This window comes from Salvelinus namaycush, chromosome 20 (genome assembly GCF_016432855.1).
Source record: "Salvelinus namaycush isolate Seneca chromosome 20, SaNama_1.0, whole genome shotgun sequence".
Lineage (NCBI taxonomy): Eukaryota > Metazoa > Chordata > Actinopteri > Salmoniformes > Salmonidae > Salvelinus > Salvelinus namaycush.
Genome location: NC_052326.1, coordinates 35,051,679 through 35,122,437, shown reverse-complemented (window position 1 = coordinate 35,122,437; position 70,759 = coordinate 35,051,679). Strand labels below are relative to the sequence as shown.

At 42.3% G+C, this 70,759-nt stretch overlaps 5 protein-coding genes and 1 pseudogene across 9 annotated transcripts in view; 2 read left to right on the top strand and 4 right to left on the bottom strand.

Annotated features, from left to right (window-relative positions):
- The first annotated feature begins 21,498 nt into the window (after positions 1-21,498).
- si:dkey-81j8.6 (serine/threonine-protein kinase 10) lies at positions 21,499-32,122 on the top strand. The gene is made up of 17 exons (XM_039016164.1): positions 21,499-21,815; positions 22,573-22,737; positions 23,034-23,082; positions 23,337-23,486; positions 23,739-23,811; positions 23,952-24,146; positions 24,355-24,523; positions 25,346-27,409; positions 27,722-27,852; positions 28,055-28,178; positions 28,958-29,137; positions 29,286-29,415; positions 29,630-29,754; positions 29,858-30,043; positions 30,231-30,356; positions 30,535-30,648; positions 31,615-32,122. Exons 1-17 carry the CDS (start codon positions 21,666-21,668, stop codon positions 31,738-31,740), a joined length of 4,257 nt encoding a protein of 1,418 aa, XP_038872092.1. The 5' UTR covers positions 21,499-21,665; the 3' UTR covers positions 31,741-32,122.
- Positions 32,123-32,278: 156 nt separating this feature from the next.
- LOC120065286 (tectonic-1-like) lies at positions 32,279-50,991 on the top strand. 3 transcript variants are annotated; one of them, XM_039016160.1, is made up of 14 exons: positions 32,279-32,615; positions 33,928-34,045; positions 34,133-34,266; positions 35,213-35,364; positions 35,559-35,661; positions 37,687-37,799; positions 38,005-38,175; positions 38,523-38,648; positions 38,810-38,895; positions 39,255-39,392; positions 39,569-39,722; positions 40,091-40,159; positions 47,545-47,607; positions 49,985-50,991. In XM_039016160.1, exons 1-14 carry the CDS (start codon positions 32,291-32,293, stop codon positions 50,129-50,131), a joined length of 1,899 nt encoding a protein of 632 aa, XP_038872088.1. In that variant the 5' UTR covers positions 32,279-32,290; the 3' UTR covers positions 50,132-50,991. The 3 variants fall into 3 exon arrangements, with proteins under 3 accessions (XP_038872088.1, XP_038872089.1, XP_038872087.1); XM_039016161.1 differs by lacking the exons at positions 47,545-47,607; positions 49,985-50,991 and adding an exon at positions 42,600-43,606 and having other exon boundaries at positions 40,091-40,180; XM_039016159.1 differs by lacking the exons at positions 47,545-47,607; positions 49,985-50,991 and adding an exon at positions 42,600-43,606 and having other exon boundaries at positions 40,091-40,222.
- On the bottom strand, positions 42,955-46,179 carry LOC120065288 (voltage-gated hydrogen channel 1-like). The gene is made up of 6 exons (XM_039016163.1): positions 46,114-46,179; positions 44,848-45,070; positions 44,526-44,630; positions 44,177-44,408; positions 43,843-43,953; positions 42,955-43,693 (listed from the first exon to the last, which is right to left on the bottom strand). Exons 2-5 carry the CDS (start codon positions 45,022-45,024, stop codon positions 43,892-43,894), a joined length of 576 nt encoding a protein of 191 aa, XP_038872091.1. The 5' UTR covers positions 45,025-45,070; positions 46,114-46,179; the 3' UTR covers positions 42,955-43,693; positions 43,843-43,891.
- On the bottom strand, positions 50,340-53,566 carry LOC120065287 (voltage-gated hydrogen channel 1-like). Its single transcript, XM_039016162.1, has 6 exons — positions 53,501-53,566; positions 52,235-52,457; positions 51,913-52,017; positions 51,564-51,795; positions 51,228-51,340; positions 50,340-51,078 (listed from the first exon to the last, which is right to left on the bottom strand). Exons 2-6 carry the CDS (start codon positions 52,409-52,411, stop codon positions 51,022-51,024), a joined length of 684 nt encoding a protein of 227 aa, XP_038872090.1. The 5' UTR covers positions 52,412-52,457; positions 53,501-53,566; the 3' UTR covers positions 50,340-51,021.
- An 8,051-nt stretch (positions 53,567-61,617) lies between these two features.
- Positions 61,618-64,558, bottom strand: LOC120064598 (annotated as a pseudogene).
- Positions 64,559-69,173: 4,615 nt separating this feature from the next.
- LOC120065285 (trichohyalin-like) overlaps positions 69,174-70,759 on the bottom strand; it is a 32,930-nt gene continuing 31,344 nt past the window's right edge. Inside the window, exons 9-10 of one of the 3 annotated variants that reach the window (XM_039016154.1) lie at positions 70,512-70,601; positions 69,174-70,059 (exon numbers count right to left, since the gene is read on the bottom strand). In XM_039016154.1, coding sequence (XP_038872082.1) covers positions 70,526-70,601 — 76 coding nt within the window. In that variant the 3' untranslated portion in view covers positions 69,174-70,059; positions 70,512-70,525. Of the gene's footprint in view, positions 70,060-70,086; positions 70,602-70,759 lie in introns of those variants that run through there. The other 2 variants (XM_039016156.1, XM_039016155.1) reach the window with 2 other exon arrangements.

Here is a 70,759-nt window from a genome sequence, read left to right as displayed (position 1 = left end):
CCTTAGGATATTCACTTTCTGCTTCGCAGTCATGAAATGTCTATTATTTTGAGATTAATATGTAATGCGTCGAAATTACAAAATGCCTTGGCCAATTCAGAAGGGGAGAGATAAACTTTGGAGGGAGCTTCCTTTCTAAGTTAGCTCTCGAGACTAGAGTTTCTTTCTGGGATCAACAATTATTATAACTGGGCTAGCACTGCCTATCAGTCCACTGTAATTGGAATGTTCTGTCTATAAGGTTTCTGGCACCTGAGACAGAATAGTCTGGGAGGCAGTGTCAGACCCCCATTCCTCCTGGGGGTGTGGTTCAATTGACCTGCTTACTCATTGGTTAAATATCTCATCGTTTGGGATATCAACGAAAACTCCATCTGGGGTACAATAAATTGTAATATTAAGTTTAGTTAACAAGTCTCTACTTAACAAGTTACACGGTTGAGTGGGTGAATACAGAAAATCCTTTTCAACTTTCATTGGTCCTATGGAATAGGACATGGGTGTTGTTTCAAAGTGTATGACTGGGGTGGAGGAGATCCATAAGCGTTTATAGTTTTATTGGTAAGGTATAGGTCAAGCCCTGTACCTTTACCAAAAGTGGATGTAGTAGCACCTGTATCTACCAACATAGGAATTTCCTTCCCCTGTATGTTTACCATAATGTTTGGGACTGTGGGCATTGCTGTAACAAAGATGTTGCCTCTCTATTCTTGCTGGTTATTCCCTTCCTGCCTTTCCAGTATCCTTAATAGTTTCCATGCAATGCTGAGCTAAGACAGTAACTTCCGGTAGGGTTTTAGCTTGCCAACCCGGAGGAATTTGCGTAAAACTTATTTGGGATAGGGGGCGGTATTTTGACGTCCGGATGAAAACCGTGTCCAAAGTAAACTGCCTGCTACTCAGGCCCAGAAGCTAGGATATGCATATAATTTGTAGATTTGGATAGAAAACACTTCTAAAACTTCTAAAACTGTTAAAATAATGTCTGTGAGTATAACAGAACTGAAATGGCAGGCGAAACTCCGAGGACAAACCATCCCTCCCAAAAAATGTTCATCCTACCACTGATTTCAATGGCTGGCACTTTTATAATAGGGCGAAATCGTGCCCGATTGCAGTTCCTAGGGCTTCCACTAGATGTCAACAGTCTTTAGAAAGAGTTTCAGGCTGGTTTTTGGAAAAATGTGCCAGAAATTGTAGTTTTTCTAGGTGGCTCCCATTTTGGCTGTAGTGTTTCCAAGCGCGTGAATGAGAGCTCGTTCTTTGGTATTTTTCTCCAGTAAAGACAATAACAATTCTCCGTTTTAAATGGTATCGTTTATTTGCGTATTAGGGTACCTAAGGTTTGATTATAAACGTTGATTGACTTGTTTGGATAAGTTTATTGGTAACGTTTGGGATTCATTTTGTATGCATTTTGAAAGAGGGAAAAACGATTGGATTATTGACTGAAGCGCGCCAGCTAAACTGAGTTTTTATGGATATAAAGAAGGAGTTTATCGAACAAAAGGACCATTTGTAATGTAACTGGGACCTTTTGGAGTGCCAACAGAGTAAGATCTTCAAAGGTAAGGCATATATTATATCGCTATTTCTGACTTTCGTGTCGCAACTCCCTGGTTGAAAATGATTTGTTATGCATTTGTGTGCTGGGCGCTGTCCTCAGATAATCGCATGGTTTGCTTTCGCCGTAAAGCCTTTTTGAAATCTGACACGTCGGCTGGATTAACAACAAGTTAAGCTTTATTTTGATGTATTGCACTTGTGATTTCATGAAAGTTTAATATTTATAGTAATTTAATTTGAATTTGGCGCTCTGCAATTTCACCGGATGTTGGCCAGGTGGGACGGTAGCGTCCCACTGATCCGCAAGAAGTTTTAAGTAGCTCAGAAACCTTAGATAACCCACACACATACGCTGATTGCCAGGGGGCTGTTAAACCCCTCCGCATCAGACGCCATTCCAGAGTGCTTGAAAAAGATGTCTGTCATTCTGTTCGAGAAACCATTGGCATCTTCCCCCCCAGTCATAACACAGGATGTTATTTTGATCCAATCTACACGTGTAGGGTAGCGGTGTAACACTAGTACTTTTAGTGCTGTGGAGTCCCCCAATCAGAGTCCCTAGTCAATTGGGTCCAGCAACTACGTCCTAATCAGTTCTGGAGGAGATGTTCAACATCTCCAGAGGTGCAGGAATAAACATCTACAATGGGTTCAAGTCATTCTAACCATGTATTCCCTCCCATCTGTAATTCATGGCATTTTATCTGAAAATTGCCACAGCACTCCGGCCGAGAAAGGTCTATGCACCAGTCTATCAACAATTCATCCAACCATTCAGCATCGGATTTCACTATGGGGATAATTCTCTGAGGGAGGTTGAGCGTGGTTTAACTCTTCAGGAAGGCTCTGATTACCGTGGCAATGATATTTGGATAGAAGATGCACCAATCTTTGTCTGAGACTTTATTTCCCAGATTATTTAGACAGTCATACAATGCTTTAACCTTATCTTTATCAAATGATCCATAAAGGAATCACTCTGAACATTTCTCTTAATACATTTTACACCAGTTACAGTTGAAGTCAGAAATGTACATACACTAAGGTTGGAGTCAGTTTACATCCACTTAGGTTGGAGTCATTAAAACTCGTTTTTCAACCACTCCACAAATGTCTTGTTAACAAACTATAGGTATTGACAAGTCAGTTAGGACATCTACTTTGTGCAAGACACAAGTAATTTTTCCAACAACTGTTTACAGACAGATCATTTCACTTACAATTCACGGAATCACAATTCCAGTGGGTCAGAAGTTTACATACACTAAGTTGACTGTGCCTTTAAACAGCTTGGAAAATTCCAGAAAATGATGTCATGGCTTTAGAAGCTTCTGATAAGCTAATTGACATCATTTGAGTCAATTGGAGGTGTACCTGTGGATGTATGTCAAGGTCTACCTTCAAACTCAGGGCCTCTTTGCTTGACATCATGGGAAAATGAAAAGAAATCATCCAAGACCTCAGAGAAAATTGTAGTCCTCCACAAGTCTGGTTCATCTTTGGGAAAAATGTCTAAATGCCTGAAGGTACCACTAGCCTCCTGGGTGGCACAGTGGTCTAGGGCACTGCATCGCAGTGCTAGCTGCGCCACCAGAGTCTCTAGGTTCGCGCCCAGGCTGGGCTGGGTTCGCGCCCAGGCTCTGTCGCAGCCGGCCGCAACCGGGAGGTCCGTGGGGCGACGCACAATTGGCATAGCGTCGTCCGGGTTAGGGAGGGTTTGGCCGGTAGGGATATCCTTGTCTCAGTATGTAAAATGTAATAAAATGTATGCACTCTACTGTAAGTCGCTCTGGATAAGAGCGTCTGCTAAATGACTAAAATGTAAATGTACCACGTTCATCTGTACAAACAATAGTAGGCAAGTATAAACACCATCTGTCACACTGAGCGGTGGAAGGAGACGCGTTCTGTCTCCTAGAGATGAACGTACTTTGGTGCGAAAAGTGCAAATCAATCCCAGAACAACAGCAAAGGACCTTGTGAAGATGCTGGAGGAAACAGGTACAGAAGTATCTATTTCCACAGTAAAATGAGTCCTATATCGACATAACCTGAAAGGCCACTCAGCAAGGAAGAAGCCACTGCTTCAAAACTGCCATAAACAAGCCAGACTATGGTTTGCAACTGCACATGGGGACAAAGATCATACTTTTTGGAGAAATGTCTTCTGGTCTGATGAAACAAAAATAGAACTGTTTGGCCATAATGACCATCGTTATGTTTGGAGGAAAAAGGGGGATGCTTGCAAGCCGAAGAACACCATCCCAACCATGAAGCACGGGGGTGGCAGCATCATGTTGTGGGGGTGCTTTGCTGCAGGAGGGACTGGTGCACTTCACAAAATAGATGGCATCATGAGGTAGCAAAATTATGTGGATATGTTGAAGCAACATCTCAAGACATCAGTCAGGAAGTTAAAGCTTGGTCGCAAATGGTACTTCCAAATGGACAATGACCCCAAGCATACTTCCAAAGTTGTGGCAAAATGGCTTAAGGACAACAAAGTCAAGGTATTGGAGCGGCCATCACAAAGCCCTGACTTCAATCCTATAGAAAATTTGTGGGCAGAACTGAAAAAGCGTGTGCGAGCAAGGAGGCCTACAAACCTGACTCAGTTACACCAGCTCTGTCAGGAGGAATGGGCCAAAATTCACCCAACTTATTGTGGGAAGCTTGTGGAAGGCTACCCAAAATGTTTGACCCAAGTTAAACAATTGAAAGGCAATGCTACCAAATACTAATTGAGTGTATGAAAGCTTCTGACTCACTGGGAATGTGATGAAATAAATAAAAGCTGAAATAAATCATTCTTTCTACTATTGTTCTGACATTTCACATTCTTAAAATAAAGTGGTGATCCTAACTGACCTAAGACAGGGAATTGTTACTAGGATTAAATGTCAGGAATTGTGAAAAACTGAGTTTAAATGTATTTGGCTAAGGTGTATGTAAACGTCTGGGTGAGCAAGTTGTATTTTCCCTGCTGGATCATCACCTCCAGCGGTATATTCTGAGGGTTCAGCACCCATGCTTTCTAATAGTTTTCTTAGCGCCTTATAATTAAACCAAATCTCCAACAACTCCTTGTACACACATGCCACACATACAACCTCACAATACTTTTCTACCAGCCGGCTATGCTATCCTTAAAGTATGGTCAAACTCCGAATACTTTCCTTTTTTTTATATGGTCAAACTCCGAATACTTTTGTACCTACTTTGAAGTACCGTCAAACTCCAAATACTTTTCTACCTACTTTGAAGTTCGGTCAAACTCTGAATAGTTTTCCTGAAGGGTATCACGTGATTATGTGGGCTTTAAAGTATAGTCAAACTCAGAATACTTTAAAGTGTGGTCAAACTCCGAATACCCACAATTGAACAGTATTAACCGGCCAGATTCAATATGATAGGAAAAATAGTTCTACCAACTTGAACCTCAAAATTTCGTAGATGAGGAGGAAAAGAGATCTCTCACCATTAAGGCTCGGCTGGAAAACAGACAGTCCCTCACACAGATTTTTGATAAGGTCTCTTACCTTTTTAAGTTGTGGCCAGAGGGATGTCTGAGTCCATGCCGAGTGAAACGGATCAAAAAGTCAGGTCACTCTCATCCACGTCATGGTGCCAAATGTTGTGGAAAATTTGATCCAAAGATTAAAGCAGAGATTATTTAATGATATAATAGCAACATATTTACTACAAGCAGCTGCAGGGGAGATCCACCTCTGATTTCACAGGGAAGAACTCAAGGAAGAAATTGTTCCATTTCCGTTATATAGTGGAAGGTGATAATACAATAATGTTGTTCACACAACAGTTATTTCAATACAATCAACAGTTCTGGAACACGATGGCCTTGTGTTAGGGTGCAGACATACAAGGAGTCTATGAAAGGCATAACATCATAGTCCAACACAGAACATATCCCTTGAGAAATTACAACAACTTATTTTTGCAAGGCCGGGTGCCCCGGGAGAGAAGAGTTTGTGCATTATAGACCATTCCATAGACGTGTTAGCTTTTTAGCAATAAAACCGACGCATGCAAAACTATGGGGCAAAACACTTGGAGTTGGCTTAAATTGTTGACAACATGTAAACTATATTAACTCTCCAATGTTTATTGACATTTGCACAATGAGCACTTGTTGTCTCTCAAATACATTGTTACAGTTGTTTATTAGCTAGCTAGCAAATGTTTTGAAATATTAGCATTGACATGAAATCATTCAAAACACCTCAAAACAAGACATTGTCACAAGAACAAGATTAAACTAGCTGAAACAGTGAAGGCGACTGCTGACTTCACATCCGGCCATAACTTTGTCTGAACATTATACCTTGAATATATTTTATCGCCCCCAGAAACCTGCTCCTTTTACTCTCTGTTCCGGACGTCCTAGACGACCAATTCTCATAGCTTTTAGCCGTACCTTTATCCTACTCCTCCTCTGTTCCTCTGGCGATGTAGAGGTGAATCCAGGCCCTGCAGTGCGTAGCTCCATTCCTATTCCCCAGGCGCTCTCTTTTGTTGACTTCTGTAACCGTAAAAGCCTTGGTTTCATGCATGTTAACATTAGAAGCCTCCTCCCTAAGTTTGTTTTATTCACTGCTTTAGCACACTCTGCCAACCCGCCGTGTCTGAATCATGGCTTAGGAAGGCCACCAAAAACTCTGAAATCTCCATCCCTAACTACAACATTTTCAGACAAGATAGAATGGTCAAAGGGGGCGGTGTTGCAATCTACTGCAGAGATAGCCTGCAGAGTTCTGTCCTACAATCCAGGTCTGTACCCAAACAATTTGAACTTCTACTTTTAAAAATCCACCTCTCTAAAAACAAGTCTCTCACCGTTGCCGCTTGCTATAGACCACCCTCTGCCCCCAGCTGTGCTCTGGACACCATATGTGAACTGATTGCCCCCCATCTATCTTCAGAGATCGTGCTGCTAGGTGACCTAAACTGGGACATGCTTAACACCACGACCATCCTACAATCTAATATTGTTGCCCTCAATCTCACACAAATTATCAATGAACCTACGAGGTACAACCCCAAAGCCGTAAACACGGGCACCCTCATAGATATCGTCCTAACCAACTTGCCCTCTAAATACACCTCTAATGTTTTCAACCAAGATCTCAGCGATCACTGCCTCTTTGCCTGCATCCGTAATGGGTCAGCGGTCAAACGACCTCCACTCATCACTGTCAAACGCTCCCTGAAACACTTCAGCGAGCAGGCCTTTCTAATCGACCTGGCCCGGGTATCCTGGAAGGATATTGACCTCATACCGTCAGTAGAGGATGCCTGGTTATTCTTTAAAAATGCCTTCCTCACCATCTTAAATAAGCATGCCCCATTCAAGAAATTTAGAACAAGGAACAGATATAGCCCTTGGTTCTCTCCAGACCTGACTGCCCTTAACCAGCACAAAAACATCCTGTGGCGTTCTGCATTAGCATCGAACAGCCCCCGAGATATGCAACTTTTCAGGGAAGTTGCAACACAAACTCAAAAATGTTATGGGACACTGAAAAGTCCATGGAGAATAAAAGCACCTCCTCCCAACTGATCACTGCACTGTGGATAGGAAACTCTGTCACCACCGATAAATCCACTACAATTGAGAATTTCAATAAGCATTGTTTTACGGCTGGAAAAGGTTTCCACCTGGCTACCCCTACCCCGGTCAACAGCACTGCACCCCCCACAGCAACTCGCCCAAGCCTTCCCCATTTCTCCTTCTCCCAAATCCAGTCAGCTGATGTTCTGAAAGAGCTGCAAAATCTGGACCCCTACAAATCAGTCGGGCTAGACAATCTGGACCCTTTCTTTCTAAAATGATCTGCCGAAATTGTTGCAACACTTATATCACTTATAGCCGAAGATATTAACATTTTATATTCATCCAATGTCTGACATGTTTTTTGGATTACGTGATGTTGTCATCGCTGCTCGTGCTGCTCCCTGCAAGCACTGAGTACTAGTGCGCATGTGATGTTGGTCCGTATAAACCGGATGCAACCTGGATATAAATGATCCCTGAATCGGTGTATGCGAACGTGAGTAGATTACCATAATCTTTGTTTTACCTCATTGGTCTCGAACAGTCGAACAACAGGGCTATAGACTGGCCAGTTACAGTACCACACAGCCACCAATACATTGGCTGAGAGGATCAAAACCGCAATGTGTCATTGATAAATTGTGACTGACTGACTGACTGAACTACAAATAATAATGAGTCGTTATTTATGATGCAAGGTGATTTGTAGATCAGTCAGTCAGCAGTCACCTGCACCTAGGTATAATAAAAAATATGGTCTCCTGCAGCGATGCTCTCAAACACAGCCAGTCATAAATTTGGCTAAACCCTGAATATTTCTACAATCTGATTTTAGACCTAACTGTAACTTAACCACGTCTAACCTTATGCCTGACCCTAACCTTAAATTTAGACCAAAAAGCAAATGTTTCATTTCATGCATTTTTACGATATGGACTTTGTGGCTGTGGTAACTAGTGATAACCCCATAGATTAGCAATACAAACATTTTGGCTCTAAGAAAAGAGGACAATATCTAACATTGACGTATATATTCTATATTTATTTTGACTGGAACACTGAAAAAGTTAAATTTGTAACTATATCCTCTCCCTTATAAACAGTAGCCTTTAGCCTTTAAATGCCATCTATATTTTTCATAGCCGTCTATTTACCACCACAAACTGACGCTGGCACTAAGACCGCACTCAATGAGCTGTATAAGGCCATAAGCAAACAAGAAAATGCTTATCCAGAAGCGGCGCTCCTAGTGGCCGGGGACTATAATGCAGGCAAACTTAAATTCGTTTTACCAGCATGTCACATGTGCAACCAGAGGGAAAAAACCTCTAGACCACCTTTACTCCACACATAGAGACTCGTACAAAGCTCTCCCTCACCCTCCATTTGGAAAATCTGACCATAATTCTATCCTCCTGATTTCTGCTAACAAGCAAAAACTAATGCAGGAAGTACCAGTGACTTGCTTAATACGGAAGTGGTCAGCTGACGCAGAAGCTATGCTACAGGACTGTTTTCCTAGAACAGACTGGAATTTTCATTTTATTGTATGTATTTAAAAAATATATATTTAAACTTTATTTAACTAGGCAAGTCAGTTAAGAACAAATTCTTATTCATTTATGCTGGGCCAATTGTGCGCCGCCCAATGGGACTCCCAATCACGGCCGGATGTGTTTCATGATTCATCCAATGGCATTGCGCAGTATACCACCTCAGCCACCGGCTTCATCAATAAGTGCATCGACGACGTCGTCCCCACAGTGACAGTATGTACATATCCCAGCCAGAAGTCACGGATTACCGGCAACATCCGCACTGAGCTCAAGGCTAGAGCTGCCGCTTTCAAGGAGTGGGATACTAAATCGGACGCTTATAAGACATCACACAATGCCCTCAGTCGAACCTTCAAACAGGCAAAGGATACTAAGTTTGAATCCTCCTACACCGGCTCTGATGCTTGTCGGATGTGGCAGGGCTTGCAAACTATTACAGACTGCAAAGGGAAACTCAGCCGTGAGCTGCCCAGTGACGCGAACCTACCAGACAGGCTAAATGCCTTTTATGCTCACTTCGAGGCAAGCAACACTGAATCATGCATGAGAGCACCAGCTGTTCAGGACTGTGTGATCACGCTCTCCGTAGCCGATGTGAGCAAGACGTTTAAACAGGTCAACATTCACAAGGCCACTGGGCCAGACGGATTACCAGGACGTGTACTCAGAGCATGCGCGACCAACTGGCAAATGTCTTCACTGACATTTTCAACCTCTCCCTGACTGAGTCTGTAATACTTACATGTTTCAAGTAGACAACCATAGTCCCTGTTTCCAAGAAAGTGAATGTAACCTGCCTAAATTACTACCACCCCGTAACACTCACGTCGGTAGCCATGAAGTGCTTTGAAAGACTGGTCATGGCTCATATCAAAACCATCATCCAGGAAATCCTAGATCCACTCCAATTTGCATACCGCCCCAACAGATCCACAGATGATGCAAACTCAATCGCACTCCACACTGCCCTTTCCACCTGGACAAAAGGAAAACCTATGTGAGAATGCTGTTCATTGACTACAGCTCAGCGTTCAACACCATAGTGCCCACAAAGCTCATCACTAAGCTAAGGACCCTGAAACTAAACACCTCCCTCTGTAACTGAATCCTGAACTTCATGACGGGCCGCCCCCCAGGTGGTAAGTGTAGGCAACAACACAACTGCCACGCTGATCCTCAACATGGGGGCCCCTCAGGGTTGCGTGCTCAGTCCACTCCTGTACTCCCTGTTCACCCACAACTGCATGGCCAAGCACGACTCCAACACCATCATTAAGTTTGCTGAGGACACAACGGTGGTAGGCCTGATCACCGACAGTGATGAGACAGCCTATAGGGATGAGATCAGCGACCTGGCAGTGTGGTGCCAGGACAACAACCTCTCCCTCAACGTGAGCAAGACGAAGGAGATGGTCGTGGACTACAGGAAAAGAAGGGCAGAACACGCCCCCATTCACATCAACTGGGCTGTAGTGAAGCAGGTCGAGAGTTTCAAGTTTCTCGGTATCCACATCACCAACAAACTATCATGGTACAACCACACCAAGAAAGTTGTGAAGAGTGTATGACAACAGCTTTTCCCCCTCAGGTTCCCAGATCCTCAAAAATGTTATGCAGCTGCACCGTCGAGAGTATCCTGACCGGTTGTATCATCGCCTGGTATGGCAACTGCGAGGCATCCGACCATAAGGTGCTACAGAGGGTAGTGGGTATGGCCCAGTACATCACTGGGGCCAAGCTTCCTACCATCCAGGACCTATATACTAGGACTAGGCAGTGCCAGAGGAAGGCCCAAAAAATTGTCAAAGACTCCAGTCACTCAAGTCATAGACTGTTCTCTCTGCTACCGCACGACAAGCGGTACCGAAGCGCCAAGTCTAGGTCCAAAATATTTCTTAACAGCTTCTACCCCCAAGCCATAAGACTGCTGAACAATTAATGAAATGGCCACCCCCCCCACCCCCACACACACTTTGTTTTTACACTTCCGCTACTTACTGTTTATTATCTATGCACAGTCACTTTACCCCTACCTACTTGTACAAATTACCTCGACTAACCTGTACCCCTGCACATTGACTCTGTACTGGTCCCCCCTGTATATAGCCTCATTATTATTATTTTATTGTGTTACTATTTTAAATTTGTTATCTTTTACTCTAGTTTATTTAGTAAATATTTTCTTAACTTTATTTTCTTAAAACTGAAATGTTGGTTAAGGGTTCGTTGTCCCTCCACCAGGATGGTTGAGCTAACATGTGCTAATGTGATTAGCATGACGTTGTAAGTAACAAGAACATTTCCCAGGACAAAGACATGTCTTATATGGGCAGAAAGATCCAATTATTGTTAATCTAACTGCACTGTCAGAAAGCTTTGTTGTAGAGCGTTTAACACAAAATCTGGGGAGGGGCCAGGATGAGAGAGCTTCCTACTGTCTGAGCTATGTTGTTGAAGTAAATTGAGAAGAGCGTGGGGCCTAGGATCGAGCCTTGGGGTACTCCCTTGGTGACAGGCAGTGGCTGAGACAGCAGATGTTCTGACTTTATACACTGCACTCTTTGAGAGAGGTAGTTAGCAAACCAGACCAAAGACCCCTGTTACGTTCATCATAGTGATTGGACCAAGATGCAGCGTGGTATGTTTCCATCCCTTTTAATAGGAAGAGAAAACTTCAAAGAACAAAACAACAAAGCGAACAACCGAAACGTGAAGCTATAATAATGCTCACAGGCAACATTACATAGACAAGATCCCACAAAGCACAATGGGGAAATGGCTACCAAAATATGATCCCCAATCAGAGACAACGATAAACAGCTGCCTCTGATTGGGAACCACACCAGGCCAACATAGACATACAATTCCCCTAGATAACCCACACTTAATCACACCCCAACCTAACCAACATAGAGAATAAACAGCTCTCTATGGTCAGGGCTTGACAACCCCTCAGAGACACCAATAGTCCTTAGCCAGCTCACAAGAATGGAATGGTCAACCGTATAAAAAGCTTTGGCCAAGTCAATAAAAAAAGCAGCACAACATTGCTTAAAATCAAGGGCAATGGTGACATCATTTAGGGCCTTAAAGGTTGCAGTGACACATCCATTTTGCCTAGGCTACTGTAGACTATCTGAAATGAGATGTAGGCCTATCAGGGTCTATATGCTACCTGCATCTATCTAAGCAAACCATGGCAAAGTTCAATTATAATCATGAACTGAGATTTTAGTCTCTAGCCGATGCCTATTGAAATTCCAATAAATCTCGCAAATAGGCCATTTATAACTGTTTTTAGTCTTAACATCTGGTACATAATAACAGCACAATTACCAGAAAATAGCCCAACATTCATTTTTTTAAGTTCGTCCAAGTGTTTCTTGCTCAGAGATTTTGAGATTTGCGTCACTCAAACTCTCCTGTCCGATTTATCAATAGTTATGTCACGCCCTGATCTGTTTCACCTGTCTTGTGCTTGTTTCCACCCCCCTCCAGGTATCGCTCATTTTCCCCATTATCCACTGTGCATTTATACCTGTGTTTTCAGTTTGTCTGTTGCCGGTTTGTCTTGTCTCGTCAAGGCTGCCAGAAGGTTTTTCCCGTACTCCAGTTTCTCTCTAGCCCTTGTTTTTCACACCACTCTGCCTGTCCTGAGCCTGCCTGCCGTTCTGTACCTGTCTGAAACTGCCCTGGATTATTGACCTCTGCTTGCCCTGACCCTGAGCCTGCCTGCTGTTCTGTACCTTTCTTACTCTGCCCTGGATTACCGACATCTGCCTGCCCTTGACCTGTTGTCTGCCTGCCCCCTGTTTTTTTAATATACATCTGTGATTCAAACTGTCTGCATCTGGGTCTTATCCTGAGGTCTGATAAGTTATGCACATGCACAAAAAGGGATTTATTTACAATTACAAATGGGGTTCAAGACCTGAAAGTTGATTGGCTGAAAGCCGTGGTATATCAGACCTAATAGCAATAAGGCACCCTGGGGGGTTGTGGTATATAGCCAATATACCACGGCTAATGGCTGTATCCAGGCACTCAGAGTTGCGTCCTGCTTAAGAACAGCCCGTGGCCATATAGCATTCCCCCTCGTACATTATTGCTTAATAATAGTAGTCAAACGAGTTGAATTGACATCCATTGATGGAAAATAATATGGTGAGTTTAATAAGGGCTTTTTCTCTTGTGACATTTACAGATTTGTTTATGAAGTCATCTCATAGTTTTCAATAATTATTATTTTGTGCTTGTCTCCACACCCCCACCAGGTGCCTCCCATGTTCCCCCAATTATTCCCTGTGTAATTATACCTGCGTTTTCTGTTAGTCTGTTGCCAGTTCGTCTAGTCCCGTCAAGTCGTGACAGCATCTTTCTCCGTGTTTTTTCCTCTTTCTGGGTTTTGTTCTAGTCTCCCCGGTTATGACCTGTTTTGCCTGTCTTGACCTTGAGCCTGCCTGACGACTATTACCGGGATTACGAACCCCTGCCTGTCCTCGACCTGCCCTTTATCTGCCCATCTACACTACCGTTCAAAAGTTTGGGGTCACTTCGAAATGTCCGTATTTTTAAAGAAAAGCAAAAACAATAGTCCATTAAAATAACATCAAATTGATCAGAAATACAGTGTAGACATTGTTAATGTTGTAAATTAATATTGTAGCTGGAAACGGCTGATTTTTTATGGAATATTTACATAGGTGTACAGAGGCCCATTATCAACAACCATCACTCCTGTGTTCCAATGGCACATTGTGTTAGCTAATCCAAGTTTATCATTTTAAAAGGTTAATTGATAGTTAGAAAACCCTTTTGCAATTATGTTAGCACAGCTGAAAACTGTTGTCCTGATTAAAGAAGCAATAAAACTTGCCTTCTTTAGACTAGTTGATTATCTGGAGCATCAGCATTTGTGAGTTCCATTACAGGCTCAAAATGGCCAGAAACAAAGACCTTTCTTCTGAAACTCATCCGTCTATTCTTGTTCTGAGAAATGAAGGCTATTCCATGTGAGAAATTGCCAAGAAACTGAAGATCTTGTACAACGCTGTGTACTACTCCCTTCACAGAACAGAGCAAACGGTCTCTAACCAGAATAGAAAGAGGAGTGGGAGGCCCTGGTGCACAACTGAGCAAGAGGACAAGTACATTAGAGTCTAGTTTTAGAAACAGACGCCTCACAAGTCCTCAACTGGCAGCTTCATTAAATAGTACCCGCAAATCACCAGTCTCAACGTCAACAGTGAAGAGGCGACTCCGGGATGCTGGCCTTCTAGGCAGAGTTGCAAAGAAAAAGCCATTTCTCAGACTGGCCAATAAAAAGAAGGATTAAGATGGGCAAAAGAACACAGACACTGGACAGAGGAACCAGCTGTTTCCAGCCACAATAGTTATTTACAACATTAACAATGTCTACGCTGTATTTCTGATCAATTTGATGTTATTTTAATAGACAGAAAATGTGCTTTTCTTTCAAAAACAAGGACATTTCTAAGTGACCCCAAATTTTTTACCGGTAGTGTATATTCAACAAATCTCTGAGACTTGAACCATCTGACTCATGTTCTTGCATCTGGGTCTCATCCTGAGTCATGATAGTTCGAACTGACCATGACTGACCCTGCAGACTCGGACCAGCTCTGCAACACTGTCTCCTCACAAGGAGCCACCACTGGAAAACACAAGTAGTTACTACATAACCTTATGGAACGATTGCACACCTTGGCCGAATACCATGACCATGCCGTCAGTGCATTGTTGGAACAATTCCTCAGGCTATCTATTAGGCAGCAAACCACAACGGAAACCTCCCAGACTCTCAGTAACCCTGCTACCAGTTGTGCTTCTCTCCAGCCTACCCCGGCTTCCCAAGAACCCTGCTTACCTCGTCCGGAGCGCTGAGGATCCTGGAACTTGCTGGGCGTTTCTCTCGCAGTGCTCTCTCATTTTCGAGCTGCAGCCCTCTTTGTTTCTGTTGGATCGTTCTAAGATAGAGTATCTTATAACTCTGATGTCCGGGAGGGCACTCCCCTGGGCTACGGCGGTGTGGGAGCAACAATCCACCGTTTGCCTTAGTCTGGAGGATTTTGTGGCAGAAGTAAGGAAGGTGTTCGATTTTCCGTTGTCTGGGAGAATGCCAGCTCAGAAGCTACTTCAACTGCATCAAGACTCCCGTAGTGTGGCAGACAACGCGGTAGAGTGCTTGGAACCTGGAATCCCTGTTCGACACGTTCCTTCATGGATTATCAGAGGGATTTAACCTGTCTGGCTCCGGCGTTCCGCTAGCGGAACTCCTCCCACATTCCACTGAAAAGGCAGAGCGCGAAATTCAAAAGATATTTTTTTGAAATATTTAACTTTCACACATTAACAAGTCCAATACAGCAAATGAAAGATACACATCTTGTGAATCCAGTCAACATGTCCGATTTTTAAAATGTTTTACAGCGAAAACACCACATATATTTATGTTAGCTCACCACCAAATACAAAAAAGGACAGACATTTTTCACAGCACAGGTAGCATGCACAAAGCCAACCTAACTAACCAAGAACCAACCAAACTAACCAAGAAACAACTTCATCAGATGACAGTCTTATAACATGTTATACAATAAATCTATGTTTTGTTCGAAAAATGTGCATATTTGAGGTATAAATCAGTTTTACATTGCAGCTACCATCACAGCTACCGTCAGAAATAGAACCGAAGCAGCCAGAGTAATTACAGACACCAACGTCAAATACCTAAATACTCATCATAAAACATTTCTGAAAAATCGATGGTGTACAGCAAATTAAAGACAAACATCTTGTGAATCCAGCCAATATTTCCGATTTTTTAAGTATTTTACAGCGAAAACACAATATAGCATTATATTAGCTTACTACAATAGCCTACCACACTACCGCATTCATTCATCAAGGCACGTTAGCGATAGCAATAGGCACGTTAGCGATAGGGAATAAACCAGCAAAAGATATTAATTGTCACTAACCTTCATAAACCTTCATCAGATGACAGTCCTATAACATCAGGTTATACATACACTTATGTTTTGTTCGAAAATGTGCATATTTAGAGCTGAAATCAGTGGTTATACATTGTGCTAACGTAGCATCTTTTTCCCAGAATGTGCGGATATTTTTATGACACTCCAACTATTCTGACCAAATAACTATTCATAAACGTTACTAGAAAATACATGTTGTATAGGAAATGATAGATACACTAGTTCTTAATGCAATCGCCGTGTTAGAATTCTAAAAATAACTTCATTACGACATCCAGCTTAGGTATTTTTTTTATTTTTTTATTTCACCTTTATTTAACCAGGTAGGCTAGTTGAGAACAAGTTCTCATTTGCAACTGCGACCTGGCCAAGATAAAGCATAGCAGTGTGAACAGACAACAACACAGAGTTACACATGGAGTAAACAATAAACAAGTCAATAACATGGTAGAAAAAAAAGAGAATCTATATACAATGTGTGCAAAAGGCATGAGGTAGGCAATAAATCGAATAATTACAATTTAGCAGATTAACACTGGAGTGATAAATCATCAGATGATCATGTGCAAGAAGAGATACTGGTGTGCAAAAGAGCAGAAAAGTAAATAAATAAAAGCAGTATGGGGGGTGAGGTAGGTAAATTGGGTGGGTAGTTTACAGATGGACTATGTACAGCTGCAGCGATCGGTTAGCTGCTCGGATAGCAGATTTTTAAAGTTGTTGAGGGAGATAAAAGTCTCCAACTTCAGAGATTTTTGCATAGCGAGAGAGTACCCAAAATCTGGGCGCAATCGACTAGTACAACATGTTCGACAGATATATGAAATAGCATCATTAAATGGGTCCTACTTTTGATGATCTTTCATCAGAATGTTGTACAAGGGGTCCTTTGTCGGGAACAATCGTTGTTTGGATTTAGAATGTCCTCTTCTCCAGTCAATTAGCACGGAAAGCTAGCAAAGTGCAATAATGCTAGCAATAATCGAATAAAACTATATTGAAAAAACATACTTTACGATGATATTGTCACATGTATCAAATAAAATCAAAGCCGGAGATATTAGTCGTCCATAACGACAGCTTATCAGAAGGCAAATCCAGGTCCCTTCACGCGCTCTCCAGAAAACAGGAAACTGGTGACACGTCATGCCGAGAGCTATTATTCGACCCCAGATCAAGTTACACACTCCATTTCTTCTCTCACTGCCTGTCGACATCTAGTGGAAGACGTATGAAGTGCATCTATACTAATATATATTCAGGACATTAATAGGCATGCCCTAGAACAGAGCCCTCGATTTCAGATTTTCCACTTCCTGTCAGGAAGTTTGCTGCAAAAGGAGTTCTGTTTTACTCACAGATATAATTCAAACGGTTTTAGAAACTAGAGAGTGTTTTCTATCCAATATTGTACGAGCAAGAATTGAGTACGAGGCCATTTAAATTGGGCACGATTTTCCCCCAAAGTGAAAACAGCGCCCTCTGTCCTCAACAGGTTTAAGGACGAGCTCACAGCCTAGGAGCTGCCCTTGGACCTCGACTCTCTCATAGCCCTGACCATAAGGATCGATCGGCAACTACGGGAACGCAATAGGTAGAGGAGGTCTGTTCCCGGGTACATGCGCCCGTCCGCGGTTTTCCCCTCGTTTCCAAAGAACCCCGGAAATCCCTGGCGCTTGCATTCCCGCGAGAATCCGACTTCCCTCAGAAATAATTGAGGACTGTCGACTCGCCTCCTCCTGGGCAGGGATAGATTGTTTAAGCAGACTGAGCTCTAAAAGCTGTGTGTATTGTGGAAATTCAGGACATTACATATCCAACTGTCCAGTAAAAAGCCCAGGCTCATCAGTAGGTATGAGTACGCTGGTGGGCCATACAGGGAGTGTCCCATCTCCCATTACTCGTACTCTTCTCCATGCTATCCTGTTGTGGGGTGACTGGTCTAAATCTCTCTGGGTGCTCATGGATACTGGGGCCGATGAGAGCTTTATGGATACTACCCTGGTGTCGGAGCTGGGTATCTCCACACAACTCCTCTCCGTTCCCATGGACGCCAGAGCATTGGACGGACGCTCTATTGGCAGGGTCACTCACAGCACGATTCCTATCAACATGCGAGTGCCAGGGAATCACAGTGAGCCGTGCAGTTCCTGCTCTTGAATCTCCTCATGCACCTGTGGTTTAGGGATTGTCATATGTCCAGACGCACAACCCCCTGATCAACTGGGCTACGTGTTCAATCCTGGGTTAGAGCCCGTTCTTCCACTCATATTTCCTCAAGGCGCCGCAGCCCGCCCCTGGATGTCCTCCTGCGGGCTTGGGTAAGCCTTGGATCTCTCCACGTTCCCGCTGAGTATCAGGACCTCCATATCTCTTCCTACACTGCCTCGGGGGCGGCTTTGTTCCCTGTCTGGTCCGGAGACCAAGGCCATGGAAGGGTACATTGAGGACTTTCTGGGGGCAGGGATCATTCGTCCTTCTTCCTCCCCGGTGCAGGGTTTTGTCCTTCTTCTCCACAAAGAAGAACCCTGTGCAGGCAGATGAAAAATCTAAAAAGTACCATAAAGGTTCGTAGAAACATGTCAAACGATGTTTATAATCAATCCTCGGGTTGTTTTTGTCATAAATAATCGATCATATTTCAACCGGACAATAGCTTCGTCAATAGAAAAGGAAAAACAAGAAAGGCGCACTCCCAGTCACGCGAAGGACTCATGTCTGGAAATTTCCACTGTCCTCTCATTGAAAGTGGTGTTTCTCCCTCATTTTTCAGAGTAAAAGCCTGAAACAATGCCTAAAGACTGGCCACATGTAGTGGAAGCCATAGGGATCGTGAACTGGGTCATAAGTCTTTGTATGGTGGATAGGCTTTCAATGGAAAAACGGCCATTTCAAAATTTTCCTCAGGTTCTCGCCTGCCATATAAGTTCTGTTATACTCACATACATTATTTGAACAGTTTTGGAAACGTTAGAGTGTTTTCCATCCAAATCTACCAATTATATGCATATCCTAGCTTCTGGGCCTGAGTAGCAGGCAGTTTACTTTGGACACGCTTTTCATCCAAAATTCCGAATGCTGCCCCCTATCCCAAAAAAGTTAAAGGCTTTTGCAATGGAGAATTAAATGTTTCGTATTGGTCATGATCAGATAATACCTCACCATTTCACTCCGTTTTGGACCGTTTTGTTCTGTTTCGTGCATATGCGTGAACGTGACCCAGGTCCCAAAATAATCTCTTATCGCCTTGCCTCGGTGATAACTCCCTTCAGCTATATTAAAACTTCTCCTGTTAAAACACAGTATACCCAAGTATAAATACAGTAATATACACACACTTAAGGGTAAACCAACGTTTGGAGTAAAAAATAATAGTATATATATATATATATATATATATATACACTGCTCAAAAAAATAAAGGGAACACTTAAACAACACAATGTAACTCCAAGTCAATCACACTTCTGTGAAATCAAACTGTCCACTTAGGAAGCAACACTGATTGACAATAAATTTCACATGCTGTTGTGCAAATGGAATAGACAAAAGGTGGAAATTATAGGCAATTAGCAAGACTCCCCCAATAAAGGAGTGGTTCTGCAGGTGGTGACCACAGACCACTTCTCAGTTCCTATGCTTCCTGGCTGATGTTTTGGTCACTTTTGAATGCTGGCGGTGCTTTCACTCTAGTGGTAGCATGAGACGGAGTCTACAACCCACACAAGTGGCTCAGGTAGTGCAGCTCATCCAGGATGGCACATCAATGCGAGCTGTGGCAAGAAGGTTTGCTGTGTCTGTCAGCGTAGTGTCCAGAGCATGGAGGCGCTACCAGGAGACAGGCCAGTACATCAGGAGACGTGGAGGAGGCCGTAGGAGGGCAACAACCCAGCAGCAGGACCGCTACCTCCGCCTTTGTGCAAGGAGGAGCACTGCCAGAGCCCTGCAAAATGACCTCCAGCAGGCCACAAATGTGCCTGGGTCAATAGGTGCACCTGGTTTATCTCATTTAAAAATCTCATGTAGGAGACTTCAAATAAAATGTATGGATTCAAGTTAGGTTTGCCTGAGCACTTCTGACCCAGTTCTACAGGTGCTGCACTGAAACCTTGGTGAGCAGAGGGAGTAAAGGTTATCAACAGAAACATAAAACCCTCATGTGTATTTATAACTGGTATAGAAATCATGGGCCTTTCTGCTCAATCTCAACCGCCTCGGCCATCTCAACAAAGCCACTCTCAAATCTTACAATATTTTCCAATCCATTCGGTTATTGGAGTTGTTGCCTTTTTTATAGATGAGTTTGATTTACACAGTTTCTAAATGTGAATAGTTTATTTCCAAAACGCTATATCCACCAATTTTACACTTTTCTGTTTTTTCATCAGACATGATTGCTTATGGATACCTTCATGTGTGTGTAAAATATTACTGTTCTCAGATTTTTTATTCATACATTTTAGATGTGTATGAAATGTAGTTTTTTTGAAAAACGCTATATCCACTGTTTAGCTTTAATGGAATGTTCGTATCCTGTATATTTTGACTGTCAATTTAGTAGTATTTATTGAGATCCCCAATTAGCCGCTGCCAAAGTGATATGGTGATACACTATATATACAAAAGTATGTGAACACCCCTTCAAATTAGTGGATTCGGCTATTTCAGACACACCCGTTGCTGACAGGTGTATACAATCGACCACACAGCTGTGCAATCTCCATAGAGAAACATTGACAGTAGAGTAGCCTTACTGAAGAGCTCATTGACTTTCAATGTGGCACCGTCATAGGATGCCACCTTTCCAACAAGTCAGTTCGTAAAATGTCTGCCCTGCTAGAGCTGCCCCGGTCAACTGCAAGTGCTGTTATTGTGAACTACTGAGTTCCAAACTGCCTCGGGAAGCAACGTCAGCACAAGAACTGTTCATCGGGAGCTTCATGAAATGGGTTTCCAAAGCTTGAACTCTGGAGCAGTTGAAAAACGCGTTCTGGAGCAGTTGAATCACGCTTCACCATCTGGCAGTGCGACAGACGAGTCTGTGTTTGGCGAATGCCAGGAGAACGCTACCTGCCCGAATGCATAGTGCCAACTGTGAAGTTTGATGGAGGAAGAATAATGGTCTGGGGCTGTTTTTCATGGTTTGGGCTAGGCCCCTTAGTTCCAGTGAAGGGAAATATTAACACTACAGCATACAACGACATTCTAGATGATTCTGTGCTTCCAACTTTGTGGGAAGGCCCTTTCCTATTTTAGCAATGACAATGCCCCCGTGCACAAAGTGAGGTCCATACAGAAAGGGTCCACATACTCTTGGTCATGTAGTGTATGTGGTTGTCTCACCTAGCTATCTTGAGATGAATGCACTCTGGATAAGAGTATCTGCTCAATTACTAAAATGTCAAATGTAAATGTTTTACATAAAGATCTCATATTACTGTTTGAATATTTTTTTTAATAATTTTTTTTAAATATTGATGTCACAAATGTATCATTTGTACATTTCATTATGAAACATGTAGTTATTTGTTATATTTGACTGTAAAGCACAACAGTACTACTTATTTCTCTGAGTGAGGCAGATATATATCTCTCAATGCACAAAAGATAAACAGGGCATAGGCCTACCCCAAAAAATCTCTTTCACTGCATGCTTTTTCTTTTTCTCTTTTTTTCTGTGTAGGATGTGGTTAGCACAGTCACTTCCTGCGTCTCTTCTGAGAGGTTTCAGAGACAAAGAGGTGTGCAGGCGAGTCAAAGACCTTTCACATTGGGTCTCCACCCACAGTGGAACTTGATGCTTGGTTCTGCCTGTCCTTACTATCTTGGGCGGACGTTGTATATGAGAAACGGGTTGTGTAGGCTTTGTTTCTGTGGGCTGCTGTCCACTGTAGCGCTGTAAACTGAGGAGATCCTTGTAGACTAAGGAGGACAGGGCAAGGTGGGGTGAGGGACATGGCGTCCCTTCTGATGCGTATCTTTCGTCTGGGCCCTGAGAAGAAGAGGGTGAAGGATTATGAGAACCTCCGGAGAGACGTGGACCCGCGAGAGACCTGGGACACCCAGGGGGAGCTGGGAGACGGGGCCTTTGGGAAGGTCTACAAGGTACCAGCAGGCTGGGGCCCAATACTCAACTTCTTTTAACTTCTGGTCTGGTCTTGTCTCCTTTCCTTTCCTCTCCAAACCAAACCAAATCCGTAAAAATATTACATTTAAGATGAAAATTCTAGCATCTCTGATGGGATGGAGAGTAACTAACTCTGGATTTAATTCAATATGGCAATGATGGAGTGAAATTATGTCTCAGTGCAAAACAAGAGCAGCCAACCGTGTTACCAAACTTTGTAGTGCTTTTGATTTAAAGCTGTGTTGTGGATCTTCTCCATGGTAGGCAGAGTATAGCATGCGTCATGAGGCCATACTGTGGTTTGTCGTTTTCCTGTCAACCCATACAGGCTGAAATATAACTTCCTGTCTTGACGTATAACCCACACGCATCTGCTCTTCTGTTTTTGCAGAAACACCTTGACTGTTGTTGCACTTAGCTGACTGATTTCCAACTTTAATGTGATGGTTTTATTCTTCATTTGTAAATTGTAAATGTAAAATACTGTATTATTATTGAATCCAAGATGCAAAGAACTAGGGCCACCTAGATTAGAGTGATGTCATGTGTATCTCTCTCACTGGTATATGAGTTCAAGGTATTGTTTGTGATATTTTTAACGGTCTTTTTTCATACAAAGCATTTTGATGCAAAGCCTGCGAGAAGATGATGAATTACAAATAATATATAGACTAAAGCCAGTATAATGTAGATGGCACCGTAGAGACCGTAGTGTATTCCTCTGTCTGTTTTCAGGCCCAGAACCACACCACTGGGGCCCTGGCTGCTGCTAAAGTGATGGAGGTACGCAACGAGGAGCAGCTTGACGACTATATCACCGAGATCGACATCCTGGCAGCCTGCCGCCATAGCAACATCCTTGGGTTGTTGGACGCCACCTTCTTTGAGGGTTGGCTGTGGGTGAGGTCTTTTTCAGCTGTTTGACTCCATTGCTAGGTGTCAATATTAATGCACTGGGTCAGGACTTGTTGGAGGGGTTTCAGTGAACTATGTGAAATCTGTCGTTCTGCCCCTGAAGAAGGCAGTTAACCCACTGTTCCTAGGCCGTCATTGTGAAAAAATATTTGTTCTTAACTGACTTGCCTAGTTAAATAAAGGTTAAATAAAAAATTAATACAAAAACTATCCATTATATATATACAGTTAAGGCTTTTGATGATTGATCGTTGAAGATTCAATCTCTTTCTGTCCCATAGATCCTGGTTGAGTTCTGCCCAGGGGGGGCCTTGGATGACATCATGTTAGGTGGGAGCCAAAGCGTCATGTACTCCTTGGTTTCCATTTCTTTCGTTTTTCCTCCTCTGGGAAGCCACTGCTTGTCCTTATATGTTGTTGTGTTTGTGTATTTGTGTGTGTCTGTGTGCGTGCGTGTCCGTGTGTGTGTGTGTGTGTGTGTGTGTGTGTGTGTGTGTGTGTGTGTGTGTGTGTGTGTGTGTGTGTGTGTGTGTGTGTGTGTGTGTGTGTGTGTGTGTGTGTGTGTGTGTGTGTGAACCCCCCAGAGCTGGAGCGGGGCCTGTCTGAGCAGCAGATCAGTGAGGTATGCTGTCAGACCCTGCAAGCTCTGTCCTACCTCCACCAACACCACATCATCCATAGAGACCTGAAGGCAGGCAACATCCTCCTCACCATGGAGGGACACGTCAAACTGGGTACAAAACTGCACAGCACACTCCTACAACTACTGGATTATAATCTCTCTCTCTCTTTCTCTCTCTTTGTCCGTCTTTTCTCTCTGTCTCTGTTCCATTCTCTCTCTCGGATTTTCCATCCATCCGTCCGTTTACCTGTCTACCTGACTGTGTGCCTGTCTAAATGTTGTTTATAAGTCTATCCTAGTGTCTCTCTTATAGTGTATCAGTGCCTCTCATTGAGTCCTCTCAAAGCCCTGTTTCAATCCCCAGCCGACTTCGGAGTGTCTGCCAAAAACATACACACCCTCCAGAAAAGAGCCACTTTCATTGGAACCCCTTACTGGTTTGTCTTACTCCTATCATTTTTGTATATGTTTAAATGTTGTTAGCATGCAGCCACATTCCCATGTGCATTCTTTTTCAACAACCCCAATGTCTAACTTTGTCCGTCTGTCCCTCTGTCTGCCCGTCCGTCTATCCCAGGATGGCTCCAGAGGTGATCCAGTGTGAGACCTCCAAGGAGAACCCGTATGGCCCCAAGGCGGACGTCTGGTCCCTGGGCGTGACGCTGATCGAGGCTGCAGAGATGGAGCCCCCTCACCACTCACTCAACCCTATGAGGGTCCTGCTCAAGATCACCAAGTCCCCCCCACCCACCCTCAGCAACCCACGCCTCTGGTGAGTCAGGGACAGTTAGTCATACATGGAGATGTCTCTATTTTTACGAATCAGTGGTGGCTGGTGGCACCTTAAATGGGGAGGGCCAGCTCATAGTATCAAACACATGGAACACATATTTTCCCATAGGGAATAGGGTGCCATTTGGGATACGTCACCTGAAACCTATACCCATCCCTGTGGCCCTGCACTGTGTTCCCACTTTCAGGTCCTCCCATTTCCAGGACTTCCTGCGGAGGGCGCTGCAGAAGAACCCTGAGGCCCGGTGGGGAGCCCAGCAGCTCCTGGCCCACCCCTTCCCCTGCGCTGGACGGGACGGTCAAGCCCTGAAAGAACTCATCGCCGAGGCCAAGGCTGAGGTGATGGAGGAGACAGCGGTAAGAGATGGGGGATTCTTCCCAAATGGCACCCTATTCCCCATATAGTTCACTACTTTTGATCAGGGCCCATAGGCTTTGGTCAAAAGTAATGCACTATATAGGGAACAGAGCTCGCCAGCTTGTAGTCCTAAAAAACAGAAATGAGTTACCTTTGGTTCGATCGGCCGTTCCTATGGGGGAAATTCATGGGGAAAGAATGGGGTTTTGGGATAAACACCGAAAATAAGGTCTGAGGTTACTACAGGCTTAGGAGATCTTATAAATGTTGTTCTATGTAATAATACAAGTTAGTTAACATGACCTTTATGAATTATGAAGGCTTTATGTGCTTGTTTTGATTACATAAATGCTTCAAAATTCACAAAAAGTGATGAAGATTATCTCATAGAACAAAACATATAAGATCTGCTATGCCTGTTTTTACCACAGACCTTATTTTCGGCGTTTGTCCATAACCCCTCCAAAACCCCCATTCATTTCCCCATAGGCTTAGGTCAACGAGCCATGGTGGAGTCCAGAAAGACGGCATTACTATTGCTCTCCATAGAGTGCCATTTGGGATGCAGACTTGATTTGAGGGAGTGATGCCTTTCTAATAGAGATCTGCTTCGATCTAAAACGTGTTGGGAAAGTTTCTCTATTTCTGCTTCTATACTGTAGGTGGAAGTTCATACATCAACTTTCCAACATTTTGTTCTTTGAGTGTTTTTATTTGTCTTAAAGTAGATAGGACAGAAAATAGATTCAATTGAAATTGCCTCCTAAAGTCTGTCTTAAATTAACAACAATGGTAACACATCCTATTATTTTCTCTGCCAGTCCCTGATCGACCATGGGGGCTCTCTAGACGAGGACACGATTGTGGGGTCGGATGGAGGGACTGCCCAGTCTGAGAAGGGGCAGGAAGAAGAAACAATGCAGGTACCAGAGAAACCTCAGGAGGGCCCATCTATCATACAGGCTGGTATGAGTCCACCACCACCTCCATCCAACCCTGACCCAGTCTCTTCCTCCACCCCAGTGAAAGATGGGGGCACCGCTGGGACCAAGGTGGAGACTCCCAACACGGACAGGGCCAGAAAGCTGGCCAGGCGTCTGTCGGTCTGGGAGCCAGGGACCTTTCTCTCCTTTCTGACCACCGGGTCTCGGCGCTGCAAGTCCGGTCTCTGGGGAGACACCCCCTCAATTCCAGCCAATCAGACCCAACAGAACAAGGAGGACAGTCCCACTGGCCAATCAGAAGAGCAGGAAGTGACACATCCAGCAGGAGAGAGAGATGCAGGGGATGCGGAGAAGGATCTGTGTGAGAATGTTGGGAGGTGCAGCTTGGAGGGAGGGATCACTCAACCCATCCCTGAAACAAATTACACAGGAGATGATGCAGAAGAAAAGGTTGAGGGGCAGAAAAAAGAGAAGGATGAAATTTCAAATGACTGTGAGGCCCAAGACCTTGACCTGGAAGTGGTTTCTTCTTCTGAACAGGAAATAGTAGGCATCCACACTGATATGAACCAAAACAGTACCAATGACTCTGTTGGTGATGCACTTGACTCTGACAATAAACAACCAATTACTGAGGCTCAATGTTCAGTTAAGGAAATTGGTATCCTCAAATCAGCACCAAATAACGATACTAAGCATAGGGTAGAAGAAGCTCCTCGCCAGTTAGTGCACACACTAAGTCCACTGGTTATAGCCTTGTCTTTGGAAATGCCCCACCCATCCACAAAAGAGAGAGGAGAAACCCAGCATTCAGTGCTAGACTTTCTGGATCTGTCCACTCATAACCACTTCAAGATGGCCACCAGTGGGAAGGCTGAGGAAGAGACAAAACAGAGCAAAGACGAGAGGACGGAAGGGACCAAGGAGGAAATACAAAAGGAGAGGGGAGAGGAGGAGCAGGAGCAGGAGCAGGACAAGGATGAGAAGATTTTAGAAGAGAATGAACTACATGCTAAGAGAGATGAAGAGGCAGAGCACGAGGGGAGTATGGTAGAAGAAAGGGATAAGATGCAGATAAATGAAGAAGGAATACAAGACAAGACATATGTAAAAGAAGAACAGGAGGTCAAGGTGGAGTTAAAGACAAGCGAGGGAGAGACAAGCAACTGTCCAGACATTGAGAAAACTCCAGACAAAGGAATGGACTTAAAAGAACATGAAGCAAGTCCTGAAATGGAGGACGGAGAATCTAAGAGTGATATTGAAGAGACCGTACAATCAGAACAAACAGGAGAAATACAGACTGAAGCAGAGAAGCAAAGTGAATCAACAATGGAAGTTGAGACCAGTGAAAAGGAGAAGAGTTTGAGGGCAGACACAGAAGATAAAATCATTGATATCAAAGTGACTGAATGTGAAAATGTAGAGAGAGCAGAGGACAGAACAGAGGGAAAAGATGAACAGAGTAAAGAGGAGGACCTTGGATTAGAAAGTGATAACATAGTGATTATCCAAGCACAAGAAACCAATATGACCATGAAGCAGGAACCGAAAGAAGAGAGAAACAAACAAGAAGACAGTAAGGGAGAAGAGAAGATGACTGACCCCCCAACTGGAGAACCTATGACGAGGGTAAACTTGACCTTGGAGTCAAATAGTGGGAGGGAGGAAGGAGGGAAAGAGGAAGGAGGTAAGAAGCTGGAGGAAGGAGGTAAAGAGGAGGAGGCAGGTCAGACCCAATTAAACATATTGACCGAACAGAGCTCAACTAGATCTCAGGGAACAGCTACAGACACAGTACACCTGAACTCAGCATCAAATGGAAACTGGCACCAAGTGACAGACAATCAACCCAAGATGGCTGCCACTGATGACCAAGCTGACATGACAGAGAAAGACAACTCAACAATGACAGTCTCAACAATGTCAAGACCTGTAGAGGTGAGTGATAGTGATCAGGGCAGGCTGGCACCCATTGGTTCCCCAAGTGAATATAATACAGAACATAAAACACAAGGGTACAATTTATTAAGATTAAAGAGACATTCCACTCCAAAATCAAAGTTTCTCAGGTGCTTTCAAAACTCAAAAGTAGTCCACTTTTGAGGTCTGAAAACATCTGACAAAGTCGATTTTAGAGTGTAATTTCCCTTTAAGAGAAGTAATAAGAAGTGTTGTGTGCTTCCCTAGATAGATTACACCAACTATACAGAAGCACTTTGTGACTGTAATCTTTTCTTTGTTGTATTCCAGGAGTTGATCCATAACAGGAAGACGGTCAAAAGGACCCGGAAGTTCATGGTGGACGGCCGAGAGGTCAGCGTCACCACGTCAAAGGTCCTGAAAGAGACCGATGGGAAAGAGCGGCACATGCGCTGCGCCAGGTAAACTTTTCCCTCTGGAAACAAGGCTTGGGCTCCAATGAAAAAATAACTAGATTAAGGATAGACTCAGAATTTCAAATACGTCTTAGATGGGAGACTTAAACACATTCATATTCAATGCATTCACTTCATTAGTATGTTCAATCTCCCGTGTGTGTGTGTCCGTGTGTGTCCGTGTGGGTGTGTGTACCTGACTATGCAGGCGCCAGGAGCTGCAGGCTTTAAAGCTCCTTCAGAGGGAGGAGCAGAGAGAGTACTCCCAGATGGAGCAGCGGCTGCAGCAACAGAGAGAGATGATGTTCCGACAGATCGCCCAGGAGATGACAGTGAGTAGTGGGACCCAGAGTCCCGTTTGCGGAATATTTAGATAAAGCCTGGAATAAAAGAAAAAGGGCTACCTATAATTTAATTATAATATAATATTTAGCTTCTATATAGCAAATGGCACGTACTGTATGTATATACTGTAAATTGTGTGTAGACCTGTCTCCCACTTGAATCTTCTCTTTGTGCCAGACTGGGTTCAAATGCCTTCTGTTTAATTTTTCTGTATTTATTTATCTGTATATGTATGTATGTATGTATGTATGTATGTATGTATGTATGTATGTATGTATGTATGTATGTATGTATGTATGTATGTATGTATGTATGTATGTATGTATGTATGTATGTACAGTATGTATATGTTTACTGCTCTAGGGATATAGTTATTTTTTGGATAACATTATTTACTATTGTGTATTCATTTTTTTCACTCTTTATACGATTTGCACTGCAAAGAACACCGGAAGAATTATCACTGAATTATCACAGTGAATTATTGTAATGTTTGTGTATGTGTCAATTAATCCCATAAGGGTTGGGTTGCCAACTGGCACTATGACACGAAAATATAATTTAATTCATATAATCTACATTCTGTTATTACACCATTGTGACTTCCAAAAACACAATTTCTTTCAGGTTTTAAGGTATGGGATTTGAATTTAACAACCTGAAAAACAAATTTTCAATATTGAGTGATTGCATGAGATTTGTGGCAATCTTTCCCCCCGTCTTACAAACTCCAGCAAATGTGGTGTGTTTTGTGTGCATTGTGCAGAGCAAGAAGCAGTATTACGACAGTGAGCTGGAGCGGGTAGAAAAGCAGTATGTTCAGCAGAGCAGCCGCATGGAGACAGAGCACACAGCCAGGCTCAGAGAGGACGCACGCAGACTCAAGAGCCAGCAGGAACGAGAGCTGAACCGCAAGGCTGCTGTACTGAAGGCTCAACCCAGAGAAGTACACCGATTCGCACGCAAACACACACACACACACAACACGCGCGCACGCACAACACGCACGCACGCACGCACGCACACACACATACACACCAACACACACACAGAGAGCCCTTGGTATATCTTGTTTCCTCTTGTGTTCATCCCAGGAGGCGCGTTACCTGCAGAAGCAGCAGCAGGAGCTCAATGAGACGCTCCAGAAAGGAGTCCAGGAACACAAGAGGAAGGTGGCCTCTATGGAGTGGGACATCACTGTCAAGACCCAGCAGCTTAAGAGAGGTACACACATGCACGCACACGATCAGCACACACTCACGTATGCATGCACCTACGCACTCACAAATTGGTTACGATTATGGGCTGCTTTATGACAATGGTTAGCCAAATCACAGACCGACAGGAAATTAGACATTGACCACAACGGTGACATTGACTGTGTTTGCGCCTATAGAAATATTTGATGAATTCACATATATGGGCTCCTTGCCTGCAGCCCGGGAATCAGTCATTTGGGAGATGGAGCAACGTCATCTGCAGGAGAAGTACCACCTCTTCAAGCAGCAGGTGAAGGAGCAGTATTCACTGCAAAGACAACAGCTCACCAAGAGGCATAGCAAAGTGAGTCTGAATGCTCTCACTAAGAACAGAGACACACACACACACACACACACACACACCATGACACCATGACCATGATCCCCTCTCCCCTGTCCTTTCCCAGGATACAGACAGGGCATCCCAGTTCCATCGGGCATTGCTGGATGAGCAGAGGGCTCAACAGGCCCAGGAGAGGACCCAGCTCCAACGAGCCCAGCGCACAGAGGCCAAGGCCAGGCTGGCCCACTTCAAGCAAGAGTTGAAGACACTGGGCCTGAGTGGGCAAGAGCACAGGCAGCGCCTCACACTGGTCAGTACAGGGACTTGTATGACTTCTCAGTTCCCAAATTGTTAACATTCTTTGCTGTGCTCAATTGGCCACTAGTAATTGTTTGTTTGGCAATCCTCTTTGTCTTCGTCTCTGTCTCTTTTTCTCTCCGTCTCTCACAATTTCTATTTCTTTCTCTATGCTCTCCATCTCTCTCTCTGTATGTCAGTTTATGTCGGAGGAGGAGGGTAGGCAGCGAGCTGAGAGGCAGAGTTTGCAGCAGGTCCAGGAGGGCCAGCTGAGGGAGGTGCAGGAGCAGTGTGACGGCAATATGACTGAACTCCAGGAGCTGCAGGTACACTACACTACGCACCATGTGCTAGCAAGCTCACTGGGTTGTAGATATTTATATTATATCTACTATAAACTGGTATACTCTATAATAGAATGTATTCATATAATCAAATAAGCATATTGATTATAGAAAGAAAATACAAAACATTTATGCGTGTGTGCTCGTGTGTGTGTTTCAGAATGAGAAACTGCAGCTGTTAGTTGACATGGAGAAGAAGAAGATTCGGAGACTGGAGGATGAACACACTCTAGAGCTGAACGAGTGGAAAGACAAGCTGGCCTGCAGGAAAGAGGTATGGGAGACAGAGAAAGAAGAGAGGTTGTTGTGGGAATAGTGTGTTGAATGGCAAAGCAAGTAGGGAGAAAGGAGACAGTGAGTGGATATTGTTCAATGTTCAGCTGCCATATCCATTAGCCATGCATACCATGGTAACAGATTAACGATGAGAGGCAAGAGGGCAGTATTTATTTTATTGTTATACTTTTTACCCATTTTTCTCCTAATTTTTGTGATATCCAATTGTCCTATCGCTGCAACTCCCATACGGACTCGGGAGAGGCGAAGGTCGAGAGCCATGCTTCCTCCGAAAGCCGCGCTGCTTCTTGACACAGTGCTTGCTTAACCCGGAAGCCAGCTGCACCAATGTGCCGGAGGAAACACCATACAGCTGGCAACCAAAGCCAGCGTGCATGCACCCGGCCGCCACAAGGAGTCTCTAGAGCGCGATAGGACATTACAGCCGGCCAAACCCTCCCCTAACCCGGACAGCGCTGGGCCAATTGTGCGCCGCCTCATGGGTCTGCCGGTCGCAGCCGTGCCTTAGACCGCTGTGCCACTCGGGAGGCAACAGGGCAGTATATTAAATCTGAAAACATGCTCCCATCTTACTTGTTGTCCTTGGAGATCTGAAAAGGTTCATTAAGGTCAGGTATGGCTCCAAGGAGAAATGTTGTCATATCCATTAGACATGCATACACTTTTAACAGCTTGCTGTTTGAAGGGACATCAGGGCTACACTTTGAATCCCAAAACATGTTCCTTTGCACTTGTTGACTTGACTCGATGACCTGAAAGGTTCAATGAGGGTATATAGTCTGTTTGTCCGTCCGTGTTTGAACGTGTTTATGCCTGAGTGTGCAGGCATAGTCTGGTATAGTGTGTGTGTCTGTGTATCTATCTGTGTGTCTATGTGTCTGTCTGTCCATCCGTCGCCCTTCCATCTGTCTGTGTTTGAATATGTTTCTGTCTGTGTGTGTAGGTGTTGGAGGAAGACCTGGCTCGCCGGAGGAGAGAGAAGGAAGGAGCGAAGAGACGGGGGAGTGAGCCTGAGTCCAGGTTTGCACCTCGACGCTCACGATTCTTCTCAAGCCTCAACTTCTCTTAACTGACCACGACCAAAAGAGAAAACAATCCTGAAAAATCTAACTGCGTTTTATATCAGACACACTCTCACAGGGAACTCACATACGTGTATATAAACAACATACTATCTATTTTATCTGACAGTGCCTGACATTTTTTAAAGTACCTAAACTCATTCTACAGAGGAGTGAGTATAAGAGGAATTACTGACAATATATATATTTTTGTCAAATATTGTATATGCCTCTCTTGCAAGAGAATAGAGGACATGTTTGTACATATTTCAATAGTTGACCACTGCAGGATGTGTAGCAAGCTACTTTAGTATGTATTCTTTCAAACACTGTTGTGGAGCAGACATTTCCCGTCTATTATTTTTAACCTAATGTTTGCAATAAATTACAAATCCATATAAAATGTTGGTCATCATCTATTGCTGAGTATCCTGTGATTGTGAGCACATGTCCTCCTGCTGGCTGAAGACAGCACCAACAAACAATTCGGGTTGGAATACCCAGAATGCAACAGGGATCCCCTAAGCAACATAATGCTTCCAGAAATCAATAATAAAGATGGACGCCTTTGTTTGGGTGCTGATAACGTTATATACATGGCCATTTTTTGAGTTCAGTGTAGCACAAAACACGGACGATTTCAATTCTACTTTTGAACGCGCTAACGAATCAGTCATTGATTTGTTAGGTAAGCAGAATGTCACGGATTATGAGAATTCCACCGGTCTAGACGTTGAGATTGTTTCAACTGCCTCGAATGTGGTTAGCACAAGAGATGGGACTGGTTTTAGTACACCGTCAACCACAGAGTCCACGCCACCGTCCATGTCTCCTCAAGTACCTCTGCCGCTATCCGGCTCCCTGCCTCCCTCTGTCACGGATGGTAAGGATGGTTGATTGTCTCTCAATGTAACGTCTCCGCACCCAACTTTCTGTACTATGCTGCTCTACCAACCAAAAGAGCAGTAACTGCTCATAGAGTGAAACTGAAAAATGACTTAAAAGTTTTTTTTATTGTCCAACCAAATGAATTGTAGGCAGATCATTTGAGATGTGGTTATCTGTTGTCTTACGATGAGGTTATTTTTTAAATTAATATTGACCCCGACCTCTAACATGACATTTGTCCCTAGACGGCAGTTACTGCCTTCTTGCTTGGTACACCCACTGGAATACGTTTCCATGACGATTGTTTTTTACACAAACTTGTGTTAATATATTTATTTGTATGTGGCTGTCAGTGTCATATAGTTTGACACTTGTATCAACGAAGAACAATACCAAGGTCAACCGTAGACACAGCAGCACAACGCTCAGTGAAACCAAGGTAAAAGGCAGTAAGTAACTGACGTGTGTGATGGCAGTTACTGCCCTTTTCCTTGGTTTCACCTTAACTTTTTGCAGTTACTGCAAACATGACCCCCCATTTTCTCCAATACACAACACGATGGAGGCAGGATATTTGTCCACACGATAAAGCATGTATTTAATGTATGAAAAAAAGTGAATAACACATTTTGGACCAAATGCACAGTTACTGCTCTTTTGCTTGGTAGGGCAGTATGGCCTACACTACTTTAGACAGAATAACCCTTATCAGAGATATTTCAAGGAAATGTATTTGTTCGAAAGTATTTGAACAGGGCCATACATAAGGGTACATAGACATTGAATATAACATTTTCAGGCAATCTACATGTGATGTGGTTTGTGCATAGTCCAATAAAGCCCATAACATGGGTAAAGGGTGGGTAGGCCTATACCCCGTTCTGTTATAGCAAGCCTAACATAAGGTGGACTCCTATCTATCTATCTATCTATCTATCTATCTATCTATCTATCTATCTATCTATCTATCTATCTATCTGTACTATGGGTTACTATTATATTGATGTGGTCCCTTAGATGTAGGGTTTATCCCAAATGGCACCCTATTCCTTATACAGTCCACTACCCTATGGGCCCTGGTCAAAAGTAGTGCTCTATATTGGGAATAGGGTGCCATTTGGGATGCACATAGTCTTGGAAATTCCAGAACTGGGGCAACCGCACATTGGTTACATTGTGGTAGGCAACTCGTCTGTCTAGTGAGACTAACACACGCATAAGGATCAGGGAATTAGCCTAGGTGTAACCCATTAGGTGAGCTCTGTCTAGTGTGTCACTTCAGCTAAATTAGCATTCTTTATCCTCAGTTTCCAGAATTTGCCCGTGCGATCAATTAAAGGACCAGTGTGACCCCAACTGTTGCTGTGACCCAGATTGCAGACAAGAATTAGCTCTCTTCACCGGCTGTACAGTGAAAACAGTCCGGCAAGTCACTAGTACTCCTCTTTTCTTTTCTGATGACTTGGGGTTTGACATAATCAGTGTAATAATTGATCTATGTGTTCTTTCCAGTGGTGAGCCGAAGCTTTGCGGTCAGGACGTGGTCACCTACACTATTAGTGAAACTATAGATGGCTATGCTCAGGTGCAGAGGTCTGTCCAGCAGGAGGTTAACCTAGACGTCTTCTGCATACAGTCAACTAACTGTAAGTTTAATAGGCCTTGATATAATATAATCTAGGCTGTGGCTACGGATACAGAGCCTCGCCTCACCCCCGCCCGCCCTTCCGGAAACCTTTTTTTTTTTTTTTTAAGCTAAGGATCCGGATCACATTAGTTTTTCTAATGTAGCTGCTGCTCACTCCCTCTCCCTTCATGTTTCTCTATTTACTCACCCTCTTTTGAACCCTGATGATGTCTGCCTCATATTTCTGAACAGCTGAAATAAAAACCCTATGGCGATTTGAATGAACTTTCCAAAACATTTTATGAAGGCTACAACATTCTCTGTCTGTTGTAACGGATATTGCAGTTGCACAAGCAGGACGCAGTCCTTACATTTTCAGCGTTTTGTGTGATGATGAAGGCTAATCTTTATAGTTGCTGCCATATTGTAGTTCCTGAAAAAAGAACACTACTTGACTGCCTGTCTGCCTCCTGCGCAGCTTAGCCAATGTTTGCAATGATGATTAAAAAAATAACATTCAATTGCTAATTAGACTGGCTGTCTGTGTCTTTCTGCATTCCACCTCTAGGTAGCCAAACTTTCTAGGCAGCAAGTACGTTGGCAGTGGAGTGGGCACTCGGCTACGTAAAAAAAATAATGGATATGCGCAGAATTTGTAGTTTGGGCAAATTGGGATACTGAAACTCCATATCTGTAGCCACTCTGTACAATCCATGACCTGATTCTTATGCTCCCTCCACTCTAGTTCTTTAACGTCTTTGGTTTACTAGCAGTTTATTAATGTTAGTTGATCATTATCTGACATAAGTAGGGACATAAACACCTGTAATAACAAAGAACACACCTGTAATCACTCGAAGAATGTGAATGTGGCATTCTTGAATTTCAAACATCTAAAAGCATAATTGAGCTATGAGTCTATGATAAGGTGACAATTATCTATGTACTGTACATCTGTGTTGAAGATGAGGCAGGACTGTCCCTCGCCACACCTGAGGTTCCTACCGCAGGGAACTTTGATGGCCTCTACAAGCACTTTGTGCAGTTCTTGTTTGGTTCTGCCAATAATGGGGCCACAACGTCTACAGTGGAACCGCTAACTTCACCTGGATACCTGGTGAGACTCACCCCACACTGTTGACAATGTCCATCAAGAAGAATCAACAGTGTTTTTGTTGTGAGATTGTTTTCTGGTGATAGTACAAGATACTTAATAGTGCAATACTCTTGGGATCTACAATGAACAAAGTTTGACACTAGCTTCAGTTAGCGCCTTCACTCTCTTTCCAACTCTTTTTTTCCCCCCTTCAGTACGGAGATGTCATAGAAACGGAGGAAGAAAGCGGAGGAAGGGGGTTCTTCCGGTTGCCGGCCCCCTCTGTTACAGCCCACTGCTCTGACCTGAACCCTGCAGGTACCAGAGACTGTTCAGCTCCATGTACATCCACACTGTCAGTATTGGCCCCCTCCCAATTAGGTCCCTAGGTTTTCAAAGATCTGAAGGGGCTGAAGCAGTACTGTGATGGCTCTACTTACAGTTGAAGTCGGAAGTTTACATACACTTAGGTTGGAGTCATTAAAACTTGTTTTTCAACCACTCCACACATTTCTTGTTAACAAACTATAGTTAAGACATCTACTTTGTGCATGACACAAGTAATTTTTCTAACAATTGTTTACAGACAGATTATTTAACTTATAATTCACTGTATCACAATTCCAGTGGGTCAGAAGTTTACATACACTGAGTTGACTGTGCCTTTTAAAAAGCTTGGAAAATTCCAGAAAACGATGTCATGGCTTTAGAAGCTTCTTTAGAAGGCTAATTGACATAATTTGAGTCAATTGGAGGTGTACCTGTGGATGTATTTCAAAGCCTACCTTTAAACTCAGTGCCTCTTTGCTTGACATCATGCAAAAATCAAAAGAAATCAGCCAAGACCTCAGAAAAAAATTTGTAGACCTCCACAAGTCTGGTTCATCCTTGGGAGCAATTTCCAAATGCCTGAAGGTACCACGTTTATCTGTACAAACAATAGTATGCAAGTATAAAGACCATGGGACCACGCAGCCGTCATACCGCTCAGGAAGGAGACGCGTTCTGTCTCCTAGAGATGAACGTGCTTTGGTGCGAAAAGTGCAAATCAATCCCAGAACAACAGCAAAGGACCTTGTGAAGATGCAGGAGGAAACGGGTACAGAAGTATCTATATCCATAGTAAAACGAGTCTTATATCGACATAACTTGAAAGGCCGCTCGACAAGGAAGAAGCCACTGCTCCAAAACCGCCATAAACAAGCCAGACTACGGTTTGCAACCGCACATGGGGACCGTGTGCGCACACGGGGATCGTACTTTTTGGAGAAATGTCCTCTGGTCTGATGAAACAAAAATAGAACTGTTTGGCCATAATGACCATCGTTATGTTTGGAGGAAAAAGGGGGATGCTTGCAAGCCGAAGAACACCATCCCAACCGTGAAGCACGGGGGTGGCAGCATCATGTTGTGAGGGTGCTTTGCTGCAGGAGGGACGGGTGCACTTCACAAAATAGATGGCATCATGAGGTGGGGAAATTATGTGGATATATTGAAGCAACATCTCAAGACATCAGTCAGGAAGTTAAAGCTTGGTCACAAATGGGTCTTCCAAATGGACAATGACTCCAAGCATACTTCCAAAGTTGTGGTAAAATGGCTTCAGGACAACAAAGTCAAGGTATTGGAGTGGCCATCACAAAGCCCTGACCTCAATTCCATAGAAAATTTGTGCGCAGAACTGAAAAAGCGTGTGAGAGCAAAGAGGCCTACAAGCCTGACTCAGTTACACCAGCTCTGTCAGGAGGAATGGGCCAAAATTCACCCAACGTATTGTGGCAAGCTTGTGGAAGGCTAACCGAAACGTTTGACCCAAGTTAAACAATTGAGAGGCAATGCTACCAAATACTAATTGAGTGCATGTAAACTTCTGACCCACAGGAAATGTGATGAAAGAAATAAAAGCTGAAATAAATCATTCTTTCTACTATTATTCTGACATTTCACATTCTTAGTATCACCACTTTATTTTATCTGACCTAAGACAGGGAATTTTTACTCGGATTAAATGTCAGGAATTGTGAAACACATTTAAACTCAGTTTATGTAAGCTTCTGACTTCAAATGTATACACTGATACATTGAGCTTTTCACATTGCTTTCATCTATTTAGTCCTTTTCGATCTGGGAATTATAAAAGGGCTAGGGATCAACATGGAACCAGACCAGGGCTGAGTGTTCTCAGTGTTTGTGTGGAAGAGGAGGAGGATGTTTGAGGGGGAGGGGCCAGAGGCCAAAATTGAAGTGGGTCACAATGTAACCACACCACTTAAGTTTTGTCCTCATCCTTCACTTTAGCCTAAACCTCTCTCATCAAATTGTATTTGTGACATGCATTTTCAGCGTTCCTGAAGGAGCAGAGCAATAGATGCATGCGGAGCCTGGTCCTGGAGTGGGACTGTACCACCTTGCAGGCCCTGAACATGCACAGCTACACTGACCCCCGCCTCCTCTCTGTGAGTTGGTCTCGCCTTGATGTTCAGCTTTATGTTTTGGAAAGTGCAAAATGTAATGTTCTGTCAACTCCTACCCAAATAATGTTGTCGACTAGTCCTTTACTTGTAGTTGTGGCCAGCATAAATGAGAGAAAAACCACTCTGTAAAACCCCACCTGAAACCCCACCTGTATCTGAACAGACCAATTCCCTTTTTATTTCACAGAAGAAGAGTGAAGATATGCGATTTGTGGCTGTGGGGGTGACCTCCATTGTCCTGCAATCTTTGGAGGGGACTCAGACCCAGCTGAATATCACTGGTGACTTGAGCCTGGACCCGCTACTGTTGGACTCTGTGGCCCCTGACTCAGCAGTGTGCATCAATGTGGTGCTCCAGGTGAAGTCTAAAGCCTCACAAAGCAAGCTACACAGGATGGCCGCTCTGCCTACTTGCGTAAAAAAAAGAACATGCCAACGTGTGTAGCGAGGCAATTTGTAACCCCTCGCAATTACGCAGGAATGCTATTTTGTATTGATAAATGTGACAGATACCCTGTCTCATGGCCAAGGGAGGTGGTAGGTGGGAATGAGGTGGACCCAAATTTGTGGAAAAATAGTACTTTATTTTATTGCCGTTGCTTGATTGTAGGAAACATGGCATGACTTGAAGACTTGTCCTAATCATAAACATTCAGACTCATCACTAATGTCAAATTTTGACATTCTGTTTTCCTCTGCTGACAGGTTATTTACACGGTCACGTACAGTGAGGCTGGAGACATTGTGAATGTGAACGCGTCTTTGGTCCTTGGAGCCATCGACCGTAACATGGTCCCAATAGAGCAGGAGTTTCAAATTGAATTCGTCCAGGTGCCATATTTATATATATTTTTTAGCATTTTGCATAGTTCTATGCATAGAACTTTTGCATCAACCCAGAAAAGTGGTTTACTCTTAATGTAAACGAAAGCCAAAATCACTATCACTTTAGTCAGCAATACCTCTCTCCCCTTGATGTCTTCTGCTTGCAGAATGTTGACCAAGTGGCGTTCCACTCCAGTGGGAATCCTGGTTATGTTGTGGGGCTCCCTCTACTGGCTGGATCCAAAACAGCAGAATATCCTTTTTTGGAGTGGCCAGAGTGAGTTATAATTTCTCTTACATGGCATATTCTTCATGAGTTTTCACGTCATCAACTATCCATTTGTTCTGATCAAAGTGGCATGGGATCCCTTTGAAGAGCAGATGCTTCAGCTTTCTATGAGCTGTTGATTCACTAGTTCCTTGGTGTTCTTGAAATAACTCCCTATTTTTCTGTTTTTTTTTAAGAGATATGAATATGCACCCTATTACTGACTCAATATTGAAGAACCCATATTAAAACGTATATGAAACCTATAAGTTATATCTGAGTATTTCTCAAACTTGACGAGAGGCCAGACATAATGTATTTGTGTCCTTAACTGTCCTGCTCACTGGAATAGTTCACAGTGCTGATTCGAGGGGAGCTTTTACCCTCCTCCATGGCTCCAAACTGTCAGACTGTCTCAGAGGGCCCCATCACCGCTCCCCTGTCCTGTTCGGGGTCGACATGGTGTCAGGCTGCACGTTGAGGTGAGAGAGGAACACTGCTCTGTTCTACAGGACCTAAGGCCCAATCCCAAACAAATCCCTTGCCACTTTTTCTTGACCCTTGTCCCTCACCCCCTAATGTGAATGTCTTTGGTTGTCTGTAAGTAACTAAGGCATTGAGGTGAAGGAAATACTGTATTTCTCTTATCTATTTCTAGATTGGATGAGACTGCTAACTGCTCAGTGGTATCAGAAGTGGTTCTAGGAGTATTGAGGGGACAAAGCTTCCCCCAGTATGTGGCCTCTTTTGGGAATTCCCCACCTCAGAACCCAATGGACTGGGTGCCAATAAGGAACCAAACCAAACCTACGGTGAGAAGCTTTGGGCAAAGTATTTTCATTGCATGTTAGAAAATATTAATTTGAATGTTGTGATGTAGATGTTGCTGTCATAGCATATATTAAGGATACATAGACAACCATTACATTACAACCATTAAAAACATACTGCAACGATGACACAAAACAGTAGATGAAATTGATAAGACATTTGGATTGAATCTTGAAAGTTTGCAGAGAAGGGATGGTTGATTGAAGGACTTCCACCACCAACAGACATAGTTGGTTATGAGAAGTGCTTTTTCCGGTTTCTCAACAACCACAATGGTGTAAACAACAATGACTCCATATTGATGGTTGGTAACAGCCCTTATATGTTTCTATTCTTTTGGACTAAGCAGGAAGCTCAGAGTTGCAGCATTCCCCTGTCTCTTCACCTGGAAGTGCAATGGACCCAATATGGATCCCTGGTGAACCCGCAGGCTCAGATTGTCAGTGTCATTGAAGTGATTCACACCAATACCAGCAACCTGGTAAACCTTGAGTCATCTTAAACATTATGGGACTTTACTACTAAAAAGTATGCTCAATGGAGAATATCCATGAAAGTGCTTTTTAGTCCAGGACTAGGCTTAGTTTTTTTAACTGCTTTGGTACTATTTTCACAACTCTTAGTACAAAACTCCAAACTGGTCACACTTGTAAAGCAGCCAGTCTTTCATTCAAAACCTGTCGTTGTGCATTCATTTGGATTGTAAAAATCTCTCACCACACAACCATTGATTCAAAATATACACTACCATTCAAAAGTCTGGGGTCACTTAGAAATGTCCTTGTTTTTGAAAGAAAAGCAAAAAGAATTGTCCATTAAAATAACATAAAATTGATCAGAAATACAGTGTAGACGTTGTTGTAAATTACTATTGTAGCTGGAAATGGCTGATTGTTAATGGAAAATCTACATATTCATAGATATATATGCATACAGAGGCCCATTATCAGCAACCAGCACTCCTGTATTCCAATGGCACGTTGTGTTAGCTAATCCAAATGTATTATTTTAAAAGGCTAATTGATCATTAGAAAATTATTTTGCAATTATGTTAGCACAGCTGAAAACTGTTGTTCTGATTAAAGAAGCAATAAAACTGGCCTTCTTTAGACTAGTTGAGTATCTGGACCATCAGCATTTGTGGGTTCGATTACAGGCTCAAAATGTCCAGAAAAAAAACCTGTCAGTATATTCTTGTTCTGAGAAATGAAGGCTATTCCATGCAAGAAATTGCCAAGAAACTGAAGATCTCGTACAACGCTGTGTACTACTCCCTTCACAGAACAGCGCAAACTGTCTCTAACCAGAATAGAAAGAGGAGTGGGAGGCCTCGGTGCACAACTGAGCAAGAGGACAAGTACATTAGAGTGTCTAGCTTGAGAAACAGACGCCTCACAAGTCCTCAACTGGCAGCTTCATTAAATAGTACCCGCAAAACATCAGTCTCAACGTCAACAGTGAAAAGACGACTCCGGCTGGCCTTCTAGGCAGAGTTGCAAAGAAAAAGCCATTTCTCAGACTGGCCAATAAAAAGAAAGGATTAAGATGGGCAAAAGAACACAGACACTGAACAGAGGAAGATTGGAAAAAAGTGTTATGGACAGATGAATCTAAGTTTTAGGTGTTCGGATCACAAAGAACATTCGTGAGATGCAGAAAAAATTAAAAGATGCTGGAGGAGTGCTTGACACCATCTGTCAAGCATGGTGGAGACAATGTGATGGTCTGGGGGTGCTTTGGTGGTGGTAAAGTGGGAGATTTGTACAGGGTAAAAGGGATCTTGAAAAAGGAATGATATCACTCCATTTTGCAACGCCATGCCATACCCTGTGGACGGCACTTAATTGGAGCCAATTTCCTCCTACAACAGGACAATGACCCAAAGCACAGCTCCAAACAATGGAAGAACTATTTAGGGAAGAAGCAGTCAGCTGGTATTCTGTCTATAATGGAGTGGCCAGCACAGTCACCGGATCTCAACCCTATTGAGCTGTTGTGGGAGCAGCTTGACCGTATGGTACGTGAGAAGTGCCCCATCAAGCCAATCAATCTTGTGGGAGGTGCTTCAAGAAGCATGGGGTGAAATCTCTTCAGATTACCTCAACAAATTGATACCAAAGGTCTGCAAGGCTGTAATTGCTGCAAGTTGAGGATTTTTTGACGACAGCAAAGTTTGAAAGACACAATTATTATCTGAATTAAAAATCATTATTTATAACCTTGTCAACGTCTTGACTATATTTCCTATTCATTTTGCAACTAATTTCATGTATGTTTTCATGGAAAACAAGGACTTTTCTAAGTGACCCCAAACTTTTGAACGGTAGTGTATATTACTCAAATAACTTGTAAAATGATCTTGCAGCAGTGTAAAGTATAACAAGCATACACATTCAGAAAATATTGAGACACGGATTTGACGAAACCAATGTAATATTGATTGAATAGTGCTCTTTTTATAGAAGCATTTGTCACAAAGTGCTGAACAAAAATTTAACTTGATCAGCTTGTATTTGTACAACAGCAACCAGAGCACCCATCGTGGCTACACTGATAAGTGTCTCACTTACTAAGTCGCTCTGGAGAATAGTGTCTGTTAAATGACCAAAATGTAAATCTAATACATGTAGTCCACTTACCAAGATCATTATATGCCCTGTAATGGAACAACAGACTTTCCTTAGAAATTGTAGGCTACTGTTCGATTCCCTTTATTCAAAAGTAACTTAATTTATGCATCTTAAACATATTGCGAAGTGATGGAACAATAGAGTTCCTCTTCCAGACCTCTGGTCAATGCTATGACACCTTTATTTAACACCCTACTTATGTTTTATTGCCATTTTTCTTTTCCTCAGGCGTTACTCTCTGGAGGCAGTCGTGTCATGTCTGTCACCAGCTCTGTGACCTTCATACCTGTGTCTGCAGCCGCCCGGCCGGGCTTCAAGGCCTCGCCCACTATCGACGCCAAGCTGCCTTACGACTTCTTCTTCCCTTTTGTTTGAACGACTGACAGACGGAAGAGTGGGAAGGTGTTGCACACACAAACAAGAAACCGCAACTATGTTTTAATATCCTCACCAGCATACCACTTAGAATGCATGGCCAATACATTGCTTCATTCTTAATCATATGCTAGTGTGGATATTGATGTTGCCTCTTTAGAGTCCCCTGGTACGCTGACCAAAATGTAGAGCAAAAAATATGATGTTCTCTGATGCTACTCAGCTGCTGTTAGCAACAACCTTTTATTTATTTGTACATACTGTAGTTTAGATCAAATGAGAGAGTATTAAAAAAAATCAATAAAGCAACATTTAATAATACTTTCACAGTGATTCATACTTGTATTGTCTTTGCATAGCAAGCAATGGGTATTCAGAAAAACAGCAAGATGCAACAAATTCATTACAGGATCTTATGTACAAAATATTAGCTGTCAATTCATTGCTTAGCTGAATAAAGGCATAGCACATATATATATATCAAATAAGACGTATGCTCATTGCATTGTGAGATACTGGCATATGAAGTCTGATCAGCTTTTATAATCTGCTTAAATATGCAGATAATGGTTGGAAGGTTGACCTAATCATGTGGAATCTATCTAGCCTAAGTGCCAGTCTTTGTGCTATATTACCAACTCCTTGTCATTCATTGTCATGCCAAATGTTTGGTTTGACAATGATAGCAATTGAGTTGGCAAGAGTACAAACAGATTTGGGACCAGGCTAGTATCTATCTGGGCAGTGTAAGCTCCTCTCATGGTGGAATTACTGACACAAATGGTGTATGGATGGTCAACACTTTTCAGAATATGCCCTTGTTTATTGATCAATTCCAATAAAACTTTAGAAGTGGATAATGAAAATGGCATCTTGTTCCTCTTCCTGCATCAGTACTCAATGTCATGCTGTCGCAGGAGAGCCCGCAGTTTACTGTTCTCTTGTTCCTAAAAAGGTGAAGAGATTGAAGGGTGTGTTGAAAAAGGGTCTATTGACTGACTGTAAGACACTGTATAAGAGTGTACTAAATTACCAAAATGTAAATGTCTTTAAACTTGTCTTGGGGGTTTGGGTTCCCGGGGGCTGGCCAACTCACCGCCTTGCCGCTGCGCTCTTGTAGCTCGCTAACTTGCTGGACCAGTTGATCATTGCTCCTTCAGTTTGTGAACTTTGTGATCGGCCCTTGCCTTCACAGACACCAGGATACCTGAGTGGTGGGAGAAAACATGACATGTTGGACACAAACCCATTTTACAACATTGGAGACCTAGCTAGCTGTGTGACATAAAGGTTGTGTTCATTAGGGCATGCATTGGATGAAGCTTTAAAATGTGTGTTTATTGGACATATCCAGGGAGTCCCTCCCTGTTTCAGTCCATTTTCTTCCCTTTGATGCTTAATGAACGTGAACAAAGTACGAAATCTCTCACCGTTGACTATCCTGGCCACCCTCCAGAGCCTGAGGAGGATCAGGAGGCCCGTGCCGTCGAAGGCATCTTCACTGGCGATATACACAATGTCCAAGATGAAGGACACAATCACTATCAGCCCGTCAAATACCTCAAACTTGTGATGGAAGAACTCCAGCTGGTAAGCAAAGAGCTTCCCAGCCAGCTCCACCATGAAGAAGGTGAGAAGAGCCAGACTCAGGTAGTGGAACACCTGGTGAAGAGGGAAAGGACAGAAGAGTTGTAGGAAGTTTGGGGTCACAGATTTTTTGGGGCTGTGTAGTGTTGTTGTCCCCAGGACCGACTTTGGGAAACACCACTCTAGACTCACCTGAGGGGCAATGTGTCCATGCTCCAAATTGATGATTGTTAGGTCAATCAGTAGCTCGACCAGCACAAAGATGGCATCCAGGACGACCAGGCACACCACAACTATCTAAACCAGAGGCAAACACTCATCAGACAAGACCAACCTGTCAAGCATATGTGAGAATTTACTGTCTCATATTTGCGGCCTAGACTGAAAAACACACACACACACACATACGTAAGTTCCCCATCCACAGTTGACATTTGATTTGAGCAAAGGTAACATTTACTAGCTGTGTTTGATTGATAGTATGAGCATTGCCTACTCCACTCATATTCCATACCTGGAATTTGTCGGAGCTGTAGAGCATCTTCAGGGAGTCTCTGAAGGAGAGTTCCCCCTGGGGCATCTGTCCTGTGGCTGGTCCCAGCTCCTCACTAGCTTCATGTAGCTTCTCATCCTGCCACTGGGCTGTGTGGTCGTCACCCACCGTGGTGAAATGCCTCAGGTACTTGGACATGGTGATGCAGGGGGATGGGGTGGCCCACCAAAAAGAGACAGTTTTCCTGCAAGGGCATTTGGAAATTAGAGGTTAAAAGTTTAACTGAATGTAATTTAAAAACCTCAAGTCTTTGGGGGGAGGGCTTCTGTGGTGGAGGTGTCTCCCTGTTGCAACTTGTAATTAAACTGGATTGATTTTCATTGACCTTATCAATGACTGCTCTCCTTTTTGTTCACCTGGAAATTACTATTACAACATCGATGTACTGTATTCAAACATAATTCTCTCTCTACTAAGCTAGCATATGGAATTGTTTTAAGATCATCATGATCATTTTGAATTTTCTAAGACCCCTGTAGGTATAAAATAAATTGCAAAACAGACAGTCCAAAAATAAATCCTAAGGTTTTGAAGTGTCTGAACTATATCTAGGAGAAATAAGAAATCTCAGGAAATATTTTAGTTTTTTGGGCACATATTTAACCCCTTTTTTCTGTTGGCACAAAACTACCTCCCATAAAAAATGTTTACCGGTACCGGATTACCTTCAGACGAGCCCTGTGACATTTGTGGGGCTCATTGAACAAAACGGAGATCACCATCGTGTTCGTGGGATCTTCATCTTTCCATAGAGTGGTCATATTAGATGGCCAAACCTCATGGTTTGACAAACGCAGCTGTAGCTCAGCGATCTTCAGTTGCGGAAGGCGACATAGGCGGATGCGGTGGATTGCCAATGAAAAAACAGATCTCTAGCTTAAACTGATGGATTTTGGTGGGAATTGTCTTTATTATGGTACTTAGATTGAGGCACAGGTGTGTCAATAGACTCTTAAGGATGTTTATGCTAAAACTTTCAAATGTCACAAGTTTGTCTGAGGTACAATAACACAATAGAACTATATTGTTTACTGTTTATCCAAAGCTTTCCACTAATTTCCTAACATGGACATTGTTAGTATAACCAATTTACTAGCATTAACATGAGGTTCATATTTTTACCAGCTGTATTTCTGCAAACACACATTGAGTAGTCTCTGGAATAAATATTTTATAAACCATCATATTGTCATATACACAAACAATAGGCAACCTATTGTAACTTACCTGCCTTCTTAAAGTCTATGAACGACTGCTCAACAGTCAGGATGAATTGGCACTTATGTGTTTCCCAGCTGTGTATTATACAATATTGGTATACTTCTCCTTTTAAACATTGCAGAACCATGCAAGATGTTAACAAACCAAACCCTCTTTCTCAAGATGCAAGTTAACTGCGTGGGCAGCCCATGTTGAATTTCCCCCAAAAAATCTAGACCAATATAGTTTATCATAATAGATATTTTATTGTTTTATAAAAAAGAATAAACATCTTCTGCCTTGCAAGTGCCTGATATAATTGATTTTGTAGCCAATAAGCTTTAATAACTTTAGTGATCATGGTCAACAAATGGTTTTAACAATAACGTGTGTAAAATACACTGAACAAAAATCTAAATGCAACATGTTAACTGCTGGTACCATGCTTCATGAGCTGAAATAAAATATTTGTTTACATCCCTGTTAGAGAGCATTTCTCCTTTGCCAAGATAATCCATCCACCTGACAGGTGTGGCATATCAAGAAGCTGATTCAACAGCATGGTTATTACACAGCTGCACCTTGTGCCGGAGACTATAAAAGGCCAATCTAAAATGTGCAGTTGTCACACAACACAATGCCACAGATGTCTCAAGTTTTGAGGGAGGAATGTCCACCAGACATGCAGGAATGTCCACCAGAGCTATTGCCATAAGCTGCCTCCAATGTCGTTTTAGAGAATTTGGCAGTACGTCCAACTGGCCTCTCAATCTCAGACCACATATATGGCGTCATGTGGGCGAGCGGTTTGCTGATGTCAACGTTGTGAACAGACTGCCCCATGGTGGCGATGGGGTTATGGTATGGGCAGGCGTAAGCTACGGACAACGATCACAATTGCATTTTATCGATAGCAATTTGAATGCACAGAGATACCGTGACGAGATCCTGAGGCCTATTGTTGTGCCATTCATCCGCCTCCGTCACCTCATCTTTTAGCACGATAATGCACGACCCCAATTGGCAAGGATCTGTAGAAAATTCCTGGAAGCGGAAAATATGGTCTGCATACTCATTAGACATGTCACCAATTGAGCATGTTTGGGATGCTTTGGAGCGACGGCGTGTTCTAGTTCCCGCCAATATCAAGCAACTTCGCACAGACATTGAAGAGGAGTGGGACAACATTCCACAGGCCAGAATCAACAGCCTGATCAACTCTATGCAAAGGAGATGTGTCGAGTTGCATTAGGCAAATGGTGGTCACACCAGCTACTGACTGGTTTTCTGATCCACGCCCCTTCCTTTTTAAGGTATCTGTGACCGATGCATATCTGTATTCCCAGTTATGTGAAATCCATAGATTATGGCCTAATTTATTTATTTCAATTGACATTTCCTACTATGACCTCTTCACCTCTTCACCTGGAAGTGCAATGGACCCAATATGGATCCCTGGTGAACCCGCAGGCTCAGATTGTCAGTGTCATTGAAGTGATTCACACCAATACCAGCAACCTGGTAAACCTTGAGTCATCTTAAACATTATGGGACTTTACTACTAAAAAGTATGCTCAATGGAGAATATCCATGAAAGTGCTTTTTAGTCCAGGACTAGGCTTAGTTTTTTTAACTGCTTTGGTACTATTTTCACAACTCTTAGTACAAAACTCCAAACTGGTCACACTTGTAAAGCAGCCAGTCTTTCATTCAAAACCTGTCGTTGTGCATTCATTTGGATTGTAAAAATCTCTCACCACACAACCATTGATTCAAAATATACACTACCATTCAAAAGTCTGGGGTCACTTAGAAATGTCCTTGTTTTTGAAAGAAAAGCAAAAAGAATTGTCCATTAAAATAACATAAAATTGATCAGAAATACAGTGTAGACGTTGTTGTAAATTACTATTGTAGCTGGAAATGGCTGATTGTTAATGGAAAATCTACATATTCATAGATATATATGCATACAGAGGCCCATTATCAGCAACCAGCACTCCTGTATTCCAATGGCACGTTGTGTTAGCTAATCCAAATGTATTATTTTAAAAGGCTAATTGATCATTAGAAAATTATTTTGCAATTATGTTAGCACAGCTGAAAACTGTTGTTCTGATTAAAGAAGCAATAAAACTGGCCTTCTTTAGACTAGTTGAGTATCTGGACCATCAGCATTTGTGGGTTCGATTACAGGCTCAAAATGTCCAGAAAAAAAACCTGTCAGTATATTCTTGTTCTGAGAAATGAAGGCTATTCCATGCAAGAAATTGCCAAGAAACTGAAGATCTCGTACAACGCTGTGTACTACTCCCTTCACAGAACAGCGCAAACTGTCTCTAACCAGAATAGAAAGAGGAGTGGGAGGCCTCGGTGCACAACTGAGCAAGAGGACAAGTACATTAGAGTGTCTAGCTTGAGAAACAGACGCCTCACAAGTCCTCAACTGGCAGCTTCATTAAATAGTACCCGCAAAACATCAGTCTCAACGTCAACAGTGAAAAGACGACTCCGGCTGGCCTTCTAGGCAGAGTTGCAAAGAAAAAGCCATTTCTCAGACTGGCCAATAAAAAGAAAGGATTAAGATGGGCAAAAGAACACAGACACTGAACAGAGGAAGATTGGAAAAAAGTGTTATGGACAGATGAATCTAAGTTTTAGGTGTTCGGATCACAAAGAACATTCGTGAGATGCAGAAAAAATTAAAAGATGCTGGAGGAGTGCTTGACACCATCTGTCAAGCATGGTGGAGACAATGTGATGGTCTGGGGGTGCTTTGGTGGTGGTAAAGTGGGAGATTTGTACAGGGTAAAAGGGATCTTGAAAAAGGAATGATATCACTCCATTTTGCAACGCCATGCCATACCCTGTGGACGGCACTTAATTGGAGCCAATTTCCTCCTACAACAGGACAATGACCCAAAGCACAGCTCCAAACTATGGAAGAACTATTTAGGGAAGAAGCAGTCAGCTGGTATTCTGTCTATAATGGAGTGGCCAGCACAGTCACCGGATCTCAACCCTATTGAGCTGTTGTGGGAGCAGCTTGACCGTATGGTACGTGAGAAGTGCCCCATCAAGCCAATCAATCTTGTGGGAGGTGCTTCAAGAAGCATGGGGTGAAATCTCTTCAGATTACCTCAACAAATTGATACCAAAGGTCTGCAAGGCTGTAATTGCTGCAAGTTGAGGATTTTTTGACGAAAGCAAAGTTTGAAAGACACAATTATTATCTGAATTAAAAATCATTATTTATAACCTTGTCAACGTCTTGACTATATTTCCTATTCATTTTGCAACTAATTTCATGTATGTTTTCATGGAAAACAAGGACTTTTCTAAGTGACCCCAAACTTTTGAACGGTAGTGTATATTACTCAAATAACTTGTAAAATGATCTTGCAGCAGTGTAAAGTATAACAAGCATACACATTCAGAAAATATTGAGACACGGATTTGACGAAACCAATGTAATATTGATTGAATAGTGCTCTTTTTATAGAAGCATTTGTCACAAAGTGCTGAACAAAAATTTAACTTGATCAGCTTGTATTTGTACAACAGCAACCAGAGCACCCATCGTGGCTACACTGATAAGTGTCTCACTTACTAAGTCGCTCTGGAGAATAGTGTCTGTTAAATGACCAAAATGTAAATCTAATACATGTAGTCCACTTACCAAGATCATTATATGCCCTGTAATGGAACAACAGACTTTCCTTAGAAATTGTAGGCTACTGTTCGATTCCCTTTATTCAAAAGTAACTTAATTTATGCATCTTAAACATATTGCGAAGTGATGGAACAATAGAGTTCCTCTTCCAGACCTCTGGTCAATGCTATGACACCTTTATTTAACACCCTACTTATGTTTTATTGCCATTTTTCTTTTCCTCAGGCGTTACTCTCTGGAGGCAGTCGTGTCATGTCTGTCACCAGCTCTGTGACCTTCATACCTGTGTCTGCAGCCGCCCGGCCGGGCTTCAAGGCCTCGCCCACTATCGACGCCAAGCTGCCTTACGACTTCTTCTTCCCTTTTGTTTGAACGACTGACAGACGGAAGAGTGGGAAGGTGTTGCACACACAAACAAGAAACCGCAACTATGTTTTAATATCCTCACCAGCATACCACTTAGAATGCATGGCCAATACATTGCTTCATTCTTAATCATATGCTAGTGTGGATATTGATGTTGCCTCTTTAGAGTCCCCTGGTACGCTGACCAAAATGTAGAGCAAAAAATATGATGTTCTCTGATGCTACTCAGCTGCTGTTAGCAACAACCTTTTATTTATTTGTACATACTGTAGTTTAGATCAAATGAGAGAGTATTAAAAAAAATCAATAAAGCAACATTTAATAATACTTTCACAGTGATTCATACTTGTATTGTCTTTGCATAGCAAGCAATGGGTATTCAGAAAAACAGCAAGATGCAACAAATTCATTACAGGATCTTATGTACAAAATATTAGCTGTCAATTCATTGCTTAGCTGAATAAAGGCATAGCACATATATATATATCAAATAAGACGTATGCTCATTGCATTGTGAGATACTGGCATATGAAGTCTGATCAGCTTTTATAATCTGCTTAAATATGCAGATAATGGTTGGAAGGTTGACCTAATCATGTGGAATCTATCTAGCCTAAGTGCCAGTCTTTGTGCTATATTACCAACTCCTTGTCATTCATTGTCATGCCAAATGTTTGGTTTGACAATGATAGCAATTGAGTTGGCAAGAGTACAAACAGATTTGGGACCAGGCTAGTATCTATCTGGGCAGTGTAAGCTCCTCTCATGGTGGAATTACTGACACAAATGGTGTATGGATGGTCAACACTTTTCAGAATATGCCCTTGTTTATTGATCAATTCCAATAAAACTTTAGAAGTGGATAATGAAAATGGCATCTTGTTCCTCTTCCTGCATCAGTACTCAATGTCATGCTGTCGCAGGAGAGCCCGCAGTTTACTGTTCTCTTGTTCCTAAAAAGGTGAAGAGATTGAAGGGTGTGTTGAAAAAGGGTCTATTGACTGACTGTAAGACACTGTATAAGAGTGTACTAAATTACCAAAATGTAAATGTCTTTAAACTTGTCTTGGGGGTTTGGGTTCCCGGGGGCTGGCCAACTCACCGCCTTGCCGCTGCGCTCTTGTAGCTCGCTAACTTGCTGGACCAGTTGATCATTGCTCTCCTTCAGTTTGTGAACTTTGTGATCGGCCCTTGCCTTCACAGACACCAGGATACCTGAGTGGTGGGAGAAAACATGACATGTTGGACACAAACCCATTTTACAACATTGGAGACCTAGCTAGCTGTGTGACATAAAGGTTGTGTTCATTAGGGCATGCATTGGATGAAGCTTTAAAATGTGTGTTTATTGGACATATCCAGGGAGTCCCTCCCTGTTTCAGTCCATTTTCTTCCCTTTGATGCTTAATGAACGTGAACAAAGTACGAAATCTCTCACCGTTGACTATCCTGGCCACCCTCCAGAGCCTGAGGAGGATCAGGAGGCCCGTGCCGTCGAAGGCATCTTCACTGGCGATATACACAATGTCCAAGATGAAGGACACAATCACTATCAGCCCGTCAAATACCTCAAACTTGTGATGGAAGAACTCCAGCTGGTAAGCAAAGAGCTTCCCAGCCAGCTCCACCATGAAGAAGGTGAGAAGAGCCAGACTCAGGTAGTGGAACACCTGGTGAAGAGGGAAAGGACAGAAGAGTTGTAGGAAGTTTGGGGTCACAGATTTTTTGGGGCTGTGTAGTGTTGTTGTCCCCAGGACCGACTTTGGGAAACACCACTCTAGACTCACCTGAGGGGCAATGTGTCCATGCTCCAAATTGATGATTGTTAGGTCAATCAGTAGCTCGACCAGCACAAAGATGGCATCCAGGACGACCAGGCACACCACAACTATCTAAACCAGAGGCAAACACTCATCAGACAAGACCAACCTGTCAAGCATATGTGAGAATTTACTGTCTCATATTTGCGGCCTAGACTGAAAAACACACACACACACACATACGTAAGTTCCCCATCCACAGTTGACATTTGATTTGAGCAAAGGTAACATTTACTAGCTGTGTTTGATTGATAGTATGAGCATTGCCTACTCCACTCATATTCCATACCTGGAATTTGTCGGAGCTGTAGAGCATCTTCAGGGAGTCTCTGAAGGAGAGTTCCCCCTGGGGCATCTGTCCTGTGGCTGGTCCCAGCTCCTCACTAGCTTCATGTAGCTTCTCATCCTGCCACTGGGCTGTGTGGTCGTCACCCACCGTGGTGAAATGCCTCAGGTACTTGGACATGGTGATGCAGGGGGATGGGGTGGCCCACCAAAAAGAGACAGTTTTCCTGCAAGGGCATTTGGAAATTAGAGGTTAAAAGTTTAACTGAATGTAATTTAAAAACCTCAAGTCTTTGGGGGGAGGGCTTCTGTGGTGGAGGTGTCTCCCTGTTGCAACTTGTAATTAAACTGGATTGATTTTCATTGACCTTATCAATGACTGCTCTCCTTTTTGTTCACCTGGAAATTACTATTACAACATCGATGTACTGTATTCAAACATAATTCTCTCTCTACTAAGCTAGCATATGGAATTGTTTTAAGATCATCATGATCATTTTGAATTTTCTAAGACCCCTGTAGGTATAAAATAAATTGCAAAACAGACAGTCCAAAAATAAATCCTAAGGTTTTGAAGTGTCTGAACTATATCTAGGAGAAATAAGAAATCTCAGGAAATATTTTAGTTTTTTGGGCACATATTTAACCCCTTTTTTCTGTTGGCACAAAACTACCTCCCATAAAAAATGTTTACCGGTACCGGATTACCTTCAGACGAGCCCTGTGACATTTGTGGGGCTCATTGAACAAAACGGAGATCACCATCGTGTTCGTGGGATCTTCATCTTTCCATAGAGTGGTCATATTAGATGGCCAAACCTCATGGTTTGACAAACGCAGCTGTAGCTCAGCGATCTTCAGTTGCGGAAGGCGACATAGGCGGATGCGGTGGATTGCCAATGAAAAAACAGATCTCTAGCTTAAACTGATGGATTTTGGTGGGAATTGTCTTTATTATGGTACTTAGATTGAGGCACAGGTGTGTCAATAGACTCTTAAGGATGTTTATGCTAAAACTTTCAAATGTCACAAGTTTGTCTGAGGTACAATAACACAATAGAACTATATTGTTTACTGTTTATCCAAAGCTTTCCACTAATTTCCTAACATGGACATTGTTAGTATAACCAATTTACTAGCATTAACATGAGGTTCATATTTTTACCAGCTGTATTTCTGCAAACACACATTGAGTAGTCTCTGGAATAAATATTTTATAAACCATCATATTGTCATATACACAAACAATAGGCAACCTATTGTAACTTACCTGCCTTCTTAAAGTCTATGAACGACTGCTCAACAGTCAGGATGAATTGGCACTTATGTGTTTCCCAGCTGTGTATTATACAATATTGGTATACTTCTCCTTTTAAACATTGCAGAACCATGCAAGATGTTAACAAACCAAACCCTCTTTCTCAAGATGCAAGTTAACTGCGTGGGCAGCCCATGTTGAATTTCCCCCCAAAAATCTAGACCAATATAGTTTATCATAATAGATATTTTATTGTTTTATAAAAAAGAATAAACATCTTCTGCCTTGCAAGTGCCTGATATAATTGATTTTGTAGCCAATAAGCTTTAATAACTTTAGTGATCATGGTCAACAAATGGTTTTAACAATAACGTGTGTAAAATACACTGAACAAAAATCTAAATGCAACATGTTAACTGCTGGTACCATGCTTCATGAGCTGAAATAAAATATTTGTTTACATCCCTGTTAGAGAGCATTTCTCCTTTGCCAAGATAATCCATCCACCTGACAGGTGTGGCATATCAAGAAGCTGATTCAACAGCATGGTTATTACACAGCTGCACCTTGTGCCGGAGACTATAAAAGGCCAATCTAAAATGTGCAGTTGTCACACAACACAATGCCACAGATGTCTCAAGTTTTGAGGGAGGAATGTCCACCAGACATGCAGGAATGTCCACCAGAGCTATTGCCATAAGCTGCCTCCAACGTCGTTTTAGAGAATTTGGCAGTACGTCCAACTGGCCTCTCAATCTCAGACCACATATATGGCGTCATGTGGGCGAGCGGTTTGCTGATGTCAACGTTGTGAACAGACTGCCCCATGGTGGCGATGGGGTTATGGTATGGGCAGGCGTAAGCTACGGACAACGATCACAATTGCATTTTATCGATAGCAATTTGAATGCACAGAGATACCGTGACGAGATCCTGAGGCCTATTGTTGTGCCATTCATCCGCCTCCGTCACCTCATCTTTTAGCACGATAATGCACGACCCCAATTGGCAAGGATCTGTAGAAAATTCCTGGAAGCGGAAAATATGGTCTGCATACTCATTAGACATGTCACCAATTGAGCATGTTTGGGATGCTTTGGAGCGACGGCGTGTTCTAGTTCCCGCCAATATCAAGCAACTTCGCACAGACATTGAAGAGGAGTGGGACAACATTCCACAGGCCAGAATCAACAGCCTGATCAACTCTATGCAAAGGAGATGTGTCGAGTTGCATTAGGCAAATGGTGGTCACACCAGCTACTGACTGGTTTTCTGATCCACGCCCCTTCCTTTTTAAGGTATCTGTGACCGATGCATATCTGTATTCCCAGTTATGTGAAATCCATAGATTATGGCCTAATTTATTTATTTCAATTGACATTTCCTACTATGAACTGTCACTCAGTCAAGTCTTTGGAATTGCTGCATGTTGCGTTTATATTTTTGTTCAGTATAGTAGTTTCTTGAGTGTACTTTAAAAAAGGCTGAGATTTACTTCAAAGTGCATTCATCCTATTGCTTAAAAAATTACACCTATCAAGTTATTTCACATTTTCACAAGTGTCTAGTGAGCAGTGTTAGGGAAGCTACTCTGAAACTATAGTTTACCAAGCTACCAATTACTTTACACTGTAATAAGTTATACTACGCTAAAGCTACCCACAAGAAAAAGTATAGTTTACTGAACTAAAGTTACTTTGAAAAGGTAGTTCACAACATCCAAACTACTTAGGATAATTTTTCACTATCTAAATTTGAAATATCAATAGACTACAAATTGCAGGTCAGGTCAGTTTGGAGTTAGAAGTTAACAGAATGTGTAATTTTGTCTATTAAACACAAAACATATGCTTCAATTGAGAATTAGGCAGGTCTGTTGCCAAAATAAATTTAAATTCTTTCCAACCTAAAAAAAAGTAGTGTGTAGTTCCAGTAGCTACCCCGTTTCATGGCAAAAAAGTAATGACCTACTGAAGACACTACCAAGATTTGAATTTAGTTCAACTACCACCAAGCTACTGCAAAATGGAGTTAAATTTCTAGTGTAATTCCTTTCTCCCCAACACTACTGGGGAGGAGTGGGTATGTTTTTTTCTGGACAGGACAGGGCCTTATTATACTGGCCCAATAAGCACATGTCCTAGAGATATTCCTTATTGGGACAGTGATTAGGGCATTCGTCATTGGTGCTGGTGGCCTCGGTTCCGGACCCGCTAGGGGAATCACAGTACTCTCACATACTTTATTTGGCAACAGTTACAACACACCTATCTGATCAAAGTAAAATGACTTTCCCATTGAAATATGGGAACCTGTAGGATTTCCCCTTGAGCACAAATTATGACCACATTTCCACTACCTAATATATTATCAGTATTTATTTATTCTATATAGCTGAGCATCTTAAAGGGAACTATCGTCTTTTTAAAATCTACACCACATATACAATGTAGAACAAACGTGTCATTGACAAACTAATTAGACGGGTGTGTCATAACTGTTACAAAATAATGATATTAACATATATTGCTAAGAATGTGAGAATAGGGCGACTACCCTCGCGGGTCTCCAACCCAGGACACCAGCACCAATGTTGAACGCCCTAACGACAGTCCTAATAAGGGATATTTCTAGGGCATATGCTTATTGGGCCAGTATAGTTAGACCCTGTCCAGAAGAAACCTTAACCAAGGGATGGGCAACTCCAGTACTTGGGCAGTGGTCCTGGGTTTCAGCCCCAGATGTTTTTGGTCCAGCCCTGAACCTTTTGATGTTTTTTATTTAACATTTTGAAATACATTAATACATTTCAGTCTGATATGAGTTTCCATAACCACACCTCACCTTCGCTATGTAGTATTTAAAACAAATGTTTTAGCGACACATTTTTATGACAAAAATAAACAATATAATATACTGCGCTAGGCTGTACCGGGCACTACAAGAAGCCCCTGGAGACGTGGAGCCTGCTGTGATTGGTCGAGATTTCACAACGCAGTCGACCGCTCACATCCCTTTGACCCCACCCCTACAGCACCGGTTAGACGTCAAAATCATCACTCAACAAAATGCCTGTCACTCAGTCAGAGTCTGCAGCATTGCACAAAGCATATATGGATATTCAGAACTTCTTCCGAAAGAGGCAAAAAAAGCAAGCACGTTGAGCAAGAGGAGGCAGCAGTCAATGAGGTGGAGAGGGCAGAACATACAGAAAGTCAAAGTGCAGCAGAGTTAGCCACAGGTTTGTGCAGGGTTGCTAGTCTCCCTCAGCATAAGGGTTGGCTAATGCTAATGAGCTAGCATTAGTGTTCAGCATCCTTATGCTATTGGGTGTCAGTCAGAGTTATTTAAAAGTACAACTTGATATTCTAACCCTGTTTAAAATGGGCAATGTTGAGGTGGTAGAACTGACTAAATAAAATGAATCAACAAGGTCTTATAACCTATTCCATTTTACAGGTAAACATGCTTGACTCATGTTTGACTCATGCTTGACTTTGTAAAAAAATAAAAATAATAACTGGTCATTAAATCTGTGAAATTATTTCATTTAGTTTTTGTATCATTCTTTCTATTCACTTAGCTACTAACTTGTTCTATTGTTGTTACATTATCGAGAGGTTAACCTGCAATTAAGCATTTCATTCCACTGTGTACTCATGTATATATGACAAATAAACTAACTTTAACTTAGAAGGGAAGGGGGAGGGCAGCCAGAAAGAGAGTGGAAAAGATGGCCAGCTTTGTGGTTAGATTGTAGGTGAACAAAACGTTGAAAATACAGGTAACTGCCAAAATAAAGGAAACACCAACATAGTGTCTAAATAGGGTATTGGGTCACGTACCACCAGAACAGCTTCAAAGCGCCTTGACATAGATTCTACAAGTGTCTGGAACTCTATTGGAGGGATGTGGCACCATTCTTTCATGAGAAATTCCATAATTTGGTGTTTTGTTGATGGTGGTGGAAAAACACTGTCTCAGGTGCCGCTCCAGAATCTCCCTTAAGTGTTCAATTGGGTGGAGATATGGTGACAGAAACACACACACCCTTTAAACCCCCTATGCTCCTTTGAGACCCCTCTTTCAAAATCTCTGCACTTTCTTCTAGCCATGGTAGCCAAAATAATGGGCACCTGGGCATTTTTATGCATGACCCTTAGCATGATGGGATGTTAATTGCTTAATTAACTCAGAAACCACACCTGTGTGGAAGCACCTCTTTTAATATACTTTGTATCCCTCATCTACTCAAGTGTTTCCATTATTGTCAGTTACCTGTACATAGGCCCTTAAATTGTGTCCTCAAATGTTATGTAATCTAAAAATCACACATTAGCTGGTAGAACTGACAAAATGAAATTAATTAGAAGCTAGGTTTCCATCCCATGTGGGAAAATCCCAAATTGTTTGCATAGTCAACTTACACACACAGCTCTGACACACACATTTATCCCACCAGACATGCCACCAGGGGTCTTTTCATAGTCCCCAAATCCAGAACAAATTCAAGAAAGCGTACAGTATTATATAGAGCCCTTATTGCATGGAACTTCCTTCCATCTCATATTGCTCAATTAAACAGCAAACCTGGTTTTAAAAACAGATAAAGCAACACCTTGCGGCACAATGCTTCTCCCCTATTTCATCTAGATAGTTTGTGTGTATGCATTGATATGTAGGCTACGTGTGCCTTTTTAAAAATGTATGTAGTTCTGTCCTTGAGCTGTACTTGTGAATGATGTTCTGTATTATGTCATTCTGTATTGTTTCATGTTTTGTGTGGACCCCAGGAAGAGTAGCTGCTGCTTTTGCAACAGCTAATGGGGATCCTAATAAAATGCCAAAATACCATTGGCAACAGATTTTCATGCAAATATTCTAAAATCAGCATAAAAACAATATGCACATTTTCCCAGCAGAGATGTGTTTCCATCAAATTGCCAGGTCGCAATTGTAAATGAGAACTTGTTCTGAACTTGCCTACCTGGTTAAATAAAGGTGAAATAAATAAATAAAAATAAAAAATTGACTTGTTGTGGATAAAATGCTGTGGGTGATGTTGTAGTGCACATAAAAATAACTTTGCGGTTAAATTCCCATGTACCGAATAACAAAAATACAAGTTAAATGGGTTTTCATCGCATTTTCAACTCTACTGATGGTTTTCTAACAAACAAATGGTGCGTTTATATAGCGAATGTACCAACTCTGGTATTGGCATGTGCTCTCTAACCAACAGCTTGCAGATACAGTGCGGGTATAGGCTAAATTATGAGGTTATTATGGACAAAAGAGCAAAATCATTTTAATTTATCAAACGGCAGCCAAGCATGGATCATCATGTCAACAGAATGAGACCCTCAATATTCATTGGAAAGGAGCATCAAACTCATCAAGCCCATAATTTATTTAATCTGTAGTCTAATAAACTGCATGCTTTCCCGAGTCGTGGTGGGAGGACCACGCACCATGTCATTGAGTGACTCCAAGTTTACTTCGATATGATGGATATTATATCAATATTTGCACATAAAAGCATTTCCAGCACTTTTTCTCGCATAATACATTTTACTGACACAAAGTTTCCACCTTGTCTAGCGTATTTTGATTTGTCGACCTTTGTAAACTTTACTGACAAATGTGCTGTTACCATCAGCCCTGTCGGGACATTTGTACTTTTCTCGCATAAAAAGGTTGGATAAAACCTGGTTAATGTGGTCTTATTCCATTTTACAGGTAAAATGTTTTGGCTCATGTCTCTTTATATTCTTATATTCTTAGCAACAGCTGGCGGCACACAAGTTTTCAATAATTCGAAGTGTAACTGCAAGCTACCCGATCATAATGCATGTGGTAAATTTGGCTTGACTTTGGATATCCCTATAGGACACGTTAGGGACCGTCTGTAAATTATACAATGTAGATGGGACAATACGTTAAAATTCCAATAGCTCCAAATTTCAATGACTTCAAACCAACTATAAACTGTAGAAATTCATACACAAATAGTGAAAGCATTTAATGTTTAAAATATTGTTTCATTTACATTATATAGTTTATTACCCCTAACTAGCTCCAGCAATAGGCCATCCAGAGTCCGTCAGGTCACACACCAGCCGGATGACGCTAATTGTTGAAATAATTTGGCTAACTCTTCCCACCTGCGCCGTTCTCAGATTATTCTTTTTCCGTAAAGTTTAAAAAAAATCTGACACAGCGGTTGCATAGAGGATAAGTTTATCTTTAATTCTGTGAATAACACTTGCATCTTTTATCAATGTTTATTATGAGTATTTCTGCAAAATCACCGGATGTTTTGGAATCAAAACATTACTGCACGTAACGCGCCAATGTAAACTGAGATTTGTTTTATATATATATGCACATTATCGAACAAAACACACAATACATGTATAACATGATGTCCTATGACTGTCATCTGATGAAGATAATCAAAGGTTAGTGATTCATTTTAACTATATTTCTGCTTTTTCTAACTCCAATTGTTGGCTGAAAAAATGGCTGTGTGTGTTTGTGACTTGGCTCTGACCTAACATAATCATATGTTGTGCTTTCACTGTAAATCATTTTTTAAATCCGACACCATGGGTAGATTAACAAGATGTTTATCTTTCATTAGCTGTATTGGACTTGTTAATGTGTGAAAGTTAAATATTTCGGCAAAAAATATTTTTGAATTTCACGCGCTGCTTTTTCAGTGGAATGTTGTGGGTGTTCCGCTAGCGGAACCCCTGAGCTAGAAAGGTTTTAAGCTCTGCCCCACTTGCCCTGAATGACGGGTCGTCACTACAACGGCCCAAACAAAGTTAAGTTATCCCAGTATCCCCAGACACTACTGTCAGTGTCTGCTGTGGCAGGTAGGAAAGTGCAAGTTACCTAAAAAGAGCTAATCTCTCAATGTTCATCTCAAAGTGCACCAAACGTATGAATTTAGCTGTTGAAATTCCTTTGCCTCCGGACCCCTCTACTGGCTTTGGGCTAAGCTCCCAATGTCTTCAAATCTTTGAAACGCCCCTGCCTCTGGGGCCTGTTTGGGGTCACACTTTTTCCCCATCTAACACAGCTGACTCCAATAATCAACTAATCATGATCTTCAGTTTAGAATGCAATTAGTTTCATCAGCTGTGTTTGCTAGGGATAGGGGGGAAAGTGTGACACCACTCTGGGCCCCAGGACTCTAGCAAAGATTATGGATATACTGACAAGATACATGTCTCTCCGATCTAACAATGGGAGTCGTTGTCCACAAAGCGGCACGGCTATCCTTTCTTTGGATTGGTGGATACATCTCATTATTGTAATCCTTTTTTGAATATTCAATGAGGGTTGTTGACGTCAACCGCCTGTATTCAATGGAGAGAGACGCTATGCTACCAGCCTCATGCCATGAATATGCATAGCCATCTCGAGACAACTCCGATATAAATATTCTTTTCTCAAAGTTGCTGGGATGTCACATGTCCTACTTATATCAGTACACTTTTAACAACTTAAGCATTACACAAAACGTATACTTGATTAAATAAACCTCAAGTAGAAAATAAGCCATTCATTTTTTGTTGTTGACCAAATTCGACACTCATTGACCTCCATACAAGATTTCCTAGCTTGGTGGGGCGAAACGGAAAAAAATGCCACCTGATGGATGGAGACAGAATTTCCGCCGAGTTTGGTCTCTTCCTCTCTGACTGTAGTTTCCCATCCCTGCCCTAACCCCTCCTCACAATGGAATGTCTCGTAGTCTACCTGAAGTTTATTGGGTGAATGTGTATACTTTTTTAAATGGTGATAAACATGAATGTTTTAATTAGTCTTTGACCTCTCCTCGACACTCGTCTCAACTTCCCATGCAGATTGATGTCTTCTGGTTTCATATTACCATCTGCTGGTCAGTGTTTTACCCTACATCCATTCTAATAATGGGGCTACAGTATATTGTAAAAAAGTACTTTAAACCAAATAATATTTCTGCTATTGTATGGCGTTGACACACTAAATAATATTATTCTAACAACCTCAGTTGTTTTCAGAGCATCTCAATAAGAGGGCCTGTTAGACAAAAACAATACACTCTCATCCAGTTGGATCAAACCAAATCAGGGTCAGAGCCTTTATTTCCACTCCAGACACATAGGTAAGTCAGTGATGGTCACTTCACTTGCGAGTTCGTCGTTTCTTGGTGGCCCTCTGTGATGAGGAGAGGCTCAGTGGAGCCCTGGATGGTTGGGGGGCCCGGGGTTGGCTTCTTAGGGAGCCTGGGGCCACAGCCACTGTCTTTCAGCTGGTGCCAGCGGTGGCAGGGGGTGGGGGTGTGGGGTTGGGTGCAGGAGTGGGGGCAGGTGGCGGGGCAGGGGCGGTGAAGCAGCCCCTTTTGTGCCACTGCATGTCGCGCACTCGCCGGACGGACTGGATCTGAGGCGCCGTGGCTCCCCAGTCGTTCCAGTGCTTGTAATCTCCAAGCTCAAAGACATACTGGCGGCCCCTGTAGCCTGGGAACATGTAGCCCACCCACCTATGGAGGATAGGGGAAGAGGAACATACAGTCATAAACACACTTGCATGATAGATAACCTTGCAGTAACCTAGCTGTAGAGAGATACTGTATTCCTGACCTCAATTATATGTAGAGGTGTTGAACTTATGTTCCATTCAGAGCCTTTACACTGGCCACACAGTCCTGGAAGCCATGGACCCACAGACTGGGAATGTCGTCGTCCACAATCTCCATCTTCCTCCCTGCGTAACCTGGTTTGTCAAACAGGTGGAGCTTGTGATCTGCACTGTCCTGGAGAAACACAGATCAGAACAGGTTGTGGTTATGCCTTGTTTTCCACACTGCTATTTAGTTGGTGTTTAGTTTGAAAGATGGAAGCTACTGTAGATTGAACCAAACTTGCAAGTTTATTATGCAAGATTATAAAAGTCCTTCAACATCACCATCCACCAGTAGGTAAAGGCCAGTTCCGGGAGACTTCAGGCCAAACTGGGAGAGTTGACAACCCTACTTAGAAATAAGTTGGCTATTTATAGACAGAATAACTTTTTGGTCTATACCCTTTAGCTTGACTAGTCTCAGATATCGCCAACCTTGGAGCAATATAAGCCTATAGGCAACAGGTCTGGGGTGGATGTTGTCTTTGTTGGCTTCTCTCTGACATTTCAAAAGATTATAAAAAAAAAATTCTTTATTGAATTTACTTCTTTTTTTTTATACAGACAACTCTCCCAATAAATCACACGTGTCGGTAGGCAGGGCTAAAAATCCGCCTCTGCCTGGGGCCTCCAAATAACTAAATCCACCCGTGTCTCTGTCCCAACTGATGTCCAACTTGTACAGACATTTTAGCTGGAGCATTGATACATTGCCAGATGCAAACCGTCTGTCTAGAGAGACTATATATAGCTTGACAGTCTTATCTTATGACAGCTGGATGCCTGTCCACTGTGGGTTGCTAAGGTCAGTAGGCTAACATCCTTATATACTGTATGTAGATTATGTGTAAATTATTTGGTCTATATTCTCTCTGTATATTCTGTTTATTGTACAGCGTTTCACCAGGTCAAATTCCTGAAACATGTAAATATGTTTTGTGAATAAAGTTGATTCTGATTGTAATTATAGTTCCAGGGACATACTGACCACTCGGAGTGGCCTGAAGGACAGCAGGCAGTTGTTAGTCTGGCTGTTGGTCCAGGTGCTCCAACGAGGATACTCGCCCTTCTCCAGGACAAACTGCTCCCCGCCAAATGCCTGGCACTCAAACGCCACCCAGCTGAGAACACAAACGTAATTGCACTTTACCAATTGTTTGTAAATAATGGTAGTTGTGAGATAGTAAATTAAAGGTAATTGATAAAAACTGTAAATGTGATCGAAATGTATATACTGTATGTATTTCAATAGGAATGTAATTAATTGTCTAGAGACTGAGGTTGAATTAAATATGGGCAGTCAGTGTCATAAGAGGCTGGGAGTAGTGGAGTAAGTGGCTAAGAATGAGGCATCATGGGAAATGTAGGAAATCAAAATCATTGACACTTACGGTCCAGATTCCACAATGACAGATCCCACCTTCTCACATTCCTTCTCAATCACATCCTTACACTCTGCAGACAGTGCCACCTTCTTCCCACGGAAATTCTCGAACTCAAACACCACCACCTGCAAGGCAAGCCAGGTCAGTGTTAAGTAAGTAATAATACATAGTGTAAAATAAGATAAACAATCAATCAATCAAATGTATTTATAAAGCCCTTTTTACAACAACAACTTTAACATTAGCACAAACTGCATAGGCCTACAAGTTGCACAGTTCTAATGTAACAATGTGCTGTATAGTGCAGTGTAATTGTTCTGTACTTGCTTATTTCATTGTAAATACATAGTATCAGTGACCCTTCATAAAAGTGGGACCCTGGGAACACTAGGATATTACAATATTTTTTTTAAAGTCCAGTGACCTTGTAGCTCTGGGTGAAGTTTCCCCAAAGTTACAGTTCTAGGATTAGCTTCTGCCTAACACCCACCTTGCAAGTTCACCATACATAGGTGGCTCCTGCCCCTCCTTGGCTCTTCCCAGCTGCTAGCTGCTCCGGTGCACCCTGCTGCTCTGACATTTTACCTCTGCATTCCAAAACATTCCCAAACACAGTCAGTCACTTAACACAATGGCAGCATAGCACCCTCCCTCCAACAGGGACTATAACAGCTAACTCAGAGGTGGTCTGTGCCGTGGTCACTTAAGGTCTGGCCAATAAGATCAGCAAGCCTCTGGCGTTGTCCAGTACCACGTTTGGCATTTGAGTGCAATCAAATACTGTAGTTTTTGCATGCACAAATACTCCAATAATGTATTGTCATTTTGGAGTCACTTGTATTGTAAATAACTATAGAATCTGTTTCTAAACACTTCAGGATTATCCATAATCATGGTAGCATCCACATTAATGTTGAAGCGTTAAGAAAGATATTCTATTCCTATTTCAATAAAAGTGACTCCAAAATGACACAATACATTATTTACCATTCATTTCTATTGGGCACAAAATCATCTGAAACACAACCAAAACAAACAGAAAATGTTTCCAACAAATGTTTATTCACATTTATTGCGTGCTATGAATATTGGACCAAATATTTCACTTTTTACTACTTTATTACACATAAGTGAATTTGTCCCAATACTTTTGGTCCCCTAAAATGGGCGGGACTATTCACAAAAAGTGCTGTAATTTCTAAACGGTTCACCCTATATGGATGAAAATACCCTACAATTAAAGCTGACAGTCTGCAATTTAGCCTCATAGTCATTGTATAATTTCTATTTCCAAAGTGCTGGAGTACAGAGCCAAACTCCCAAAATGTGTCACTGTCCCAATTCTTTTGGATCTCACTATATTACATATTCTTTTCCACTATCGCATTTGATACATTCACACATATTCAATTCCAGGTAAAACAACAGTGCACACAGGGTTATGGAGAGCAATAAATAGGGATACTTGAAAACAGCAAGAGTTGTTGGCAGCACAAGACAACAGACAGAGAGGAAAGAGAGGGATCTGTTTTTACCTGGATGGCTTGTGCTTCACTGCACCACGTACGAGGCACACTCTCTTCGTTTTTCCTTGTTCTTTCTTTTCTTTATTTCTGTCTTTCTCTCTCTGTATGAGGGCGTGTGAGTGTGGAGGCCTGGCGAGCAGGCACTAGGGGCCGGGGGGGGGGGGGGGGGGTATTTATGGTTTATAAATGGCACACTGCAGCAAAACAAAACAGGAATGGGGGATGCTGTTGATGCAGCAAGTCTGTCGCTTGCATTGTGTCCATCACACTGCCCCTCAATAGGGCTGCCACCCAGGCTGACCACGCTCATGCTGCCACCCTGCCAGTGGCCCGATGGTGGGCACACACAGACAGCGAGCCAAGAGGATTGAGAGAGATCAACCCCACTCAGCACTATTGGCCACACCTAGCTGCCCATCTGTCTGTCTGTCCAGCTTTCCATCCGTCTGCCTCTCCACTACCCCGCCATCTCTCCTTCTCTTTCTCCTTTCTATTGTTCTATTTACTCCCCTTCATCTTCTCCCACGTTCACTCTCCCGTAGTGCATTTCCTTTACTTTTCTCCTTTCATCCTTTTCATCACCCTCTCTTATTTTCAGCCATTGCTTAATCCTTTAAGTTTCTTTCCTCCTCATTGTTTGACCTCTTACCCTTTTTCTCTCCTTGCATCTCTCTATTCACCTCTTTCTCTAAACTGTGTGTGACACTGTTTACCTACTCTTAACACCACCCTGTCCTATGCACTAGGTAGGTGTCAGTACATGGTTCAGTTCTATATTAGCAGGATCCAAGTCAAACATTGGTCTTTGCCATGCAAACAGCAATGCAAACAACATGCAAATCTTCTTACACACCTCCCTTGATGCACTGGACATTTTTACAAGCTCACTTTCCAGGGGGAATCTGGAGAAGCCCTTCCTTGCAATACAGTAGTGATGTTGTCTATTGACACCTGGTGCATGCAACCAACATGCTCCTATCACACGCTTTGCACACAGCCAATGTAGACCGGTAGGTGTAGGTGTCAGAAACATTCTATGGTGCCACTCAAAATAATGTTTCTTACTGTATATGGGCCAACCGTATTTGTATCTCTGAGTGTGTGTATTTTTTGCGTGTTGTCTATTATTCCAGTGAATTTAATAAACATAGCATTAAAGAAACAAACAATTCCATAGAACATTTTTGAGAGAATTGACATCTTTGAGACAGGGTTAGTGATCCTTTGAGACGGGGTTAGTGATCCTTTGAGACGGGGTTAGTGATCCTTTGAGACTGGGTTAGTGATCCTTTGAGACAGGGATAGTGATCCTTTGAGACGGGGATAGTGATCCTTTGAGACGGGGATAGTGATCCTTTGAGACGGGGATAGTGATCCTTTGAGACGGGGATAGTGATCCTTTGAGACGGGGATAGTGATCCTTTGAGACAGGGATAGTGATCCTTTGAGACAGGGTTAGTGATCCTTTGCTAGTGCATAACATTCTGAGAACTATATGTTTCTTAGAGCTTGGTAAGAGCGTAGTTGTCCTATGGTTATTTTTGCATACAACCTTCCCACAACTTTGGTATTTCATTACTTTAACAGAACGTTTCCTAAAAGTTCAAACATGGTTACATTTCATAAACATTTTTTAAATGTTCTTGGAGTGTTCTCCAACTGGTTTCACATTGAGAATGTTCTCAAATAGTTCAGAGAACGTTAAGAAACAATGTTCTTCGGGGGAATTTCAGTACTTCAGCATAACGTTTCATACAGGTTTCCTCATGGTTCTTTTTAAAGTCATGTTCTCAGAATGTTCAGAGAACGTTAAGAAACAACGTTTTTCTGTGGAAATTTCAGTACTTCAGCATAACGTTTTCTGCATGTTTCCTCATGATTCTATTTAAAGTCATGTTCTCAGAACATTAAGAAATCTTTCCATAAAAACCTCAAGAAAACATTAGTAACATTCAAAGAACTTTCTAACAACAAAACACTCTCTAGCCTCTGTCTTGTTAAGCATGTTCAGGTGTGTTGGCTGCACCTGATCCCACCTGTGTTGGCCACACCTGATCTTAATGAGTGCTTGTTTCCATTGAAATGGGGTGTGTTTTGAATAGACTAAAATGAACAGCTTTGTTTCAGTTTTTTTTTTTACATGGAATGCTAGCTCCATCCTGGTGGCTCAGTGGAGTTATTCCATGAATAGTGAACAGAAGATCATAGGTTTGAATCTTACTGGCGCCGTGCCACAATAAAATAGGAATGTGTTTGCATGATTAATGTTTAGGCATCTTTGCTTGGAGTTCAAGACAGTTAACCCAAACTGAGCTAGCAGTGTTGTTAAGTCTTATAGCAGTGTTGTTAAGTCTTAAAACCACAAGAAAAGTTTAATAGAATTGTTTTAAGAATGTTATTTAAAAACATACATTCTGTTCTTAGCATCAACAAAACTCTATCCTCTATCTTGTTAAGTGTGTTCAGGTGTTTTGGCCGCACCCACTAAATGGACACAGCTGATCTTAATGAGTGCTTTTTCCTTTGAAATGGTGTCTGTTTGAATAGACTAAAATGAACAGCTTTGTATGCATAAAAAACTGGTCATGCTAGCTCCATCCTGGTGGCGCAGTGTACTAACAGAATATTATAGGTTTGAATCTTATTGATGGCTTGTCACAATAAAAAATAAATATGTTTTTGCTTGATTAATGCCTAATAAAATACACTTTCATGAGTCCCATCTCTGCTTGGAGTAAATAAAAGTAAGCTCAACTGTTATTTTAAAAGCATGGGAATATTGTTAATAATGTTATTTTACATTCTGGGCATTTTTTTACCAGTCCCACAAAAAAATGCAGTCAAGTGCCTATACAAAGCCCTCCCTCTGTCACTCCGAAACTTCTTCCAGTGTCTGCCTGCCAGTGTTTTATAGGCTACCTCCCTCTGAAGCATGTAGCCTACTAAAAGACAATTTATGCTTGATCCAAAAATGTGGTCGGAGGCTCCGTATGGAGGGTGTGACGCAATGCAGAGCTTCCGGAGACATGCAGAGGCCAAATCAAGCTCTGTCCCACATCACTGTGCACCTCCCAAATTTTGTAACAATGCGGAGGGCTCCGTATAGCTCCACATTAACATGATTGGTTGATGGTAGGTGGGGGCGTGAGGTCCTGTATAAACACAAACTCACTGCTTCCTTCACAACAGCTCTGCACTGTTCTGCGAAGCGCAAGAGGTATGAATGCCCTGACTTCTGCAGAGGCCGTATTTAAGAGAACTACCTGAAGTTCAAAGAGATTCAAAGTTCCTCCATAGAAGCCTCTAGTGGTGTGGGGGCTGTGCTTTGGCAAAGTGGGTGGGGTTTTATCCTGCCTGTTTGGCCCTGTCTGGGGGTATCATCGGATGGGGCCACAGTTTCTCCTGACCCCTCCTGTCTCAGCCTCCAGTATTTATGCTGCAGTAGTTTATGTGTCGGGGGGCTAGGGTCAGTCTGTTATATCTGGAGTATTTCTCCTGTCTTATCCGGTGTCCTGTGTGAATTTAAGTATGCTCTCTCTAATTCTCTCTTTCTCTCTTTCTTTCTTTCTCTCTCTCTCGGAGGACCTGAGCCCTAGGACCATGCCTCAGGACTACCTGGCATGATGACTCCTTGCTGTCCCCAGTCCACCTGGCCGTGCTGCTGCTCCAGTTTCAACTGTTCTGCCTGCGGCTATGGAACCCTGACCTGTTCACCGGATGTGCTACCTGTCCCAGACCTGCTGTTTTCAACTCTCTAGAGACAGCAGGAGCGGTAGAGATACTCTCAATGATCGGCTATGAAAAGCCAACTGACATTTACTCCTGAGGTGCTGACTTGTTGCACCCTCGACAACTACTGTGATTATTATTATTTGACCATGCTGGTCATTTATGAACATTTGAACATCTTGGCCATGTTCTGTTATAATCTCCACCCGGCACAGCCAGAAGAGGACTGGCCATCCCTCATAGCCTGGTTCCTCTCTAGGTTTCTTCCTAGGTTTTGGCCTTTCTAGGGAGTTTTTCCTAGCCACTGTGCTTATACACCTGCATTACTTGCTGTTTGGGGTTTTAGGCTGGGTTTCTGTACAGCACTTTGATATATCAGCTGATGTAAGAAGGGCTATATAAATACATTTGATTTGATTTTAGTTTAAAAAAGAACAGAAAATAATTATATTAACTGGTACTTTTTGGGGGTTTGAACCGGTTCAGAACTTTATTTTGCTGGTCAGAACAGTGGAACGGAACCAAAACAATTATGGTTCTATTAAGAACGAAACTATTGGAAAATAATTTTTAAGTCTTGAGACATTCAGTAAAGGTTTTAAGGAAGTTATTCAAAAACCTCCAGACAGAGATACTCCTTTTCCTGTTTGGATAGAGTAGAGATCATTTCAATTTATCTAGCAGATGCTTTTATCAAGAGCAGCTCATCCGAGCAGCGAGTGAGTGCATAACATAAGAGCAGAGAAACAGATGGGTTAGTTCAAAACAAGAAATGACATGGCAAAACATGTACAATTCAAGTAGGTTTGTGAACATCGTGGTATTGTGGATATTAGTGTGCATGAACACATGGTAATTACGTCAAGCGAATCTGGAATGCAAGTATGGATGGATGGAGAGATACAGTCTAGAAAATACAGTGGCCTGGGATAAGAGGCAAATGTTGCAAATTAACAGAAAAGGGAATTTTGAGTCCACTCCTCGAATCATCTGTGTATGTGTCTGTATGTGTGTTTGTGTGTGTGTGTTGCAAATAAAGTATCTACATGCTCATAGTTCCTTTGTCAAATAGGAAAGTGGAAAAAGATGGTCACAACGCAGGGAAGTATCCAATGCTTCTCCATTGTCTTGCATAGTTCATTCATTAAAAAAAGTGTGTTTTTGAAAAGGTACATGATTGGAGTCCAGCCCACAGCTGTGTTTGTCAGCAACAACTGCAGTAGCAGTTGAATGATCACCTTGTCAATGGTATCTCCTAGAGGTAAACAGAAATACAATATAATTTACATGACACAGATAGGGGGCATATTTAATGTGATATTTCTCTCCAAAATCAAAGTGTGTCTGACATTGTCAATCTGCAAACTTAAAGATGTAGTCTGCGATCTTAAGCACAACAAATTCGTAACATATTTTACGAATTGGATTCTTAACATATCATACATATTGCAACGTTTTTTTAGCAGGACAACATATCATACAACATAGATGACGTAGTACACAACTGGATGACATGGTACACCAAAGTGAGCAGCACTTTCAAAACTACTGGCTGAAATTATACAAAAGTTCTGGAGCATCACTTTAACAAACGTTAAGCTTTCTTTAGAGTTAACTATCACTTTAAGGTGTGGATAGAAGGGGAATGTGATCAGATATGGACTTTGATTTGTAATATTAGGTGTAAAATTGGGTCCATCCCCTCACCCTGCTCTGCTCAGCTAGGCCTCACTGTTGTATTGACTCGAGCGCTTCTTAGACTTGAGTTCTCGCAGCCATGAAGGAAACTTGTCCACCCTGAGGGTCACACAAACAAAGATCAAACGGTTTGCCTTGCAGATAACTATTGTAGCTAATAGCTAACTAATGTTGCCAGCTAGCTATGTCATCTGCATTGCTTGTTGTTATGTCATATTGTTCTTTTTTTCTTAATCACATTTTGTTGCTTCATGTTG

Coding starts and splice junctions, on each gene's coding strand:
- si:dkey-81j8.6 (XM_039016164.1), top strand. CDS start 21,666: ATGGCGTCCCTTCTGATGCGTATCTTTCGTCTGGGCCCTGAGAAGAAG. Junction 29,416..29,629: donor GACCCAGCAGCTTAAGAGAG/GTACACACATGC, acceptor CCTTGCCTGCAG/CCCGGGAATCAGTCATTTGG. Junction 30,649..31,614: donor AGCTGGCCTGCAGGAAAGAG/GTATGGGAGACA, acceptor CTGTGTGTGTAG/GTGTTGGAGGAAGACCTGGC.
- LOC120065286 (XM_039016160.1), top strand. CDS start 32,291: ATGGACGCCTTTGTTTGGGTGCTGATAACGTTATATACATGGCCATTT. Junction 38,649..38,809: donor TTCAAATTGAATTCGTCCAG/GTGCCATATTTA, acceptor TTCTGCTTGCAG/AATGTTGACCAAGTGGCGTT. Junction 40,160..47,544: donor GGACCCAATATGGATCCCTG/GTGAACCCGCAG, acceptor TATGGATCCCTG/GTGAACCCGCAGGCTCAGAT.
- LOC120065288 (XM_039016163.1), bottom strand. CDS start 45,024: ATGTCCAAGTACCTGAGGCATTTCACCACGGTGGGTGACGACCACACA. Junction 44,631..44,847: donor ACAGCTCCGACAAATTCCAG/GTATGGAATATG, acceptor CCTCTGGTTTAG/ATAGTTGTGGTGTGCCTGGT. Junction 44,409..44,525: donor ATGGACACATTGCCCCTCAG/GTGAGTCTAGAG, acceptor CCTCTTCACCAG/GTGTTCCACTACCTGAGTCT.
- LOC120065287 (XM_039016162.1), bottom strand. CDS start 52,411: ATGTCCAAGTACCTGAGGCATTTCACCACGGTGGGTGACGACCACACA. Junction 52,018..52,234: donor ACAGCTCCGACAAATTCCAG/GTATGGAATATG, acceptor CCTCTGGTTTAG/ATAGTTGTGGTGTGCCTGGT. Junction 51,079..51,227: donor AAGAGCGCAGCGGCAAGGCG/GTGAGTTGGCCA, acceptor TCACCTTTTTAG/GAACAAGAGAACAGTAAACT.